At 45.2% G+C, this 71,780-nt stretch overlaps 2 protein-coding genes across 3 annotated transcripts in view; both read right to left on the bottom strand.

Moving 5' to 3' along the window:
* The window catches only part of CPLX4 (complexin 4), a 20,901-nt gene extending 2,553 nt beyond the window's left edge, over positions 1-18,348 (bottom strand). Inside the window, exons 1-2 of the mRNA XM_029922419.1 lie at positions 18,182-18,348; positions 13,433-13,520 (exon numbers count right to left, since the gene is read on the bottom strand). Coding sequence (XP_029778279.1) covers positions 13,433-13,520; positions 18,182-18,348 — 255 coding nt within the window. The remainder of the gene's footprint in view (positions 1-13,432; positions 13,521-18,181) is intronic.
* Positions 18,349-21,193: 2,845 nt separating this feature from the next.
* On the bottom strand, positions 21,194-54,701 carry LMAN1 (lectin, mannose binding 1). 2 transcript variants are annotated; one of them, XM_029922417.1, is made up of 13 exons: positions 54,419-54,696; positions 50,594-50,748; positions 50,401-50,508; positions 49,138-49,199; positions 47,667-47,766; positions 43,390-43,513; positions 41,830-41,888; positions 41,268-41,400; positions 39,479-39,672; positions 39,295-39,365; positions 29,393-29,546; positions 24,505-24,626; positions 21,194-24,220 (listed from the first exon to the last, which is right to left on the bottom strand). In XM_029922417.1, the coding sequence occupies exons 1-13, from the start codon at positions 54,654-54,656 to the stop codon at positions 24,184-24,186; spliced, it is 1,557 nt and encodes a 518-aa protein (XP_029778277.1). In that variant the 5' UTR covers positions 54,657-54,696; the 3' UTR covers positions 21,194-24,183. The 2 variants fall into 2 exon arrangements, with proteins under 2 accessions (XP_029778277.1, XP_029778278.1); XM_029922418.1 differs by lacking the exons at positions 21,194-24,220; positions 24,505-24,626 and adding an exon at positions 25,075-25,323 and having other exon boundaries at positions 54,419-54,701.
* Between the last annotated feature and the right edge of the window lie 17,079 nt (positions 54,702-71,780).

Here is a 71,780-nt window from a genome sequence, read left to right as displayed (position 1 = left end):
AGGACTTTCAGGTTTCTCAACGTGGGGTTTCTAGGCCAGCAACATCAGCAGTCCCTGGGACCTTGTTGGGAATGTTCATCCTCTGAGGTGTTTAAGCATCCGACTTTGGCTCATGATCTTGTGGTTCATGAGTTCAACCCCAGCATCGGGCTCTCTGCTGTCAGCACAAAGCCCACTTTGAATCTTCTGTCCCCCTCTCTCTGCACCTCCCAAACTTGCACCCTCTCCCCTCAAAACTAAATAAATATTAAAAAAAATTAATAAATGCACATCTTGGGCCTCACCCAGACCTGCTGTGAGGGTAGGCCCAACAATCTTCAACTTTGAAAGCCCTCCTGGTGATTCTGGTGTGTGCTCGCGTTTCAGAACTCTACTTCCCTTGAAGACAGGACTGTGACTCACTCATCTACAAGTCTCAGAACCCGGCAGTGTCTGGTATATAGACACAGACAGTAAATGTTTATTGAATGATTCAATGAGCCTGTGGTCAGAGACTATAATGTCTTAACAATCCGTAAATGCGCAAGTCTGCTTTGCTATAATGAGCTCTGTCTTCATAGCTACTGACTTGTTGGTCTTTCCACTCCCGTTGGGCCAGGATGCCGGGAGGTCCTGTGTCAGCTTGAGAATCGGCTTGCCTTATAGGCTGTGTGACCTTGAGCACCTTGCACAACCTCTCTGAGCTTTACTTTCTTAGCTGTACATTGGGATTCTGTTATTTGGCTTAGGATTGTAGAGGATTGTTTCGATGACACCTGAATTATTAAGTCATCACCCATGGGTGGCTCTTCACAAACAGGAAAACTCCCAGGGGTGGGCTGCGGATTTGCATTGGACAGTCAAGTCTCCTGCACAGGGTGATCGGGCTTATCAGAGGCCCTGCTCTCTTTGCACCGTCCCTCTGGCCGAGAAATGGCCCCCGCTCTCAATCCAGTCACATTCCTGGCAGGCTGGCCTATTCATTTCGCTTTCTGCATGACGTCCTCAGTTCTGGGAGAAAGTTTCCAGGCTTCCTTACCCTTTGTCAGACCCATGAGAATGTTAGGAGCTGGGGGATGAGCACTAAAAGAGGTTCTGGCCCCCCAGCACCCCCATGCCTGGCTCCATCCCTCCCTGGGAACCTTGTGCCTGCAGGTTCCCAGTCCGTGACCTCCTGTTCCCCTCCTCCGGCTTAGTGGTGCCCAGGCCAGCGGCTCACTGCACTCTCCCGGCACAGGCCTGCTGAAGGGGCTTGAGACCTTCCGGAATACATGTAGGCAGGGAGTTTGGGGTCCCGGGCAGCCTGAGTGTGGCCTAAAAGAGGGATGTGGGCTTTGAGCAGGCCTGTCCCTTTGGCCTTAGAGACTTTTCACTCCATGTGAAAGGATACAGCCCAAGGGACAGAGGGGAGCCCTCTAAAGCATGGCACCCAAGGCAGGTGGCTCCAATTATCCAGTCTAAAGGGAGTACTCAGTGTTGTCAGCGGCCATGGCCAGAGTCCTACAGTCACCACCCTTCCAGAAGGACAATGTTACTGACCGTCTGGACAACCAGGAGGGGCCGGTAGTGGCCAGAGGACAACACGGAGCCCTTGGGAACCAAACCTGGACCCCAACCTCGTTAGCACTGGGTCCTAACCACGTGAGCTGGCCCTCGACCTAAGACAGGCCAAGGGTGAGAGTCCCGTGTGTGAAAAGGGGTCGAGGCCTTTTACGGCCTCCTGCGGAGGACCCAGACCATTCCCCTACCATGGCAGCCTACGGCAGTAAGAGATCTGAGTTCGAGGTCCGGCTTTGTCATTTGCCCACCGCATGACCTTGGCCAAGTCACCTTACAGCTTCCGAGGCCCAGGGGAAGGGCCATCAGAGGGTCACTGAGCAGATCAAAGGAGACTTGCCATGCCTGGCTTTGGTAGCTTCTAGAGCCTGGACAAGGGTGGCTGCGGTTAACAATGTTTTTGAGAAAAAAAGTGCAGCTTGCCATCACAATCCCTGCTGAAATGGTCCCTACGATAAAGAATGGAGTGGGCGCCTGGGAGGCTCAGTCAGTTAGGCCTCCGGCTTTGGCTCAGGTCAGATCTCACGTTTGTGGGTTCGAGCCCCGTGTCGGGCTCTGTGCTAACAGCTAGCTCAGAGCCTGGAGCCTGCTTCCAGTTCTGTCTCCTTCTCTCTGCCCCTCCCCCTCTCATGCTCTGTCTCTCTCTGTATTAAAAATAAATAAAACATTAAAAAAAATTAAAAAAAAAAGAATATTAAAAAAAAAGAATGGGGGGCAGTGACACAGGGCGGGGGGCTGAGGGGGTGCGTATAGGCCCTTAAGAGAAAGATCCGTTAAGAGAAAGAGCCATTAAGAAGAATAAATGAAATTTATGTGGCTGCAGCCTTGTCTCCTGGCCTCCTAACCTCCCTGCTGACATGTCTTGCGCGAACTTTCTGCTGAGCATGGACAAAACAGCCTCGGGAGACCAGGGATATTCTGACACATCAAAGAACGGACAATAACGGCTCCAGACTCCCCCAGACGCAAGTGCAGTCACAGACGAGACGAATCGGCTCCAGGCAGGGGAGGAGGCTTAGCCTGAGAAGCACGGGGTGGACTCCTGAGTGAGTGAGCTCGTTAGGGGCCCGACAAGCTATACTTTATTCCTAGAGGTTCTGTCTCAGAGGCCTTCTCGTGTCTAGAAGTCTTATCAATTTGGGGATATCGTTTAATGCAGCTAAGAGCTAATTATGCTTATGCCGGCTGACCAGAAGCTGTTTTAATCTCTTGGTTTTTAACCAGATTTATAATCTTAATTGCCAGCGATGAATGCCCCATTATTTAAATAGCCCTCCACCCTGCACCTGTTACTCCCTGTGACTGATTTCTGACCTTTCCCTGAAGACTCGGCACCGCGCTGGATTCACACGGTCCGCGCCCTAGATTTTGACAAGCTGGTCTTCACCTCATCCCAAACTTGACATATGTTGGCAAACGATCATATCTTCAACAGTTAATCGTGAAAAAGCTGAGTGTTGGCCATTTTTCCTCCAATCTAGTCAATCAGGCGCGCTTGGGTGGCTCAGTGGGTTAAGTGTCCAACTCTTGATTTTGGCTTAAGTGATGCTCTCACAGTTTGTGAGTTTGAGCCCCACGTCCAGCTCTGTGCTGGCGGCATGGAGCCTGCTTGGAATTTTCATTCTCTCTCTCTCTCTCTCTCTCTCTCTCTCAATATAAATAAACAAACACTAAAAAATAATCTGGCCGATCAAACTTGGTATATAGTAAGTACCTATTTGTTTGATTCTAGGCAGATTTTATTTTGGTTTCGGTCTGTTTCTTTACTTGTGGCCTACATGATACCAAACAGCTAGACTAATGGGTTTCTTTGTTGAGTTGATCTAACATGAGATGTTTCCACCTCTGTGAGGACCGGTGACTGCCAGGCTTTACAAACCGCCTCTTACTGTCCTAGGTGTGAGTAGGGGGGCTGCGCTGGCTTCTAGGCAAGGTGACGGCCCCCCCTGGTTCCTGTCCTGCCTGGAGCTGAGACTCTGGGGGAGTGGGATAGAGATCAAAGAGCACAGCCAGTCCACAAATGCCTCCATGGAAAGCGAAAGGGAGCATGGCCTCCTTGCCACAGGTCATGGGGTATTCGGGCTGGACCAGGTGGGAGGGAGGCGGGAGCCCTGGGGAGCCAGGCCCCAGCCGACCCACTCAAGCTTGTTCTGAGCACTTGCTGCTGAATGTCAGAGCCAAGTGTATGTTCTATCCCTCGGGACAGTGGCCCTCAACCCTCTCTGGGCCCTGAATCCCTTGTGACACCAAGAAAAATGGCTAGCACCCGCCCCCAGAGAATTGGCTCCAATATTCTGTGGCAGGGACTTATGTGATATAATTTTTTAAATAATTTTTTTAATTTTTATTTTTGAGAGAGAGAGACAGACAGAGCATGAGTGGGGGAGGGGCAGAGAGAGAGAGAGACAGAGAGGAGACACAGAATCCAAAGCAGGCTCCAGGCTCTGAGCTGTCAGCATAGAACCCGACACGGGGCTGGAACCCACGAACCATGAGATTGTGACCTGAGCTGAAGTCAGATGCTTAACCGACTGAGCTTCTGGGTGAGAGAATGTTTAAAAGCTTCCCAGATGACTCCCGCGTCTGAGCAGCGTGGGGAATCTTGTCTGGGGTTTGCTAGCTGCTTTGTCTGCTGCACCAACGTCTTCCCTCCTCAGCCTTGGACAGAGGGCGTGGATCTGACGTCTTCGGTCAACAGAGTGCACACATATAGGACTCATAACAGATGGAAATTTCTAGGTACCAGCTGTGTGCCTCTTCTACTTCTTTCCTTTACAAGGCCATTGCTCAAGGAGCTCCTAGAGGTCACCATCCAAGCCTCTCATTTGACAGAGGAGGAGGCTGAGGTCCCGAGGGGGTTTACAGCCTGCGCTGCTATGGCCAGTGGGGTCAGATCGGCTTGGGGTCTTATCTTGCTTTGCCAGTCACAGGTGGTGTGACCTTGGGAAGCCCCTCTTCCCCTCCCCCTCCCAGCCAGGGCTCCTATCTGTGAAGGGGAAATAGCATGGAACTCCCTTACTAGAGAGTGTGGCATGGCGAAGTGGCAGGTCCTGTATTCCCACGGCACCCGTGTCCCTGGGCTCTTTTTGTCCTTCCCCAGGTCCCTGCAGGACGTTCAGTCCGTGGGGCGTACTGATCTGGGACAGGATGGGGAGGAGAAGGCAGGGAGGGCCCCTGACTGAGCTTCTGATGGCCTCAGTCCACCCTCCCACCTCTCCACCCCCGAAACAGCTGCTGGAGCAGGAGGTTTCCGTGTCCCGGACCCTGCTGGGCAGCCCAAGGGCTCCTGACCTAGAGGAAGCAGACAAAGAAAGGTCCACAGAATCCTCTCCTTTTTTAAGAGGCAAATTTTAAATTCCCTTTTAAGGGAGCTTTCAGAGTGCCACGTCTAAAGACAACTCCACTGATAGATTTTCTTCTGCCTTCACCTTTATTCAAAATGAATGATGCCCTGAATACAGCAGACAAACACCAGGTGTAACTAAATCATATAGCTCTGCAGGGGACGCAACATTATTTTTCAATGACTAACCTAGATTGACAATTCCGTTAATAGGATTAGGGTTCATTGTGGAACTGTTTTCTCTTATTAATTTGGCTTGACTTACATATACATCTTGAATCGGCTAAGGAGAGGGGCACATTTGTTTTTAGAAAGCATCTTGTGGCTTTATTTCAAGCGTGTGACTTCCTCTATTTGAAGAAACATGTCATTTTAATTATAACATAAACTTTGTACTTTATACAAGTTATAATGTCTCATCGAGACTCATTCTTTTCAGGAGAACTTATTTTAATATAACTCTTACGGCAGACACCTTCTTTCTGCTGTTTTTTTTAATGTTTTATTTATTTTTGAGAGAGACAGAGAGAGAGAGAGACAGTGTGAGCAGGGGAGGGTCGGAGAGAGAGGGAGACAGAGAATCTGAAGACAGGCTCCAGGCTCTGAGCTGTCAGCGCAAAGCCCAACGCGGGGCTCAAACTTATGAACCGTGAGATCATGACCTGAGCCGAAGTTGGATGCTTAACCAACTGAGCCACCCAGGTGCCCCCTTTCTGCTGCTTTTGATACTTTGTTCTTTGAGTATATATATATATATATATTAAAAATTTTTTTTAATGTTTTATTTATTTTTGAGACAGAGAGGGACAGAGCATGAGTGGGGAGGGGCAGAGAGAAAGGGAGACACAGAATCCGAAGCGGGCTCCAGGCTCTGAGCTGTCAGCACAGAGCCCGACGCGGGGCTGGAACCTATGAACCGTGAGATCATGACCTGAGTCAAAGTCGGAGGCTTAGCCTACTGAGCCACTCAGGCACTCCTATTTTTTTTTTCCTTTCCCCCAATAACATCTGACATTCGGCAAACATTTCATGTATGTAGGTGTGTATATGCACACGTGTGCACAATTTCCACATGGCAGGCACCGTGCAAGGCACTGAGGACAAAGATGAGTAACTCGGGCCCCTTTTTAAAGAGCACACAGTCTAGCGGGAGAGAATACTCTGGGGCGTAGGGTCACGTAAGAGACGTGGACTGGGGATGATGGGAGCACGACATGAGGGCAGTGGGGAGAAGAGGGTTCCAGAAGTTTCTATAAGAGGTGGCACTAGAGCAAAGTCTTATGGGAAGGAAAGGGGTCACAGAGAGCACAGTGGAGGGAAAGAAGCGGGAGGAAAGTCCAGTCCAACCAGAGAATTGCAAGAGCTCAGACTGGAAAAAATCCCTCATGGCCTGCAGGGCAAGGGATCAGGACTTGATTCTCACAAGTTATGATAAACCTTTTTTTTTTTTTTTAAACAGGGGAGAAACAGAATCAGATCTGCATTTTGGAAACCTCACTCTGCAATTTTGAGGGAAGAGCCATGGACGAGCTGTTGTAGTAAAAGAGGTGAGAAATGATGGGGTGCCTGTGTGGTTCAGTTGGTGAAGCGTCCTACTCTTGGTTTTGGCTCAGATCATGGTCTCACGGTTGGGGAGATTGAGCCTCCCATCGAGCTCAGTGCTGACAGAGTGGAGCCTGCCTGGAATTCTCTGTCTCCCTCTCTCTCTGCCCTTCTCCCACTTACGCTTGCTCTCTCTCTCTGTCTCTCTCAAAATAAATAAACTTAACAGAAAAGAAATGGGGGGCCTAAGTGACTCAGTCGGTTAAGCATCTGACTTGGGCTCAGGTCATGATCTCATGGTTTGTGGGTTCAAGCCCTGCATGGGGCTCTGTGCTGACAGCTCAGAGCATGGAACCTACTTCAGATTCTGTGTCTCCCCCTCTCTCTGCTCCTTCCATGCTCATGCTCTGGTTCTCAATAATAAATAAAAATGTTTAAAATTTTTAAAAAAGGAAGAAAGAAAGAAAGAAGTGACGAGGTCTACATTTGGGGATGAGCTGAGAATTCTGCAGGAGGGGAAGTTGGGTGACCTGGTGATTTACTGGAGGTGAGACAGGAGGAGGGGGGAGAGTCAAGGGTGACTTCCTGCCACCGACCCCCCTCCCCCGGAATTGGCTGGGGGTGGGAGTGGGGGGGCGGTGGGATCGGTGGAGATGGGGCCTACAGGAGGGGCAGGCTTGGCGGGAGAGCTGGCTAATCTGTCCTGGATATGAACGCACCAGTCAAATGCAGGGAGAAGAGACGGGCTGCAGGAATCAGTTCAAGAATCATCCCTGCACAGACAGGTGGTGGCTGAAGGTCACAGCAAGATGCCACCACCCCCCAGCCCCCACCCGGGGCAGAGTGTGCAGATTCAGTGGGGAAAAAAGCAGACCTGGAATATTCCAGAACTGGGGGAGGGGGCAGCAGACGGAAGAAGGGTAAGCCATGAGGAGGACACAGAAGGAGGGGGAGCACAAGGCCTGGGAGCTGAGCAGAGAGAGGACTTTTGGGGGAAGTGCGGGCCGGCACGGCAGGAAAGGAAGAGACACAGGTGTCCGAGAACATGGCAGAACTGCTTACTGTGTCCAGACAGGCCACCCAGCAGTGAAGGAGGAAAGTTTCAGCGGAGTGGTGGGAACCGGTCACTCAGGGAAGGTACCCAGAAAGGAATGTTTGACCTTCTTTCTAAAGAAGAGACAACAGAGATGGAAAACCCAGGTGAAGATACAGGAGGTAATGGGCTGATCGAAATCCAGACCTAACGCACACTTATTTGCTTATGTGATTCCTGCAATTAAAAGGGTCATCCAGGGTGGATGGGTCAGTGGGTTACGCGTCCGACTTCGGCTCTGGTCACCATCTCCCGGCTGGTGGGTTCGGGCCCTGCATTGGGCTCTGTGCTGACAGCTCAGAGCTGGAACTGCTCTGGATTCTGTGTCTCCCTCTCTCTCCGCTCCTCTCCCGCTCACACTCTGTGTCTCTTTCTCAAAAATAAATAAACATTCAAAAAATAATTAAAGGGGTCATCCAAAGACAATACCAATAAATAGTATTGTCATTAGCAGTGAATGCCAAACTGGGAGGCGAGGCCTTTTCCTGTCCCCTGGGGGGCTGGGTCCAAATTCCTCCTTTTCCCAGTCCAAATTTCCTTCCCCCGGTCAGCATTCAGCGAGACTCTCGGGAAATACCAGCCAAATAGTTTCTTTAGAAAATACAGTTTTAATTCCAAGATGTGACATAGTTATCCTCATTAGATGTGACAGCTCCCGGGAAGACATTTTCCTCAAATCTGCTCTCTGTTGGGCCTTGGTGAGGGGAAGGGCCCAGAGCCACCTTCCTGCTGGCTGTGTGACTCCAGTGCCAGTGACCCTGGGGAATTGTGAATGAGGCACCCAGGGGGGCATCCCTCGTTAGCTGGAGGACGGGCGAATGCATCCAGCTCCCCGAGGGCGGCTGACACTATTAGCACGGCTGCTTCCCCCGTATGGACTGTCTAAGACAACACAGGGCTTAGAAGTCTACACCTGGAGGGGAGGGAACGGTTGTCATTAGGGGTCCGGTATGGCCCTGGTGACTCTTGCTTTCTGCCCAGCACTGTTTTCTTGTTGGACAGTTGTGTTCGTTCCCAAGTCTACCCTCCTGGGTGGAGATACGGTTTAGAGAGGGTGAAGGGAGCCCCGGGCACGGGAAGTACTGGGTGAGGGGAGCCGGGGGCACAGGGAGGAGTGGGTGAAGGGAGCCGGGGGCACAGGGAGGACTGGGTGAAGAATAAGGAGGCTGGCACTGTCAGCTGTGTGACCTTGGGCATGTCCCTTGATTTAAATGAATTTTATGATGATGCAGTGACATGTGGTTTTTTATATACATAAAAAATAAGTTTAATAAAAATAGAAATACCCTTCAGACACAGGGTCAAGGAGCCCACTCCAGCTCCAGGAGGAGAGTCCGGATAGGTGGTAGGAGGGGTGGCGGGTGAGTGCCTCAAGTGACCCTGCTTCTCCTGAGGCTATGGCTAATTGTTAACAACAATTAGTAAAATTGTATAATTGGTAGGATTGTATTGTCCTACCAAGGTCTCTGATGACCCCTTTTATAGTCCTCATGCCTTGCCTTCCATCCCCAGGACTTATTTATCTCCTAGCTGGGAAGTCTGTGCCCTTTGACCCCTCTCACCTGTTCACTGGCCCCACCCCCACCTGCACCCACCAATCTCTTCTCTGAATCTGAGTTCTTTTTTATTAACTTTATTAAAATTTCTTTAATGTGTATTCATTTTTGAGAGAGAGAGAGAGACAGACAGAGCATGAGTGGGGGAGGGGCAGAGAAAGAAGGAGACAGAATCTGAAGCAGGCTCCAGGCTCTGAGCTGTCAGCACAGAGCAGGATGTGGGGCTCGAGCCCACGAACTGCAAGATCATGACCTTGCAGTTTAACTGACTGAGCCACCCAGGTACCCTTGAGTTCTTTTTTAAAGATTCCACATAAAAATGAGATCATACAGTATTGTCTTTCTCTGTCTGACTTATTTCACTTAGCATCCTCAAGGTCTGTCTATATTGTTGGAGCTGAATAATACATACGTGTATACACACATACACACACAGCAAGCTGGCTATTTTTAACTGCAGTAATAGGATAGGTAATTAATTAATTGAAGCAATCAAGATGCCAAGCCCCACGAAGATGGACATAACATTAGGGACTTGGTGGCCCCGTCCACCCTTGCAGCGCCTACCTGGCCTGGGCCTCCGTTAGCCCTCCCCCGCCGCTCCAAGGGTGTGGCACTGGCCGCCTGCCCCTCGAGCCTTTCCCTGGAGGTCTGGACAAACTGTGGTGACCTTGAGCTTTCCCAGTCACAGCGATGCCCATGGGCACTGCCTGATATTCCAGGGCCTCCCTGCTCCTCCTGGGAACATCTAGGAGATGAAGAGCTCCAATTCAGTCCCCATCACGGGTTTGAATGGCATTCTAGGGGTTCCACTGAGAGGAGTCTTTCTGCACAATCCACGGAACATCTGAGGGTTACAGACAGTTCTGTGTGACCGGCAGCCTGGGCCGTCCAGATATGCTGGCCTGGTCCGGTATGAGCATCAAAGCGTGGCTTTCAAGGCCCAGGGAAGGACTGTCCCCCATAGCGGCCACTTCCCCAAAGTCATCCCCTGTCAGGGCTGAGTAAGCTCCCAATTCCTTCTCCTCACCCTGGTTACGGGCCTCTCAAAATCCCTCTCCATCCTGCTTCCTGCGGAACCCACTGACACGGGTTTGTCTTCTAGCTCTATGTCCTGGCACACCATGGGAAGACCCGGCTGCTCGGACACGCCCCTCCCAGCCTGTCCCCGCCCCGGGCCCCTCAGGGGCGCTGCCACCTCCTGTTTTGTGACAGCTGCTCCTAGGAGAGCCCTCCAGGCCCTTCCAGGAGAGCCAGCACGGAGACCGGAGACCGCTGCACAATACAATGCAGGATGTGGTCCTTAGTAGCAACGGAATAGACTTCCGGGGAAAAACGAAAGGTCCCGTCCAGTCCATATATTTATTTCTGTTCCCCACCGCGCCAGCGCCCCTGCTACAGCCAACAGTCCCCACGGAAGAAATGATAAGAGCGGCGGAACCGGTTCTGTGCGGAGCGCACGGCTGCCCGCGCGCTGCGCTGGGGACACCAGGGGGCGCGAGGGGCCGACTCCGGTCGTGGAAGCCAGGACAGGAGTGGCCACTAGGCTCCGACAGGAAGCTGCGGACCAGAGACTGATCTTCGCCTGGGAAATGCGTCTGTCCCCCTACCCCTGGGGGTGGGATCCTGAAGGCCCGCGGCGCCCAGAGCCCAGATGGGACGGGTGGGAGGGGACCGAGTGACCTGTAACAGCCACAGGAGGGGCGAGGGTCCAAGGGTGGGGCTAGAATTCACAGGTAAGGTGCTGCCTTGACGTCGGAGCGTGTGCCACATCATCTGGGGATAACAGGACAAAGTGAAACCGGAAGAGTGTTGGTGTTGTATGACCTACTTTCCATTGATTACCATTTTATGGATACTGTAATTGGGTTGGAATTTCCACGTAGTGCATGAAAAGCAGGCGACTGGATTGCTATTTTTGTTTTGTTTTGTTTTGTTAGCATTTTTCACACCACAGGCCTGTCCTTGAAACGCTGCGCACAATCAATCCATTTTCACAAAATGCAGCCATAAAATCAAAGAACCCCAGGGAGGCCCCCATTGGAAAGCAAACTGCAGGGAAAGATTAAGCGTAGACCGCTTTCAAGGGATATTCTCATCTATTTCTTTGGACCGTATTTGGAATTTAGTAGTGACTCCCAGGTCTCCAGTGAAGCCATCAGATGACCCGGGAGGGGAAAGGCCAGGTGTCTGCTGGGCCTTGGGTGGGGTTCCCCAAAATCTTGGGCACTACGGGTTGCCCCAAAGGTCTTCGTGCAGGTTTAAGCCACAAAGAGCTCGAAACTGCACTAAAACTTTTGGGACACCTCAAACACTGAGTAGAGACTTCAGAGACCTTGGGGCCTGAGGGAGCTGTGTTCAGACCTTTCTGTAAGTCACGCTTTTCTGTGGTTGAGAGGCCGACATTTCCAATCTGAGTCTCAATTTCCTCATCTGTAAAATGGAAACAATGACACCTGCTTCACAAAGCAGCTCCACTGGGAGCAGTCGATGGACCGTTTCACACTCCTGCACCCAACCCCCAACCCCAGCTGGTGTCAGGGAGCAGAAGCCTGTGCAGAGATAGTCACTGTCGCTCCCCGGGGCCTGACCCTCTCCAGAGAGGATATGAATGTGCATGTTTCGTGGCTATGATTCTTTCCTCTTCTTATGGCTTTTGTTGGAAAGACTCTTGTCCTCCAAAAGATAGCTTGATTCAGAGATTTGGGGATGATTTTTTTCTCTGAAGCCCATCAAGGCCTGCTCCCAAGCAGGTGTTCATTCCTGAGGTTCTGGAAATGAGCAAGACCATTGAGACCTAGGGGCACCTGAGTGACTCAGTCGGTTAAGTGTCTGACTTCAGCTCAGGTCATGATCTTGCAGTTTGTGGGTTCAAGCCCCGCATTGGGCTCTGTGCTGTCAGCTCAGAACCTGGAGCCTGCTTCGGATTCTGTGTCTCTCTCTCTCTTCCCCCACCCGTGCTCTGTTTCTGTCTCAATAATAAATATTTTAAAAATTGGAAAAATAAAAAACCCATCTCTCTCATTAGAGAGAAAGCAATCAAGAGCTCAGATTCTTGACCTCGAGTTGTTGCACTGTTTACACATATCGGTGTGCTTACACAAGGTCTTCGAGACCCCTGGCTCTCATTATGAAGAAATAAGACTTCTGAGCATCGAGATCATTAGACAAAAATAAGAGCTGTCCGCTGTGGAGCTCCTGCCTTTAGTCGGGCGCTGCACTGGGTTCTTAAATGATGTTATCTCAGACTTTGTGAAGCAGGTGTCATTGTTTCCATTGTACAGATGAAGAAGTTGAGGCTCCTATATTTTAAAAAGCAATCTGAGTTTGCACCAGAATTGAAACCAAAATGCAAGCATAATGCAAAAAAACATGAAGCCGGAATTAGGGAGGCAAAAAGCAGAGGCATTCTTTTCAAAATTTGTTGGCTGCAGAGAACATGTTTAAATTTCAGTGTGAGTTTTCCTTCCTTCGGTGAGAACAGACCTGGTTCCCATGGGTCCGTCTCTCTCACAAGGTGGGTGGGGCTAAATTTAACTCTTTGGTGACTTCAGCACTGACCTTGCAGGCCACCCAAGCTCTCTCTCTCTCCCTTTGATTAGTGCTTCCGAAGTCAGCTTCCGGGGGTCCGGCCGGGGACCCACAGGAGCAGTGCCTCGGAGCCCACAGTAACACGTCCACACAATTCTCTTCCCCTCCGGAAATCAGGACTTGGCCAGAGCCGGCAGGTTTTTGCTCTTACCAGCAGCCCTGAGACGGATAGACGCATCGTGCTGGGTGACGACCATCAACTCCATTAAGAAGGAACGGACTGTTCCTTTGAAATACAGACGGAATATGGTAGAAGATACCGGGCTCTGCCTTTCCTGGTTGTGGCACCTGTATCAGGACGGACTTCCTTCCTCGTGCTCCTGCCTCCTCTACCCCAACACGGAGGTGGTGATGGAACCATTCTAGGGGGCTGTTTGGGGAGGAAATGAATTGATATGTACGCGGCCGCAGAACATTATTACGTGACACATTATTATGTATTAGTAAATGCCAGCCGTGATTATTTCCTGACATACAGAAGTTCTACCATCTTTACACAAATTTACATGAAACCCACATTCATAGGCTTTAGCTCTATTTTGTCAAGACAAAAAGGATGTTTATAGAGTTTAAATGATTGGAATCTACTTTTGATGAACTCCAAGGTCAGGGGTCTTTTCACGATATCAGACACCTCAATGAAGACACATAAATGAGTGTGTGTATGTGTGTGTGTGTGTGTGTGTGTGTGTGTATTCATGAATGTGACCCTCTGCTGATAATCAAACATTCTCAAATTATTGGATGTTTACTGGGTAAAGAGCGTCTCACCTTTGGGAGTCTGTACTTTTCTCTGAGGTGAACTCTGAGGCATGCCCTCTCTGCCTTTTTTTGTGCGAATGCAGCATCTCTTTCCATCCTAAAAGTAAAAGAATAGAATAAGCGATCAAAGGATATAGGGAGCTAAGGGCATCCCAGCCAGACGCTGGGATAAATCTTCCTACGTCCGCAAACGTCTGCCTCTCTACCATTCTACTATCATTAACTCACTGCGGACACCTACATCCCAAAGGAGACTTGGTTCTGGGAACCTCTTTAGGTTGCAGCCCAGAGAGTGGCAGGGTGGCGATTCCGAGTGTATGGTTGACGTCGAGGTGTTGCTCTAGATGTGACTTTGGGCCCACAAACATCAGGGCTTGTTAAAAATGCAGCTTCCTGCGTCTGATCTCACAAGGACTCCGTCAGAATCCCTGAGGCCACATGAGGGGAAGCTCCGTTTTTAACAAGCTCCCTGAATGATCCTTATTCAGGTGAAAACAGCTTCCCACACACGGTGGGGATCCTTAGAGGCACATTGCTAGAGAGAGAGTCGTTTCTCTTCATTGTCACCCCTTCTGGACCCCAGTTTTGGTACAGTGCTCCCTCTCCCATTTGGAAGGAGGCACCCCAAACAAGGTAGGATAGATTTCCATAATGCTCTGGGGACCACCTAATTGGACGCAGGATTATGCTGGTTTGAAATAGACTCCCTTGGGGTGTTTGGGTGGCTCAGTTGGTGAAGCGTCCCCTCAATATTTTGCTGTGAAAATTTTCAAACATACAGAAAAGTTCAAAGAATTGTACAGCAAAACATACATAGTCACCGTCTCTAGCCCACAATTAGCATCTTACCACACATGTGTTGTTACATACTCCTCCCTCTCCCCACCCATTCATTTATCTGTCTTATTTTTTGACACATTTCAAACCTGTAGACATCAGTACTCTTTCCCCCAAATACTTCAACATGCATCCATTGACCACCGCTGTCTATTTATTTGTAGTTCTTTTTTTTTTTTTTCCTTTGAAGTAAAACTTGTGTACAATTAGTGCATGGACCTCGACTGCTGGTTAATTGTACGAGGCAACTCGGCTGGGACACAGGGCACTCAGATTAAACACGATGTCTGGGTGTGTCCGGGAGGGTGTTTCCAAATGAGATCCGCACTTGAACCGACGGACTGAAGAAAGCAGACTTCCCTCCTTGGCGTGGGTGGATGGCACCAAGCCACTGAGGGCTCGACTAAGACGAAAAGGCAGAGGAAGGGAGAATTTTCTGTCTGTCTGTCTGTCTGCTTGACCTGAGATCTCAGTCTTCTACCCTTGACTCGGACTTATACTTCCAGTTGGGAACTACACCAGCAACTGTCCTGGCCCCCAGCTTGCAGACGGCAGGTGGTGGGGCTTCCCAGCCTCCATTAGAGCGTGAGCCCGCCCTGACCACCACCCTCGTGTATGCACATACACCTGCGCATGTGTGCCTGTGTATATTTCACCTGTGGGTTCCATTTCTGTGTGTAACCCAAGCCCCTACTAAGATATGAAAAACATTACTACCCCTGAGAAATTTCTCTTATCTCCATCCCCATTAACACCTGCTCCCCGGTCACTGTCCTTTACCCCCATAGATTGATTTTGCCTGTTCTAAACCTTTATATAAATGGAACCATACACTATGCATTCTTTTGTGTGAGGCTTCTTTTACTCAGCATAAAGAACTTTTGAGATTTATCCAGGTGGTGTCATTTGTCAGTTTTTATTTGTGAGTCCGTTGTTTATTCATTCTCCCGTGAATGGGCTTACAGTGTGGCCAACGTTTGATATTGTCTTTTTAATTTTGGCCATTCTGGTGTGTGTTGTGATTACCTTACTGTGATTTTAATTTTCATTTCCGTGATGACTAATGAGATCAGATGGGGCTTTTTTCATGTACGATTTGGCCATTTGTGAAGTGTTGTTCAATTCTTTTGCCCTTTTATTTCGCTTTTATTCTTGAGTTGTAGAAATTCTCTATATACTCTAGATCCCAGTCCTCTGTCAGGTATATTTTGCAAATATTTTCTCTCCATCTGCGACTTGCCTATTAATGTTTTCTTAATGGTGTCTTCTGATGTAAAAGAATTTTCAATTTTGATAAAGTCTATATCACTTAAAAATTTTATGGTGATTGCTTTCAGAGTTCTGTTTAAGAAATCTTTGCCTATGTTCAAGTTGCAAAGATCCTGTTTTTTTCTAAATGCTTTATAATTTTAGCTTTTATATTTAGTTCTGTGATGCCTCTCAAAGTTCAAGTAACAAATGGTCACACAGAAATGATTGAACCATAATTAAGGTAAAGAGACATTTTACTACTATTGAGAGAGATTGGGAGGAAGTGATAAATGGACTATTGTTGCATTCCAGGGGATGAGCTATGGAAGACTCCAGCAACACACAGGAAACCATACCTCTTGCCAGAGGGAAGCACATTGGCCCCATTGGCCCGCTACTATTTCTTAAGTTGAGTGACTACATAAATTGATACTATTCTCACACACACACACACACACACACACACACACACACACACACACACAAAGCCAAGTAGTTGGCAAATAAACCAACCCTTGGGTTGACCACACCATTGGGGCATTCTGGCCTTTTCTCTATCTAGATAATGTGGGGGAAAATCAGGACATTCGTGAACACACAGATGTTTGTGACCAGGCTTATTGCTTGGACCTCTTAAATGATAATTTCCATCATCAGATGTCTAGTCTAAATTTCTGACAGGTTTCTTTTATTATCTCACTTGAGCCAAGAACATTGGGTACAATGGTTCTACTTCCATTTCATCATTAGCCTGTGCTCAGTTTGCTCGTTCACCCACCACGGGCAAAGCCTACACGCAAGGGATTCTGTTCTTTGGCCTCAGCTTGATCTCAGCACCAACCCTCTGGTGGCAGTAGCGTTTATTATTATTTTTAATGACTAATTTACTGCAGAGCCCAGCACAATACATTCTAGATAGTTTATAAGCCACAATTTCTTTCAGAAAAAATTCAATAGACAAGGTTTCCATTAAATGTAGCCCTTTAGGGGCGCCTGGGTGGCTCAGTCCATTAAGCATATGAGTTTGGCTAAGGCCATGATCTCGAAGTTCATGAGTTTGAGCCCTGTGTAGGATTCTGTGCTGACTGCTCAGAGCCTGGAGCCTGCTTTGGATTCTGTGTCTCCCTTTCTCTCTGCCCCTCCGCTGCTCATGCTCTGTCTCTTTCTTTCTCTCAAAAATAAATAAATATTAAAAAATAATAAGTAAATGTGGGCCTTTGTCCTTTCTTAGGTTCCTTCAAGTCTATTAACCTTTCACCTATTATCATCTTAGCAAAAGGACTTAGGCAACTATTAGGTAAGTGATGGTTAGTGAAAGAGCTGTGATGGCAACAAGAAATACCCTTATTAAATCAGAATTTTTTTCTAAAGTAGGCTCGATGCCCGAGGTGGGGCCTGAACTCACAACCCCGAGATCAAGAGTCCCATGCTCTACTGACTGAGCCAGCCAGGTGCCTGAGAAATATCTTTACTAAATATATTTTTTTAAAAACCGTGAACATGTAACATCAAGTTTGAGGCTTCAATTTTTCATTGTTAAGAGTCTTAAGTGAATTCTACCTTAAAATCTAAACAATTACATACAGATTATACTCAAAGATCGGTCTACAGCAGTGAAAAATTGTTGGCAGTATTCACATTCTACAATGCCCAGCTAAAATGTTACTGATGTTTTATTTTTATTTTTTTTTTAATTTTATATAGTCCAGAGAATGCACTTATGTTCTGGAGGTACATTGCTCAAGTATTTAGGGGTAAAGCTTCTGATATTGGCAATTTACTTTAAAAATGGTTCTGTCTAGAGGCGCCTGCGTATCTCAGTCGGTTAAGCGTCTGACTTTGGCTTGGGTCATGATCTCTCAGTTTATGAGTTCCAGCCCCGCATCAGGCTCTGTGCTGGCAGCTCGGAGCCTGGAGCCTGCTTTGGATTCTGTGATTCCCTCTCTCTCTGCCCCTCCCCCACCTGTGCTCTGCCTCTGTCTCTCAAAAATAAACAAACATGAAAAAAATGTAAACAACATTAAAAAAATAAAGATGGTTCTATCTATCCAACTAACCATCTATAAGTAAATACAACAAAATGCTAACTTTTGACCTTTTTCATAGGTTTTTATGGGTATTCATTATACTGTTCTGCTTTACTGTTGCTTTAAATTATAATAAACAGTCCTCAAATTTACAGTCTTTGAGGAGCCAAGTCTTAGGACATAATCCCCATGTTGTGCTTTCTAGGGTTTCAAAAAGATAAAGAAAAAGAGTGCACTGCGTGTGCCTCTTCCAGAGGCAAAGCTTTCTTACAACCTGGAAGCCGTCTGTGTGCCAGGAGGGCAAGTTTGGGCAAACGGTAGAGACAGGCTCACGGGCTGTCATCGGAGCCCGTCAGCTGAGGCTCATTCAAATGAACCTTGACCAGAACGCGGGTTAAGCCGCTTGAAGAACAACACACAGATTCATTTATTATTTTTCACTGTCATCCCTGCAGGTAGGCAACTGCGGAGGCTAGGAAATCATTCTCTGAGCAGAACATTCTTTCCTAAGGTTAGAGGCAAGTGCACAGCACGAGGAAAGGTGTCTAAACAGCAAAGAGAAAGAAACGGGGGAGCTGAAGGAGGTCTGGCCAGAATTCAGTGCTTTGGGATCTTTAAGGGAAACGAAGGCACGTGTACTCACTTCTCCTCAATCATTTGCTTTTGATACTCCTCATACTCCTCTCTAGTCATGCCATGAGCTGCTGCCGGATCAGATGTCCCTCCTTCTTCTTTGCTTTCTTCAGACCCGCCACCAAGTCCTAAATTCTTTACCTGGCTGCTTATCATACTTTTCACAAAGAAGGCCATTGGGTCTGCTCCAGCAAAATAAAACCAAAACTCAGAACTTGAAGGAAAACAACAACAAAAGACAGATCTCCAGATATCCTCAATGATGGCGACGCGCGTTCAAGAGCGGTCTTTGAACGGCCTCATCCGCTCAAGGACAGGGTGGTCTGTGGCCGTAAAGCTGGATTAAAGAGATGAACATAATACAGGGAGGCAGATGGTTCAGATTATAAAGCACACAATCAGATGCAACCGACTACTTTCTGAATTAATGCACTAAGCTAATTTCAGAAGCGAAAAGTCCCTCACGTTATCTACTCTTCGCCCTACCCATTTCTAAATTTGAAATTATTAAGCACGGTAGGGCTCCAGCGAGAGTCCTGTTTCAATTAATCAGAGCTGACTGATTACGTGGCTGTAATGGAATTTCCAAATTCCAGCCCGGGAGCACAACATCCTGTTGAAAATGAAGTCCAGTGAGGCTCAAACCCCAAAGGCTTCATTAGGCAAAAATAATCCTTTGATCCGTCATTTTATCTCATTGGACTCTGAGTACGATGCAAGGATTTGCCTTTTGGTTTGCTTGAGTTCTGTACTGCCTCCGTGGCTCCTGTGTCCCCTATGGAAATACTCAAGTCTAAATAAGGTCCTTCACAGGAAGAAAGACCTGGAAGATCACCTGAGCCTTCTCCTGCCCTGAGATGTTACCCTTCTGCTTGGAAATGATGCACCACGTTCAGTGCTTGAGCCCAGGAGGTAAGCACAGTGCCAGGTAAATCATCCCTGTGTGACAGGGTCACCTCTCCCCCTTACATACTGCCCACTCTCTGGGTGCTCTGTTTTCACTTCCTGGTGGACTGTTGACGAGGCTTTTCTAACACGCAGCAGATTCTCAATGGTCATGGTTCTGTTTAGGTCCAGGGAGGACCTGAATATGGCTAAGACTTTAATCTGTTAGCATCTTTCTAGTCAAAGTGCTCCAGGATGAGGTGGGGCAGAGAAAGAGATGGAGGCTATTGTAACCTGGGCTTACTCTTTCGTCTGTAGGCATGGCCCCCTCAGGAAATGGGTCCCTCACATTGTACACAACTGTAGAATCTGGATTTTTGCCCAAAATGCTTGCTTTTATGTATTCTAAGATATTTTGCCTGTTGAGCTATTTAAAGCTGTTGCGAGAGGCACCTGGGTGGCTCAGTCAGTTAAGCGTCTGGCTTTGGCTCAGGTCATGATCTCATGGTTCGTGGGTTCGAGCCTCTCGTCAGGCTCTGTGCTGACAGCTAGCTCAGAGCCTGGAGCCTGCTTGGGATTCTGTGTCTCCCTCTCTCTGATCCTCTCCTGCTTGTGCTGTCTCTCTTTGTCTCTCAAAAATAAATAAGAGACAGAAAAAAATTTTTTTTTAAATAAAGCTGTTGCTAAAATGGTCTCAACTTGAAAGACTGACAAAGATTCAGGATGAAACCAGAACCGTAATAAGTGCTCAGCTGGGAACATGCATTCATATCAGCTCTGCTCTCACTGAAAAAAAATTTTTTTAATGTTTGTGTTTGAAAGAGAGGGAGACAGCGTGAGCAGAGGAGAGGCAGAGAGAGAGGGAGACAAAGAATCTGAAGCAGGCTCCAGCTCCAGGCTCTGAACTGTCAGCACAGAGCCCAACACGGGGCTCGAACCCACAAACCTCAGGATCAAGACCTGAGCTGAAGTCGATGCTTAACCAACTGAGCCACTCAGGCGCCCCTCTGTTTCCATTTCTAACCCCGTTTCCATTGAGGGGGGTGTTTGGACACTTCAGCTGAAGGAGTAAGAGTCCAAATTCTTTTGTGTGCGGGGGAGAGGAGTAATGGAGCAGCGCAGAGACCCTTGGGTAGCAGCTCCAACCATGCCAACTGTTCAGTACCTACCCCCTGGTACGGCTGTTTTACGAAATCAAGTCTCTCACTGTCTCCCCAGTGGCTAATTCCAGTGAAAATGGGATCGTGTCTTTAAAATCTTTTTATTCCTCAGTTTATTACATCAGCCCTTCAGCTTGGAGATCCAATAAACTCTTTGCTGCTGTGTCAAATCTGATTTCTCCAGAAATATCCCAAGACTTGCCAGGAGCAGGACCTCCAAAGGTTTCTCCCTGATTTTCACTATGGCAAGGCGGGCCCGGCGTGTCCCCAACGTCCCAAGCGGCCTCCGCAACCCTGACTGGTGTGCTGGGTTTATCTGTGCACCGTCCCCACCACCGTCCCCCAGCAGGTGCACTGATCAGGCATGAACGCCGTGTCCTCTCATTTCTTTCAAACCCGTCAAATTTATTTAAACCACTTATTTTATTCTATCCAGTATGTCTGTGTGTTATAGCAGAAGAGGGTCTCCCATTTCCTGAGACCACCGCAAGAGACTCTTTTACAACGCTTTCCACCGCAGAAGACAAGGATAAAGACACTGAACATCATGTTTGGAAGTGGCAGAGCCAACATTTAAACCCAGTTTTGTCTGACACCAAAGCCCTACTCTTTGCTTTTACTATGTGGGCTCTCAGGATTGGAATTACTTGGTTAAATAAATGGTGCTTGCCAAGGAGATTAAAGTACTTTTAAAACCGCCATTAGTAATGATTAAGAGTTCCAGCTTGTATTTGCTCATTAAAGATGAAAAACATCAAATGCACTGATTTAGTGAGTTTGTGTTCTTCATTACCAGCAAGGGTAAGCTGTGCCCACTGCCACCTCCACTTCTCTTTTTAAGCTTCTGTGCACTGATCCTGCATGAGGCAGGCCGCCGAGGCTACTGCGTGCAGAGCAAAAGGTAAACATGATCCCAATCGGGGCCTTCTTGGAAAATAAAGATCTACTTATCACCCGAGATCAAGGAAGGAGAAAAGTAAATTTACTAAAATATTTCTTTATTTGAGTAAGGTCAATGTCATTTCTTGAATTTCAGCTAGCGTCAAATAACAATCAGAAATAAAACACTTGACAAAATGTTACCCAATTGAAATTAACAGTGGATAGAAAACCCTTTTAAACTTTAAAAGAAATATATTAAACAGGCAAACATACAGGTCTAAAAAGTTGCAAGTGGTGATTTTACATTAGATCTTATAAATAAAAAAATCCACATAGTTGTGTGTTCACTATCTCCCTGCAGTTAAGTACACGAACAGGAAAAGATAATCACATCTTAATATTCACAACTGTTATTTAAATTCTTTACAAAGATTGTATATCTGCAATGCATTGGGTCAGGCAATCCCTTATTCAAGTAATTTCCGTTTTCCCCAAGTTATCAAAAAGTACAATTGTCTGAGATAAAATGCCACAAAATTTGCAATCGGGAAAGCAAAGAGCGGTAGCAGGCAGACTCTGAGGTGGGAGTTTTCACGGCCTAACACCGATCGGATGATTTCATGCGTTTAAAAGCCGTCAACCAAAGTACCAAGAGCTACGGGCAACGATCTGGTTTGGTGTATCGTTATTAATAAACCAAGAGTTTTAGTAAAAAGAACATTGTTACATATAAAAGAATCAGCGCTCATTGGCTAATGTCACTGATGCTGAAAATGTTCCATTACGCTCTCAGCTCAGCTGTAAACCAACTAAAGGCTTACACTTTTGCACTCCTCATCTTAGTGGTTCTCAGACGTCAGTGTGCTCAGAATCACCCGAGGTGCTTGCTGAAAACGACCTTCGGAAGCCCCGCCCCTGAGTTCTGATTGGGCGGCTTAGCACGGAGCCCCGGCCTCCGTGTTCTTCACAGACCACCAGGACCCAGACGGTCCACAGACCACACTTTGAGAAACGCTGATGCCCCTTTAATACCTAACAAAACACCTTTTGTTGTCTGTGACTTCACAGGGAAGTTTCGAGCTGAATAAAACATTCCAACAATCAGAGAACACACAGACACACTAAGTAAAAGCAGTAACCATTGTGTAACTGGATTTTTTTTTAAAGTGGCATCAGAAGCACAATGAGTTACACTAAAAATTTAAAATCAATTTTGTTTTCATCCAAGGCACCTGGAAAATACTTGCTGGTGTGAGAGAAGTCAACAAATTCAGTTACACAAAACAGTACAGAAATGAGAGGATCCTGGCAGTGACGGATTTCTCCACAGAGCGAATATCTTTCTTCAGAAATGAAACTACATAACGTCTGTGATTCTGAGGAAAAGAAACCGAATTTCAAATAATATGACGAAGAGCCTGTGCAAACTGCTTTCCGACAGGATTTTCAAGATGACTAAGGAAAAGAGAGAGAGATTCACGCGCTCCCCGGGCCGGGCCCCTCCGCACGCGGCGGACGCGCCTCTGGTTTTCCTGCCGGACGCTCGGGCGCGTGTGACACGGGACAGGCTACAGCCTTTCACCTCAAGAGGCCTTCCCGCCTTTCACGGCCCACAACTTACATGTTCTTCGGGTGGTTTTTTGTTCGTGTTTTTTCACAGATTAAGAGCAAATTGTGTGACGATGTCTCTGACACACCAATTTCAGAATGTTACTACCACCCAGCAGACCCACCACAGAAGCATGTTCTCTGGCCAAGTGGCCGGAGCGGAGAGGGTGGTCACGAGAACATTCTCGTTGGGCATTCCAGGACGAGCGCGAATCTGGAGAGCAAGGCTAGGCCGGCGCGCGCACAGCACGGAGCGGGCGCGCGGAGACGCCAGGCAGTCCGCTCAGGCTGTGAATGACTTTGAGAGCAAATTCACGAAGGTCTGCAGGAATCCAACAGTGCTGTTTGATAACACAGCATTATGTTGGCTTCTGTGACAAAGGACAGATAACTACTTAGAGAGCATTTTGAAGCAGTAAGAAATAGGTCTACATCAGCAGTGAAAACACGAGGTCTGCATTTGAAAGTGTCCTTGACCGTTTCGAGACTACTTAGAACTATGTCCAAAGACGACTTAAGAATCTACTACAGCCTCCTTGATTTACATGATACCAGACTATATGGCGTAATGTTAACCAAAACATAGAGGGTTTTGTGAGCTTTATCCTCAGGTTAGGCAGTCGAAGCTGGACTTACACACCGTACAACACAGGAGAAATAAGTTCCGTAAGTTACAAATAAACACAAAAATCATTTTCATAATCTTGAACTGACACTGTTGCAACAGAGGCATTCGGGAACGCGAGCGACGGTCACGGAACGAACACATCCCCGGGCGGAAGGGGGCCTCGGAAAACCAGCATCAGAGGAACGATGCCACCTCAGTGGGTTTCCAGGCAAAGAGCAGCTCTTCATTTTCTTCCGAAATTCCCTTTAAAAGTGAAATGTATCCTGGATAATCGGAGGGCAAAATACTTCAACATTCTGAAGCCTATTTTCTAGATCCTAAAGCTCTCAGACAAAATATTCTTTGATTTCAAAGGGAATGGCATTAAAGGCCTGCAGGACTGGGTCACAGAGTAGGGGGCTCTGACCTCTAAGAAAAGTCTCTGGTTACACAATGGACATGATGTGGGACTCTCAGACCGCAGAGTCTGGGGGGCAGGAGGGCAAGTGTATTTTAGGCTAAATAAAGAAACCTCCAACACGGGAGACGTAGGGGGGACTTTCACATTTGGAGGGGTGCCCCCGGTTTCTATTATTTACCATCTTTTTTTTTTTTAATCAATATTCTGTTCAGTGGCTGTATTCTACTGGCCAGAAATTCACTGCAATTTAAATAGATTTATGTACTATGCACAAATTTACATGTGGTTGTCTTTGTTTTTAAGGTTTATTCTTACTGCAAATCAATGTTTAAAGTTATTTTATACAAAATTTAATAATTTAGACTATGAAGCAATTTAAATATTTAAATTCCCTCAAAAAGACAACATTGTGTACACACATACGTGATGTGCACATATGAAAATGGTGGTCAAAAGAATTTTTTGGCAGCTGCTTCTTGCTGAGTCCTAAGGAAAAAAGAGAAAGAAAGAAAAGTGAAAGTTCTGTATATTTTACTTCAGAAAGAACAGGACTGCTTAAAATTGCAATGCAGTCTTTTGAAGTAGAAGACGCATCGAGATAAGCGTACATTCTATACACGCCTCCCTCGTGACTGACCCGGACCAGAAATAGTCTCTGCTTCGTGTACACCGAATTCTGTAAGTACTGAAGGCTCTGTTAAGCGCATTGATAACTCTGACTATTTAAAATTAAATACAGAAAAACGCTGAGTTACACTTTACAGACTTACCTATACATGATATAACCGACGAATAACACCGTTTGCACCACTACAAATATTACAAAGTGTATCGTGGATAAACACGATGGAAATGGTGGCAGTTCTGGGCATTTTGGTCTTTCATTTGATGGCTGCAAGGCAAGGAACTTTCTGTTACCGTTAGTCAGCCTAGTATTTTAGAAAAAGTAAATGTGCAATCTTTATACAATTCATGGTTAGCTGCATAAACTCAAGTATTTCATACTATAAATATCTTCTACCCCTCTAACGTTTACTACCTTTTTAAGTTCATTTATTTATTTATTTTTAGTAATCTCTACACCCAATGTGGGGCTCAAACTCATGACCCCAAGATCAAGAGTCGCCTGCTCTTCTGACCGAGCCAGCCAGAAGCCGCGGTCCCTGAACTTTCTGACAGAGCAGCTGATACCGGACGGCCTCCACTTCATGCTCCGGTCACTAACGCACTGCCATCTGGCTCGCATCTTCCTTAGTGACGATGAGTTCTCAGGGGTTTACATCTGTACATATGTACCCGCAGCATCAACCTAGCCATTGCAACACAGGCTGAAGCTGGGGGAAAATAACTTCACACAGAACTAAGGGAACAGACGATAATGCTTCGGATGAAAGGTCATAATCAGTAAGAAAACTATTAAGTCATACTTAAAAAAATATATCCAACACATACATAAAAATACAGTTAAGACAGATAGTATCTAAAAACATAAAGGAGACAAGATTACCTGCTAAAGACCTAAGTTCTTCCCTTCTGCCACATACTAGCTAACGACCTCGGGAAGTTATTTAACACATTAATTTTCTTTCCTAAAGAACAATAGGAAATAGAGTTTTTAGAAATCTGGTATTAGGCCTTCTGGGAAGGTGCACTACACATTATGGACCAACTGCCTCGCAGAAGGCAATCAGCAGACCTAGAAACAAGTCCACTCTAAGAGGAACACCCGCCTGTGGGCGCCTCAGCTGAGCACCCGACTCTTGATTTCAGCCTAGGTCATGAGCCTGAATCATGGGATCGAGCCCCGAGTCAGGCTCCGTGTGGGACATGGAGCTTGACTGAGAGTCTCTTTCTTTCCCTCTGCCCCTCTCCCTGCTCACACATGCTCTCTCCCTTAACTACAAAAAACAAAAACAAAAATCAAACTAACAAAAAAACCACCTATCTGCAGGCAAAGGCAGCAAACAAGATAGTAAGAAATTACGGGATCAGCATTTTAGGGGCAAGAAAAGGCCAAAGAAAGACAACTTTAAACCTATGGATCAGGGGTGTCTGGGTGGCTCAGTCAGTTAAGCATTGGACTTTGGCTCAGGTCATGATCTCCTGGTTTGTGAGTTCGAGTCCCACACTGGGCTCTGTGCTGACAGCTCAGAGCCTGGAGCTGCTTAGGATTCTGTGTCTCCCCCTCCCTCCCCCCCTGCTTATGCTCTCTCTTAAACATACAAAAATATTTTTAATTAAAAAAATAAACCCATGGATCAGAGAAGACATTAAAATGGAAACTAAAACAGTTCCTGAAAGGTTATTATAAATGCTCCATATAACACATCACAGGAGGGAGGAGCATGCTCTGCTTCCACCTCTGAAGGGCCGACTAGGAACAGCTCTCGCGCCCTGAACAACTAGAAAACGAGACAAAGTATATGAAACCGCTGTTTACTAACACTGGCCGCAGGCAGGGGCCCGGAGGTAGATCCTGCCGCACGGCGAGGGCCCCCGGGGAGAGGTGAGGGGTCCTACCGAGTTGAGAAGCCCGGGACTGCAGTTTCGGGAGGCGAAGGTGGCTGCATGTGACAGAATAGGGAAAGAGGCGACAGCAGAGATGGAAATCTCTGAGGTTTGCAGAGGAGCCCCTCACATCTTCAGCTGAATCTAATCTGCACGTGCGTGCTGTAAAACTCCACAGGGCTAGGAAAGAACTCCTCACAGCAAGAGGCCAAACAATTCCCAGAGCTCACGGAAAGGGCTGGAACGGTGTGTTCTCCCAGCAGCCAGCCAGGGAAGCCACTGTAGTGGCTTAGACTAGCGGTTCTCAACCCGCAGCAGCTTTATTTGGCCAGAGAACGTCCGGCCATGTCTGAAGACATCTGGAGCGTCGTGGCTGGGATGTCCTGCTGGCACCCAGGGCACAGAGGCCGGTAGCACACAGAACCGTTTCCCACGCAAAAAAGCATGTGGTGCAAAACAGCACTGGTGCTGGGACTGAGAAATCCTAGCCAGGCCCACCCTCACGAAGCTTACAAGGCACGCCTTGTAGAGATCAGACTAATCCCCACAGCTTAACTACAGACCGCAACGAAGTCGGATACTATTTAAAGGAAGACAACAAAATCCGACAGCCAGTAACATAAAAGTAGAAATGCTCAGCGTCCAATGAAAAATTACGAGGTGTGCAAAGAAGAAAATTTGACCCAGTCTTATGAGAAAAATTAATCAGAAAAAATAAGACCCAGAAATGACAATGATGGAATTACACAAGAAAGACATTAAAACATACTGCAAACCTGATCTCTGGGCTTATGAATGTAGAGAAAAATAGAAACATGATGAAGAAAGATATAAAAAAGGGACCTAAATGGAATTTCCAGAGACTAACAAACAAAAAGATACTCTGGCGGAGATTAACAGTACATTAGACGCTGCAGAAGAAAACATCAATAAACCTGAAGACGTAGCAACAGAAGTGATTCACAACTAGAAAAAGTCTAAGAGAGGCGCACTTGAGCACCTCAGTTGGTTAAATGTCTGGCTCTTAAAACTTTCTTTTTTGATGTTTTTTATTTATTTTTGAGAGATAGAGAGAGCGAGCGTGAGCAGGGGAGGGTCAGAGAGGGAGGGAGACACAGAATCTGAAGCAGGCTCCACGCTCTGAGCTGTCAGCACAGAGCCCGATGCAGGGCTCGAACCCATGAACTGTGAGATCATGATCAGAGCCGGAGCTGGACGCTTAACCAACTGAGCCACCCAGGCGCCCCCATGACTCTTGATTTTGATTCCTGTGTTGGGCTCTAAGATGACAGTGTGGAGCCTGCTTAGAATTCCCCCTCCCCTCAAAGTAAACAAATAAACATTAAAAGAAAAAAAAGAAAAGAAAAAGTCTAACGGAAAAAAAAACCCTGAAAGAAACATGGCTAAAAACTTTCCCTATTAAAGACAGTTATAAATGCATAGAGCCAAGATATTAAGCCCCAAGCAGAAGAAAAACAAAAGTAAAGCATATCATAATCAAACTGCTGAAAATCAGTATTAGATTAAAAATCTTAAAAGCAGAGAAAGACACATTCGGCACAGAAAAAAAAAGATTGACAGACTTCTCATGAGAAACTGTCCTGTAAACGATGACACAGTCACATGACAGGGCGTGTGGGGCTGTAAAAGCAGCCAGGACGGTCTGCATGCTACACTGGCCATGCGGAGAAGGGAGACACGTCCACCGTGTTACTGTGTTACCGCCTGGAGAAGAAGAGGAACATTTCCTAACGGTTTCTGCTTATAGCAAGAAACAAAGGATGGATAAACTACAGCCCCCACAATTCATTTCTCTCATTATACAAGCAGCTTGGGCATCTTTTCCTATATGGCACGAGCTTTTCCTTTTTTTTTTTTTAATAATTAAAAAATATATATTTATTTTAAGAGGGAGGGCGAGAGCACGAGCAGGGGAGGGGCAGAGAGAGGGAGAGAGACACAGTCCCAAGCAGGCTCGGCACTGCTAGAGCAGAGTCACGTGGGGCTCAAACTCCCAACCTGTACGGCCATGACCCGAGCTGGGATCAGAGTCACCAGTTTAAGGGCCTGAGGCACCCAGGCGCCCCGGACAAGCTCTCCCCACGGACGCCATCCGTTTCTCCAGCACGTGTTTAATAGGGTTGTTTCACATTGAGCTTTTAGTCGCGGTCATTTTGGGGAAGTTGGGTCACAAGAGGAGGAGGCGAGCGCTACAAGCACGTGTGAGCCGGGAAGGGGTCTGAGTGCCGGCGGGCGAGGAGAGAGCAGCAGCACGGCCCGTCTGCCCGTCGTCTGGTGTCGTCTGTTGTGCGCATCAAGCTTGGAAAACGTGCTACCTATTTTTACAGGTATGGCCAATCTCTAAACACATACCTGGGGTTTATACTTAAAACACAGGCCTAACAAAGTAAAATAACCCCCTCCCCACCTCCTCCCCCAAAAGACAAAAGAACGACAGGAGAAGTCGTTGGACAAAAGAAGGGTCTCGCCTGAGAAGGGCCTGCAGCCAGCCCGTCGCTGCCCCACGGCCCAGGCAGAGATGCACGGGCGACCCGGCACCTGGGCGTCTCGGGGAAGGATCAAGAGAGAGTCACCATTTTTTAAGCTGTTTATCTGATATCATTGCTGAAAATAAGAACTTTTTCTAAAAGAAAATTTGCAGAAAGAATCTAGGAAAAAAGCCAGAAATTATGATGGCTACAATGACAGGAACAGCAAGTATTTTTTCAAAAAATTCTGTTCAGTAGGGCATGGGAGCATGGAACAAAAGACATTTGGATCATATGGAATAATTTCACCTTGAATATTAAAAATGAACACTAGTACCAATTAATTAGTACTAAGATATTTTCAGTAGAATATGTGTTCCTCCTGGGGCGCCGGGGTGGCTCAGTCAGTTAAGCGTCCAGTTTCAGCTCAGGTCATGCTCCCATAGTCTGTGGGTTTGAGCCCCGCATCGGGCTCTGTGCGGACAGCTCAGCTCTGTGTCTCCCTCTCTCTCTGCCCCTCCCCCACTTGCACTCTGTCTCTGTCTCTCAAAAGTAAATGTTTAAAAAAAAACTTAATAAAAATAAAATAAAATAAATATGTGTTCTTCCTTTTCTAACTAAGGAAGGCTGACAATGATAAAGTAGACGGAAAAGAGCTTACCATATTTCGCTGCACTAAGTTATCGATGTCCCGCTTTACTATGTGAAGGTGCTCTTTGATATCGTTGAAGTGCTGCGTGGACTCATAAACCCCCCCTGCAGACCCGGGATGCTGCAGGCCGCTGACCAGTCTGACGGTGTCACTCAGCGAGTTCCTGAAACAGAAGATCCCCTGAGACAAGACTGCGAGGAAAATGGTTTTTTCAGTCACACATTTCAAGTGGCTAAATATATTCCTAAGCCCAATATGGTAGATTATTTTTAAAAAATTAGTATTTTGAAATAGAGCTTTCCTAGTTGGTTCGATGGTGATAGGTTATCGTTAAGCTGAAACAGAGCTGTCTTCAAGGTTGGAAAATAATTTACAAAACTACAACTTAACATTATGCCTTTCTTTCACTACACAGATCGTGTAAAAATAGCCACATGGGGAATACCGCTAAATAATGTGTGTTAAAACCAGTATCATAAATGTATACTGAATAACATAATAGGTGATACTCTTTTTTCTTAAAATGTTTATTTATTTTGAGAGAGAGAGAGTGCGTGAATAGGGGGAGGGGCAGAGAGACAGGGAGGGAGAGAATCCCAAGCAGGCTCTGTGATGTCAGCACAGAGGCCGATGTGGGGCTCGATTCCATGAACCATGAGATCATGACCTGAGCCGAAACCAAAGAGTCAGATGTTTACTGACTGAGCCCCAGTGATGGGTGATCCTCTGAATGGACTTAAATCTAAGGGTTTAATGTTGTGCAATAAAGGATTAACTCATCAGGCCTGGGCTGCACAAACCCTGCATATTCCAAAGGTTTTTAGGACTGGCCTTTGAAATCTTACCTAACAGGGGTATCCTTGTCTACCTGGAGCCTTGGACCACGCCAGATGGTTTATGTTAATAGTGTGATTTATGTTTTTGTTTGCACGGGGCTGAGGCGGCGGTAACGGTCTGACCTCTAGAGGGAGTCGAGACTGAGGGGTTAAGGTCAGTTATAGGAGTGTGCCAGGCCTATGTGACTGACCCCTAAATCCTGGACACTCAGGCCTGGGGGCCCTCCCTGGGCTGGCAACGCTGTGTGCCTGTCACCCGTCGCCACTGGAAGGAATGAGCACGGTTCATGCAACCGTACATGAGAGACCCTGGTTTCTTCTGGACCCCACGCCAGGCGTACGCCTCTCATCCTTGATTTTATTTCCTAGCCTTTCACTATAAAAAATCACAACCATGAGCACTTCTAGGAAATCACAGAACCAGGGGGTAGCCTTAGGGACCCCAAGACAAATGTATTCTACCTATTTCTCCATGCAGTTCCATCATACCGCACTTTATACAAACCTAGGACTCCGGCTAGAACCCAACGAGAGAAGCACCAGTGTCAAATAAGGAGGAGAAGCTGGCTGTCTGACACACCGGTGTGGCAGTCTCTGATGTGGTGTCTTTTGGGAGAGTAATTCTGACCTCACAGAATGTTTTACTTGACACCATGACATCAAATACAATCTCCCTGTAAGATGTGCTTCCACTGTTAGACGTAAGATAAAGAGTTTGAACACCAAGTGTGACCTTCGGTTATGAGTTTGAACATGCTAGTGAGAGACTACAAAGTTGTTGTTGTTGTTTTAAATGATGGCAGAAATATAACAAAACTATTTACTAAGGAAGAAAGGAAAATTTATGAATTTCAAGTTACCCGAAAATGTCAGGTTATTTTACTTAAAAAGCTCTGTAGGTGGCAAGAGGTTTATGTTATTAACATTTGTATTATATCCCCCCAGGTCTAGGGGGTTTGGGACGTGGTAAGTAAAATAAGAATGGACGGGCAAGCTGATGGATATGCAGGGGTTCACTACGCTAATCTCTCTACTTCTGTGTATGTTTGAAAACGGCCAGAGTCTTTAAAAATCCTTATGGGACTCCATAACCTCTTTGTAGCTCATCTTTCTAACTCCATCTCCTAATGCTCTGTTTTATGTCTAGGCTCCTGTTGTTTCCTGAAGATGTCTTTCACTTTAAGCCTCTGGTCCATGATGCTTTTGTCAGTTCTGACCCCTCCCTCCAAGAGCAACATCTAAAATGGAAAGCCTAGTTCAAATGGCTACCTTCCTCTGTATTCTCCTTCCCGTGAGCCTTCAATGTCAAATGCAGCCACACCCTAAACACACACACACACACACACACACACACACACACACACACACATTTCTTCTTTGTATCTATAAGGAGATTATCTTCCTTGTTGGGCACATGCTCCCCAGGAATAGGGTGCATGGCTCTGATTTCCTGACAATGACTTTGACAGTTATAGTTTAATTTGGATAAATGAATAAATAACTTATCTAACTTTCCTTGGAGTAAAATGTAGTTTAAAAACTAAAAGCTTTTCCAGTTAAAAAATGAGGAGAAGACATGAACTGGCATTCTTCCAAAGAAGACATTGAGATGGCTATCAGACACATGAAAAGATGTTCAACATCATTCATCATCAGGGAAATACAAATCAAAACTACAATGGGATATCACCTCACACCTGTCAGAAGGGCTAACATTAACAACACAGGAAACAACAGATGTTGGTGAGGATGTGGAGAAAGGAGAACCTTCTTACACTGCTGGTGGGAATGCAAACTGGTGCAGCCACTCTGGAAAACAGTATGGAGCTTCCTCAAAAACTTAAAAATAAAACTACCCTATGACCCAGCAATTGCACTACTAGGGATCTGCCCAAAGGATAAAAACGCACTGATTTGAAGGGATACATATACCCCGATGTTTATAGCAGCATTATTGAAAATGGCCATGTTACAGAAAGAGCCTAATATCCATGGACTGACTGATGAACGAATAAAGAAGATGTGGGTATACGTATATGTGTGTGTATACACACACAGACACAGACACACACACACAATGGCGCATTACTCAGCCATAAAAAGAAAAAGAATGAAATCTTGCCATTTGCAATGATGTGGATGGAGCGAGAATATTGTGCTAAATGCAGTAAGTCAGAGAAAGACAAATACCAAATAATTTCACTCATATGTGGAATTAAGAAATAAAACAGGAAAGGGAAGAAAAATAAGGCAGCAAATCATAAGAAACAGAACCATAGAGAACAAACTCAGGGTTACTGGAAGGGAGGAGAGGAGGGGGATGGGCCAGATACGTGATGGGCATTGAGGAGGGCACTTGTTGTGATGAGTACTGGGTATAGTAGTAAGTGATGAATCACTAAATTCTACTCCTGGAACCAACATTACACTGTATGTTAACTAACTAGAATTTAAATAAAACTTTGGAGGAAAAAAATTTTTTTAATTAAAAAAAAGAGAAACACACAAGTAAAGAAAAGAAAAAATTAAAAAAAATAAAAAATAATAAAAAGGAAAAGCTCTGCTGGAAGAAAACAAAAAAGGTGAACTCAAATCTCAGAATTACTTAGAAATAACAGTAGGTCAGGCTGAATATTAAGTATAATTGATCTCCAAAAATTATGTTAGACTTATATGAACAAGGAAGACTTTAAATCTCGTTACAAAATATCTCAAGTGCTTCCTGAATGTCATGTGTTGATTAAAATTTCTTAATGACACACATGCTTGAGAAAACTCATGTGAGTCTAAGCTCTTCCATCAAAACTCAAATTAAGGGGAAAAAAATCTTAAAAAATTAAAATTAAAATTAAAAACTCAAATTAAGGACTTATTTTAATATAGCTAAATACTTAGCGAGCAGCAAGTATCCTAGAAGACAGAACTTCCTCGCGTATCCGCAGTGACGAATACCGCTTCTCAGGACCTGCACTTGCTCACGTGTAAGCATCTTTGTAAGAACAAAGACCGAATCACTTAACATGTTCCCGTCAGCCACTCCTTTGTTCCCCTGTCGATCGTGCTAACGTAGACTTGGTAGGTGGTGTGAGCCAGGCAATTTTTGGGGACAGGAATTGAGAGAAACGTGAGCTCCTGCCCTGCGGACCTGTGGTCTGGCCGGAGAGCCACCTCAGGGAGGCGTCTGGCGCTCAGAGCACCACGAAGAGGGGGCTCCTCCCCGCAGGGTCCTGAGAGCAGGGTATGGAGGGTGACCAGGGTCCCACGGTGGTGGGACTGGTGGAGGGAGGGGACAGGTCACGTCCCTGACGTGAGAGAGAGGGCTGGAGAGCCCCAGAGAAGCACACCCTTTCAGGGGTGACTTAAGGAGGAGCCAAGAGTGGAGAAGGCTGAACCAGCAGAGGGGCCGGACTGGAACCACGTCCGGTGACAGGGGCGCGGGAGTGCGGCCACCACAGGAAGCCCTTCTCAGGGAAGACGAGACAGAAGGCAGAGCACCGCAGTTTGGCAGTGATGACAGGCGGTTTGGTGTACTCTTAGAAACTCGGATAAAAAAGAAGGAAAAAGAGAAGCAACAGTTAAAAAGCGTCAATTAAAGATTTGCTTTATTTTCATTAGTTTTAACTACTGGAAAAGCAAACCCACTTAGAAATGGAAGCGGCACCGAGGGAAGGTTAAAGGCAGAAGACACAGAATCACTGGTGGAACAAGGGTCAGCAGTGGCAGAAAGCGCGGGATCCAGAGCGGACTAGAGGCAAAGCGGAGCCAGTGGTGGGGGCCTGGGTCACAGGCCTGAGCAGAGGGGCATATGCTGGGTGAGCCGATGTGATGATCAGGAATGAATAAAGGTAGCGAAGCACTCGAAGTATTGCATTACGGGGTCGGGCTGAAGGCACAGAAAAGGGGAGTTAAGAGCAAGGTCCCAGGGGCACCTGAGTGGCTCAGTCGGTTAAGCCTCCTACTTCGGCTCAGGTCAGATCTCATGTTTTGGGTTTGAGTCCCGAGTCAGGCTCTGTGCTGACAGCTAGCTCAGAGCCTGGAGCCTGCTTCCAGTTCTGTCTCCTTTTCTCTCTGCCCCTCCCCCTCTCATGCTCTGTCTCGCTCTGTATCAAAAATAAATAAAACTTAAAAAAATTTTTTTTTAAAAAGAGCAAGGTCCCAGAGAATATGTGAGAATATTTACACAAGGGGTGCCTGGGTGGCTCAGTCAGTTAAACATCTGATTCTTGATCTCAGCTCAGGTCACCATCTCACAGTTGGCAAGTTCAAGCCCCGTGGAGGGCTCCTCAATGGCAGGACAGAGCTTGCTTGGGATCCTTTCTCTCCATCTCTTTCTGCCCCTTCCCTGCTAATGCTCTCTCTCTCTCAAAAAAAAAAAAAAAAAAAAGTCTAGCACAGTCCTTAGAATGCAGCAGGTACTCAGTAAATTAGGTAAAAGTACACATGAAATGTTCAACACTGCCTACTCATGGAAAAGAGCATTTATACTTTGAATTCAACATTTAAAAAATGTAACTAATTAACAAATGACACAAACCAACACACACAGACGGTAGAGATTGAAAAACATTTCTAATTCTGTTCATTGAAAAGGTCTAGAAGTGGAGCACCTGGCTGGCTCAGTCAGTGAAGCATGTGACTCTTGATATCTGGGCTGTGAGTCTGAGCCCCTCATTGAGGGTAGAGTTTTCCACTAAAAAAAAAAAAAAAGGCCTAGAAGCAATGACAATCCAGTAGCAATAAGCACTAGACTTTTTATATAACACACACCATGTCCCATTAAAAGACAAGGGTCCAAGGGTTCCCCAGTGGATCAGTCAGTTAAGCATCCGACTCTTGATTTTAGCTCAGGTCATGATCTCCCAGTTCGTGAGTTTAAGCCCTGACAAGGTGGAGCCTGCTTGGGATTCTTTCTCTCTGCCCCTCCCTTGCTCATGCGAGCACTCTCATTCTCTAAATGAATAAACTTTAAAAAAGACAAGGGATCCAAAGATAAATGCCTTTTGTCACATGTGGGATGGAAATGTACAAGAGAAACCTGGAACGTCTTTTTTTTTTTTTTTTTAAAGTAGGCTCCATGTCCAATGTGGGGCTTGAACCTATGACCCTGAGATCAAGAGTCGCAAGTTCTACTGACAGAGCCAGCCAGGTTGCCCTGAGACGTGGAAAGTCTTACACCTTAAAGAAAAGAAGCTATCAAAGACGACAGAGTTCTGGGGTTATGTCAAAAGGACACAGGAGCTAACCCGGGCTGCTAGTGACCGAAGATGAGACCCTTTGAATATCACTTGTAAAGATTAATGGATCATAATGGCAAAAGTGTTAAAATCCAGGAGTTGAAAAGAAAAAAACCCCACCCCTCACGACCTCATCATTTAACCCTGCGGGGTGCCAGGGCGCCAACTCGGGATTTTGAGAAATGGTAAGGAAAAAAGAGTCAAGTATTTATTCTGCCTTTCCTGGAGTATTTCAGGATAACAAACAAGTGATGGGAGAAATTCTTTTCAACCGGACAGGGTACCTGAGGAGAGAGTGCCGCCTTTCAGCGACCTCGACCTTGAGGTCCTCGAAGGAAATGAGGGACTCGGGCTCCAGCCATTACTGCCGCTAAAACGTGGCGAAGCTGCTCCAGGCAATGCATGGTGAAGAGCTCAGGCTGACAGCAGCCAGTCATTAACAACTGTTGAGCCTGGGGCATGGGGACGTGAGGGAAGGCTTTTACGCTCAACTTCTCCGTAAGTCTGAACATTTCTAAAGGGAAAATAACTATTGGCAAGGCTGTCTGGCACGCTGGAAACAGCACTTCAAAGTAAGGAGACCAGGAAACTAGTTCCGACTGTTTCCTGTTGTGACCTTCTATCACTCAGGGCCTTTTTTTCTTTTTCTGTAAATTTTAGGGGGCTGTACCACATCCTTCTGCTCAAAAAATTCTATAATCCTAAGGATATGAAAGTTCCTACAGACACAACTCACCTTTTCCATAAAAGACAAGTATTTCCTGTCTCTTTACATTGTTTTTCCTGAAGCTTAATCCAGAAGGAAAAACACTGTAGAGGACAAATTTAGAAACTCGAGTTCAGATTTTACACTAACTTAAGGTATGCATGACATTCGTTCTCAATTGGTAAGTGGGAGTTTACAAGGATTGCTAACTACCCTAAATACGCCCTTCATGAACACGGACCACTAGGATTTACGGACCACTAACTGAATCTTAAGATGTTCGAGTACTCCTGTTAAGTGAAACAAGCAAAGCACAAAAGGGTACCTAGAGTATGCTACCATTCACATAAGAAAGAAGGGGACCTAAGGAAACACACATGTGCAGAAGAGATACAGGACGAACGAACTAGAAATTAATGGGACAGGTCACCAACAGTGGGTGGGTGGGAAAAGGCTGGAAAGAAGGGGACAAGTGGGGATGGGGTGGCAGTGGTGAAGAGGGGGTGATACTTCAGCAAACACATACATTTCGATTCTTAGAACCACGCAGAACATAGTATTTACATACCTTCATACACCAAAAGTACACACAATGAAAATCAGCCAGGCTGTAGGAAGAATACAAACGCTAACAAAGACATTTAACTCTCTTCTAGATGCGTACTGTAACCACACTGGAGAGAGTGGGGCAGAAGAGAACTGAAGTAAGTAACTGTCTGGAAAACAGGGTCTGCATTACAAATTGGAAAGCCAGAGGCAAAAGGAACTTCACACAAATTCATCCGTAAATAGGTTTCTCACAGTGACAGAAGGTAACAATCTGAAACCACTTCATACTACGGAACACTAACTAAAACAAGTACATACATCATAGATAAGAAGAAGCAGGTTTCTTCCTCTTGGAGAAAAATTTTCAAATAAGGAAAGGACGAGGTAAAAATCAACTCTGTACTACTGTTCAGTCCAGTCTGGTCCAACCCGAATCCAAGGTGTGCGGATAATCTCAGGGTTTTTTAAAAATACAAATGTAGAGTGATGGGCACAAAAACAGAGATACACGTGTGCATGTGGGTTATTACACATTCATATATTCCACAGCTCTGTCTACTGAGCTGGCCCAGAAGCAGCGGCACCACAGTGGTAATGAGCTCACCTAGTGCCCAGATCTAGGGTTCCTAAATACCTTTCTCCAGTAAAAGGAACCAGGGCTCACTGAAGAAGGGGTTGATTCTGGAGCTGGGTCAGAAAATACAAGATGAGCCTGAAACACAGTGTAGCACCAGAAAGTAAAGAAATGCTTTAAAAAAAGATGGGGCTTGTTGAAAGAACACAGAAGTCAACCTGGAGGAGTTCTGAATTATCAAAGTTGAACAATCTGAGCAACAAATGACAGTCCTGGACCGTAATTCACAGAATGTCTGTAAGTCCATATGGTATCACTATTGAGTAAATAAATGGAGGAGAACAGAGAGCTGGTCCTTTCAGAATTCCCAAAAATATATGGGAAGGAATAAGGAAAACAGGAAAAAATTAGCATTTGGGAAACATCTCGTTCTTGTTTCAGGCAAGACATCAATGGATGCTACAATTAGCAAGCAAAAGTTTAAACTAAAAGAGGATATTTCATATTTACATTGCCTCAAGGTATCTTTTCCAAATTATAATTAATCACCAAGGGAAACATAGTAACTTTAAAGTAGAGAAAGCAAGAAATAACCACCAGAACCAAGTGATCACAGCAACAGCAACAAGCCACACCGACTTCATGAACATGATACAATGTTGTATTCTTCTCAAAAATGCAGAACCTCCATCCAATCATGAGCAAACACCAGACAAACCCAAACTGAGACAGTGGACCAAATAACTGCTCAGTGCAAACTGTCACGGTCATGAAGGATCAGGGAAGATGGACTATTTCAGACTGCAAAAGTCTGAAGAGAACTAACTACTGCAATGTATGTTGCTGGACAGGACCCTGGAACAGAAACAAGGCATTCATGGGAAATAGGTGAGATTTGAATAAGATCATTAGTTTAGTTAACAGGACTGTACTGATGTGAATTTCTTAGTTCAGACAACTGTGCTGTGGTTACATAAGGTGTAAACGTTAGGGGAAGGTGGGTGAAGGATATACGGAAATTGTACTATTTTTACAATGTTCAAAGTCTAAAATTATATCAAAATAAAGACTTTTAAAATAATGTTACATGATCCAGTCTATTTCTAAAAGAATTTAACTATACCTTTAGAGTAATAAATATATATTCTAATCATGAGTTCGTTCGCATCCTAAAGATTTTTTAAAATGCCAAAGAGTACAAGGGAAAGAAGTACAAATGTGCAGTCATACGTTGGGTTGCCTTTAATTTCTACGTGTAGATATTATCACCCTCTGGTGAACCTGACACTGTTTAATTTTCCAGTGCTAAAGAACTCGCCGCGACACTTTGTTTGTCCAGGGCCGTATTGGCTGGGGCAGTGCTCTCAAGTGTTAGCTGATGAAACGGAACATTTTGGCTGTTTCTAGGCACCAAAAGCTCTTAATTATCTGCATAAGTGAACTTTTTAGAAACTTATCAAAGTTCCACAGACACAGCACCCCCTCTCGCTCCAACACTATGTGCAGTCTCTCTTAGCGGACAAGACGGAAAGAAAGAGAGGCCGTCCCATACGGCATGCTTCCTTCCAAATGGTTTTATTCCATCAAAAAGGTCCTGCATCAGGCATGCCCGTGCTGTAGCCCTACGGTCCTATGCATGTTTACTCTTCTAGCACTTTTTCGTAGAATTTTTATATATTACATACATTCTTGTTATGTTAGAAATGTATGAATAGTCCTGGCTGTCAAGGAGCTGTGACAAACATATTTTCTTGTACAATACTAAAGCATTTTTCCTTTTCTGGCTTAGAACAATTTGCAAACTTAGTGGTATTGGTACTTTTTAAATATCCATGTTCCTGTACTTTACATTCCCCTATTTATAAAATGAATCAAAAAAAAATCTACAACACGATTCTTATCCTCACGCAGAATTCTTACAATAATAATGTGCTTGCATATATACAGAGCGAAGTCGTGCATTTCGGATAAATTTATCACTTAACACTCAGGCATTACTTTTGTAGACTTACTTCACTTCATTGACTTGTCTCAGAATCTCATGCTGAGAGTTCACCACAGTATCCAGCTCTTGCTGAGTGATCTGGAGGGAAAACAAAAGAATCCGATTCTGTACAAACAGACTGCACAACAGCCTCTCCTTGCCGCTTCTCCATGAGGCTGCCTAAGGCTCACACGCGTGTCTGGAAAGCGCACCTGTCCGTGCTGCCCTGGGATTGCGGCTCCTCTTTTAGAGATCTCCTCCGTCAAGGAAGAGACGTATCTCCTCTGTTCATCCAGAATCATATCTAACTGTCGGTTCAGCTGCTTGATTTCAAGGTGGATACGATTCTGTCCTTCAAAGATTTGTCTCAGCTCGCGGTCTCCTACACTCTCAAATATTTCATCCGCTGAAATGGAAATTGCAAATTAAAATTATTAAAAAAGGTTTTGAAATACCATAAGTAACTAAAGTATCAATATACAGGAAAATTAGAGGCACCTGGGTGGTTCAGTTGGTTGAGCGTCTGACTCATGATTTTGGCTCAGGTGTTGCATGATCCCAGGGTCGTGGGATCAAGCCCCACCTTGGGCTCTATGCTGAGTGTGGAGGCTGTCTGAGAGTCTCTCTCTCTCTCCACCCCCTCCCCTACTCCCATTTCTCTAAATAATAGTAATAAATAAAATATACTAAAGTTAGGACATCACCACTATGTTCTACTCCAGTGGTATGACCCCGCCGCCATAGTAAACACGCAGATCATCGATTCAATCATGACAAGATCACTATTTGTTTTTTGCCATCTCTGCTGGCTGAATACTTATAAATTAGTTCTGAATTTTTTTTCACCTAAAAATAATTTCTTCAAATATACTGTGTAATTCTACCTCTATGAAAGGGTAGAACGAATCTTTGTTACTAGGGGTCAGAACAGCGGCTGCCTCTGTGGAGCAGGGCTGGCTTAAAAGAGGCATGAGGGCACTTCACAGGGCGATAAAAAAATATTCTATGTGCTGATCTGAGTGTGAGTTATGCATGTATATGCATTTGTCAAAATTCATCAAACTACACTTAAAATCTGTATATTAAAATTATTTTTAAATTATTACTTACGTGATAAATTTAAAAATGCAGTTGAGAAGAGCAGGCTTTCCTTTTATACCTGACTATGCTGAAAATAAGACTATTTCATTTGAGCACTTTTTACAAAATGCTTCAGGACATACTTACAAACCATAGGTTGATATTTAAAACAAATCCAAGAAAATAATTAAATTTATCTTTTGTTTTTAGTTGCATGGAGCCTGATTCATACTGGCTGTGAGCTTTATTATACAGCTTTGATCATCTGTGCTGGTGGGGACAATCCAAATAAAAGTTAGCAGAGAATATGAAGCCACGCCATTTGGACGGGTCACGTTTTAGTTTTGGACAGCTAGCACACCTAAGTTCTCACTTACACTGGCTTAGACTAATTGTTTTAATATTTGCAAATTTCAAGGTCCAGAGTTCTGTCTAGCAGTAAAAGGGAAGGAGGGCAAGAGAATCATTTCACGTTACTTCCACAAACCTTCCGATATTTTTCCAGTAGTATCTCTATGTTAATAAGGAAATGTGTGCCACTCAAAAAGGAAAGACATACACCTTAGATGATTTCATTCCATAGATATTTACTGAGTCTCAACTACTAGGTCAGCAATGGGGCCCTTTTTTTTTTTTTTTAGGTTTAGGGGGCAGAACAGTAAACACGCAAACAGAATCCCTGTGCTCACAGTCTGCCCTCCGGTGGATGGCGGTTCAGCCACACCACCTGGATGACATCTCCCCCTGCGCGCTTTCCTAAGCCACACCCTCCTACTGGGGGGACATCAACCTCCGTGCCCCCGGACGGCACACCTGCTACGCTGCTCCCGGAAACTACCTGTATGTGCAAGACAGGAGCGCGACCAGATGCACGCATGTGCCACAGCCCCCGCGGTCCGAGCACAGCCGCCTCCGACTCACCAGGATGCCCCTGAAGGTCCGGGTGGCCCTTCTGGAATTCCTCCTTTTTTTTATCCAATTCTTGTTGAAAGTGCTCAAATTCCTCCTGATACTTTTCTTTTTCTTTTTCTGAAATTTCTTTATCTGGTGTGGGCTTTTTTGGAATTTAGAATCATTAAAAACAAATTAAAAGGGTAAGAAAATAATAAACCTCAATATACTTTTCTCCCCTTCATCTTAACTACTCTACTAGTTGAAAGGTTAACATAAAAATGTCATTTTCTTATTTATATCATAGGCAATTGACTTGCTACTAATAATTACAGCAGAACAATAACGCTGGGCACTGCCATTTCCTGCGTGCCCGCTAGCAGTGCACTGTCTGATTTCATGCTCACGGCAGCACAAGGGCCTCCGCTTTACCGGAAGAAACGGAGTGGAAGCGGAAGCTGAGTAACGTTTACAAGGTCATATAGCGGGAACAGGCAGGAGCAAGACCCACACCGAACCTGGGCTTCCCAAGGTTTCAGCTACAGAGAGCTACCAGCAAAGCAAACAAACTTTTTGAAAAAATTATACTTACTGGTTCTTTCCCAGGCTCAGTCAATTGGAAAGTCAGAAAAGAAAGGACATCATGGTCATCTACAAATTAAAACAAAATAAAACAAAAACAATACTGAAAAAGTTCTGTAACAGATTATTTTTATGATTGTGAAATTACTGCAGAGAGATCCATTGCTTTAAAAATGATCTGTATGAAAAGTAACAAATATTCACTCTAATCTGGTAAAGGCAGTGATGCTCTGTGAGCTTAGAGATAAAAATTCACCACAAAGATTTACACCAGAAATAAAAGTCACGTTCTTTTATTCTAAACCAGAATATCTGACATTGCTTAATAAATAACACATGTTTAATAAACAAGGAGATAGGGGCGCCTGGGTGGCTCAGTCAGTTAAGGGTCCGACTTCAGCTCAGATCATGAACTCATGGTCGTGAGTTCAGGCTACGCATCAGGCTCTGTGCTGACAGCTCAGAGCCTGGAGCCTGCTTCAGATTCTGTATTTCCTTTTCTCTTGGCCCCTCCCCTACTCACACTCTCTCTCTCAAAAATAAAAATAAACATTAAAATATAAAATAAAGGGGAGCCTGGATGGCTGAGCCGGCTAAGCATCAGGCTTCGGCTCTGGTCATAATCTCGTGATTTGTGGGTTCGAGCCCCGCATAGGGCTCTGCGCTGACAGCTCAGAGCCTGGAACCTGTTTCAGATTCTGTGTCTCCCTCTCTCTCTCTGACCCTCCCCTGCTTGTGCTGTCTCTCTCTATCTCTCAAAAATAAATAAAAAACAGAAAATAAAATAAAATAAGGGGATAAAGGCTAATAATAAAGAAGGGATAAGGGAACAAACAAACAAAGGTCAAAACAAGCCCAAACTCCTAAAACTGGCACCAGGATCCTCCCATATTTCCCCACAAATCTCCTTCACAGACTGTGCCCAAGTCAAATGATACAAAATTCTGTCCTTCATGTAATTCCACACCTGTCTCTGAACCTTTCTTATAGTACTTACCACTTCTCGCCTTCCTTTCTTGTTACGAACTTGACCCTGCTTTGTCCTGGCCTACTGGGGGAGCCCTGACTTATCCATGTTGTCCTGGCGTTACTGTAATAGTGTCTTCTTTTACTCTCAGAGCTTTCCAATTTAGAGAATATGATCATGTTATCTAAACATCATTCATACCTGCTTCCCTCACGTAGCAGATATTAGTAATTTTACTTTATCTAAAATCATAGTTTAAAAATCAAATCGATTTCAGGCTGTTGAAGCTGAAAATAGGGACTTAGCAGATCATACTTCGTAATGCTGACCTAAATTACCAATCCTGGCTAGGATACCAGTCACGTCCACAAAGAGCAATTAATTTCAACTGGTAACCTCTATGCTTTTCTGCCAGGATTATGGAGATGGAGATATGCAGCCAGACCCAAGAAGCCAAGATACCGGAGGACGGCTGCGCGGCCCATGGGGAGGTCACAGCCAGTCTTAAAAGGTTGACAGTAAACAAGTCTATACGTCTCAACAACATACTGTTCCCAAGGAAACTCAATGGCAAACCTGTAACATTAAGACGGCAAGACTTACCTGCGAGCCCTCCGGTTGCAGCAGATACTCCAAAATGTCCTTGAGGAGGGATAACCATGTTTTCCACTTTGGCGCAAAATTCATAATCATTTTTATCTGGTGTGAAGCCATTATTGATCATTACCTAAACGGAGAGACTAGAGCTATAGCTTTTATAACAGGCCTTGTAAAGTGAATTTCAAAGAGTCAATTTACGACTAACTGATCTTTGTATTTGGTCTAGTAACCAACTTTCAAAAAGCTATCAGTTTTCGCTCTCTATTAAAAAAGGTAATCCCCCCAGTCCATTAACTAACTTTACTTATTTGGTATCATCATACAAGTTACTTCACTTTAAATATTTTAACCCTACTAGGTGCCAAAGGCTTAAAGAGAACTTTTTGATGACATTCCACGAAAATCTTTCGAAAACAGAAGACGTCGGAAACCACGACTACTTTCTTCAAATGGTTCGTACAGAAGAGGGATACGACTTATTCTGAGCCCCCAACGACAGCCAAAATGAACACGATGAATTTACACTTTTTACTACAGCTGGTTGAGGATTAAGTAGATTAACTTGGCAGGTCATGAGCTTCTCTTCATTAAACTGAGGTAGGGGGTGTGGCTGGACAGTGGTAAGTCAGCAGAGAGACAAGAGAAGTGTCAGAGCCCTATTAACAAAAAGGCAAGGCAGAAAATGAAAACACTAAAAGGATACCTAAGTTTCTATTTGGTAGGATGTATTTAAAAATTTTTTTTAGTGTTTTATTTATTTTTGAGAGAGAGAGGCAGCACGAGCAGGGGAGGGTCAGAGAGAGAGGGAGACACAGAATTTGAAGACAGCACAGAGCCCAATGGGGGGGCTCAAATCCACAAACTGCAGGATCATGACCCGAGCCGAAGTCAGACACTTAACCGACTGAGCCACCCAGGTGCCCCAGGACGTATTTTTTTTAAAGTTTATTTCTTTTTGAAAGAGAGAGAGAGAATGAATGCAAGTGGAGGAGGGGCAGAGAGAGAGAATCCCAAGGAGGCTCCACACTGTCAGCACAGAGCCCAACGTGGGGCTTGAACCCACAAAGAGTGAGATCATGACCTGAGCTGAAATCAAGAGTTGGATGCTTAACCAACTGAGTCACTCAGGTGTCCTTGTGCAGACCATATTTTGGAAGGAATAACCCAAAATGTCTTAAAAGAATTTTGGAACCTGAAGAAAGCAAAGCATCCAGGAGACACACAGATACTGATCTGATCCCAGTCAAGCAGACGGAGCCTTCACTCCCAACAAGCCTACGTTCCCTCTGATCAGTGTGCTCCCATTTCAGTTTCCACCATTTACACATAGGTCTCCTCTACAGTGTTTTAAACTGGAATCAAGAATCGCTAGTCTCTGAGAGATAAAAAACAAAAGGCGTTGGGGTGTCTGGGTGGCTCAGTTGGTTGAGCGTCTGACTTCAGCACTGGTCATGATCTCATGATCTCACAGTTTGCAGGTTCAAGCCCTGCGTCAGGCTCTGTGCTGACAGCTCAGAGCCTGGAGCCTGCTTCTGATTCTGTGTATCCTTTCTCTGTTCCTCCCCTGCTCATAATCTGTTTCTCTCTCTCAAAAAAATAAATAAATGTTAAAAAAAATTAAAAATAAAAAGGTGTTAAGTTCATCACATTCTTATTCTAATCCTAAAAACTTTCAACTGTTCAGTATTTTTTCCTTATACTACAATAAACTGAAAATCCATTAGGAATCTTCACTGTCTAGTACTATTTCTTTAAGAAAGAGAGAGAGAGAATAATATATTCATTGCACTATGAATCTGGAGGAACGTTAGGTCTGGGATATGCTTTATTCATGTACAGTTTCAACCCACTGGTAACTACTACACCAGCAGTATTCAGTTTTCAATTAGCAATAATCGCGCCTCATAAACCTCATTGGCTATGATGCTGCCACTGTGCAAACTGCACTGGTCGTATTTAAGAATCACCTGTGGTGACTATGTCCCTCCACTAATAGCATTTCTTGCTCCCCTTACTCTGTTTTCCCCTCTGAAATTCAAACAACTGGGACATAATAAATGTGTAAGTACCAATTCAATAAACATCTCGAGTTACTACAATGAGCACAATATTAGGGACTATAAAGAATATAGGCTATAAGGCCTGTACTCGACAAGCTTACAACCATGTTGATGAGAAAAAAAATATACGAACCACAGTAATTCAAGACCATGTATTCTAAAGGCGAAACATGCACTAGAGGAAAAAAACAGTTTTGGAGAGAAAGATCATTATCTCTCTGCTAAGGACGGAACAGGCATCTGACCTAGTGCATCCAAGAATGAGCACCAACCACTCTGCTGCATAGAGAGAAGCAGGGAGCGTATTACAGGGAGAGATAAGACTGAGCAAACATAAAGGCTAGAACCAGTCAATCGCTCACGTGTCTTGGCAAGCCTCTCTCGAAAATCTTGTTCACAGTACTGGCTCTATACATTCGCAGATGTTACGTGAAAAAGCAATTCTGAAGAACGTAGAGTTTAACGAAAGTTTATTTCAAGACTTCCTAAAGTCTTTAATGTGCTAATATGCGGTTGGGCCCAATCTCTTCTGAACGTGAACTCTCTGGGGAGGACATTTTGGAGGACGACTTGGGGCCCTGTCAGTGGGTCCGGTGCACTGTGGGGTGTGGGGTGTGGGTAGCCCCCCACCCCCACCCTAGGACAATCTGTGACCCACAGCGTGTGCCTGTCCTCCCTGTGGTAGGTGGCTGGGTTCTGTCACATGAAGGTGACCATGACTTACTGATGGCCCTAATGAAATTGAACCGGATGTGTGACAGTTATAGTGGAACTCGGGTCCAAGTCCATCATGACAGGCCAACACCTCATCTATTCTGAGATCTCTAAATTGGTTTGGAATTTAAGACCGAGCCAATACAAAGTTCTCTGAAGAACAGCCTGCGGAAGCCTAGCTCATGATTTACGAGAGGGCAAAATTTAAACAAGATTTTTGTTATTTACAAGTATTATATAACCAGGTATTGATAACACCTTTATCAAGCAGAGTTCACATGTTAGTAATCGTGGACCTGCTCCCTAGATACATCCACTTAAGTCTCACCCTGGACTCAGTGTGTCTACAGCTGAACTCTCCCATCCCCGTCTTCCACATCTCACTCAGACACAAACGCTTACTCGTACAACTGGCCGGAACCCCAGGTTCCAGCTCTGACTCCCCCCCACCCAGCACACTAGTATGCAGTCCTGCAGGCTCTCCCTCCTAATCGCGTCTCCTCTCTTCTTTCCCCTCCCCTGATTCAGACCACAGCTGGGGGCTGACAGCTAAGGGAGCACTCTGTTCAAATCACAGCTGTGTTACTGACTGGGTATGCCACTAAGTTACTTGACAGTGCCCACATTCCATCTCCCCGTGAATAAGATGGGGACCTCACCCCGTCGGGTGGAGCAAGTGAGAATAAGAACGAAACTGGAAGGAATAAGCGAGAAGCTACATGCGCAGTACCGAACGCAGGGAGCAGCGCTTTAGGAGCTGGACCCCCTTCCACAGACACCACTGTGAGAGCACAGCTGCCCCCCTTCCCCAGCTGCAGATCTGATCCTTTCGCTTTCCTGCTCGCAGCTGCCGGCAGGAGTAACGACCCGAGGCCGGCGAGGCCGGCTACCACCACCGTTTCAGCCCCGCTTCCCACGGCCTCCTCTATCCTCCAGCCGAATCCCGTGCCTCTCCCCAATCTTCCAAGAGTCCCCGTGCCTGTTTCCTCTGCCTGGCACATGCACCCCATTTAAGAAATTCCTACTTCCCTCCTCGGGTGCAGCTCAACTCTGAGAAACCGCTCCTGGCCCTCCCTGCTCCCACCTGGCAGTCTGGAAGATCCTATCCCCTTGATGACTTAAGGGTGTGCGTGTTGCGGCACGTTATCACATAGCGTCGTAATGTTACGTAAGCGTCTCCACTCCACAGGACTACACGCTCTTCGGAGAAAATGGCCTTTATCTTCCTCATATTTGCATCTTGCTGGCTGGCATATGTATACAATGTGCGGGACAGAGTAAGCAGGGTGTTCAAACATACACGGACCACCTGCAACCCGCTGGCAAGGCTGCACCACACGGCACCGCTCACGCCAAGCTTTGCTGCCACTTCCGCTCTCTCACGGTAATGCTGAGAATGTACACAATATCCAAACTTACATGCCTTTAACTTCTACCAAAGATTCGAAGTGAAACGTCATGTGAGAATATTGTCCACCTGATCATCTCTAGGCGCACGTTACTTACTGTCAGTGTTTTCTGGTAATATGTAATCTTGGCCCGGACAGGATAGGGTTTATTACGAAAGTCCCTCTGGCAACTTGCTAAAGCTTGGCTGGCTCCATCGCTACGGTGTGAAGAGAAGGAAAACAAACAAAAAACATAGCAGCTTCCCAGTATTTAAAAAAGTCACTATTCAAAATGATCACCGTCCAGAAAGATAAAGTAACATCAAGTTCTGACACAGTCCTGGGATATCTGAAGTTATTTATTCAGAGGATGCAGAGTTAAGGGGCAAGTTTTTTTCCTGGGATTCCTGTCAGAGCTACGGATGGGTAACGTCGGAAGCCAGCGTTACCAGGTGCTGACATCAAGAGGAAAGTCACCCCCTCTCACGTGAGACTAGGGCCATCATCCTTTACGGCACAAATACACGTGGAGCTTTTAAAACTGCAGATTCCTAGATTCTGCCCCCGCCCGCCAAGTGAACGGCAGCAGCCTCACAAGGAGTGGCCTTGGCATCCTCTACTTTAAATAGCTCCACAGAGGGTCATGATGAGCCAGGAGGGTTAGAAATCACCAAGGTAGATGGGCGCCTGGGTGGCTCAGTTGGTTAAACGTCCAACTTCAGTTCAGGTTATGATCTCACAGTTCATGGGTTTGAGCCCTACATAGGGCTCTGTGTTGACAGCTCAGAGTCTGGAGCCTGCTTCGGATTCTGTGTCTCCCTCTCTCTCTCTGCCCCTCCCCTGATCACACTGTCTCTGTCTCTCAAAAATCAAAAAAATTAAAAAAAAAATCTTAAAAAAAACAAAATAAACAAACTGAAATTAAAAAAAAAAAGGAGATCACTAAGGTAGGGAACAGTAAAAGAAGTGCAGATACGCAATTTTTCTTATCATTTACTGATTGACTCACAGGTCATTCCTCCCACAACAAACATGCAAAAATAAAAAATGTCCATACCTAATTCATACACAGTATAAATAACTAAACACTTACAAGTTTTGTAGCTTACTGAGAACCTTTAAATACAGCAGCACAAAGATGAACAAAGTGGCATTGGCCACCTTATGGCTTGGCCATTAGGCCGGTCAAGACTCTGAACTTTATTTTTGAAAGATAAAGAAACATGACGAATGGCATTACTGAGAACTAGGAACATTTTATAAACCTCTCAATGTATTACATAACCTAAGGTTGAATAAAACACCACATGTTTATATTTGAAATCTGAGGTGGTCCATAGAATGAACTTTAAAACAGGAGCAAATTAAAATAAGACCTATCCACCAAGTTACAAAGTATATCAAGAAAAAGAATAATCTTATTTTATCTGGAAAACGTTCAGTCTATGGCCATAGCACCTGAACACGCCCAATCTCTGAAGCTAAGCAGGGTCGGGCCTGATTAGTACTTGGATGGAAAATGTTCAGTGTATTTTCTAAGGTTTTCAAAAAGAAGCTGAAATCAAATACTATATAAAGCACACACTTACTTTTGATGGTCATAATGGATTTGTCCATTGTTGCCTATGATTACTATAGCAGGATTATTTTTCTAAAAATAAAAAGAAGGTATTTGTTTTAAAGTCCTTAGGTCAAAGAATTCTTGATCATTCTAGAAGTACTAGAAAGCCTCTTACATTTCTAAAATTCTAGGACTCAGAATATTGAAATAATGAATCGAAAAGATTTCTACTTATTTAGAAAAAACTGAGTAAACTCTTCTGATCATTCAGAAAAAGTCCTTTAACACCTCAGTGAAGACTGATGATGTGCCCTCTATGAATAAATCAACTACCACACAGACGGGAGGGGCCACTGCGAGCTTGGGACAAGTGTGGGACCCAGGGAGTTACTAACCAGAGGACTAACGCGCCTCAGTGTTCAGGAAGTTATTATTCAAGTTCTCCTTTAAAGCACTAATAATGACTGACAATCAGCCGAGAACCTAGACCGTGAATCTGAAGGAGGCTAACACACAAGTGAATGTTTCCAATTCACAAGTATAATTTTGTTCTTAACTGTTTCAGGCTCTCCTAAAGACAGCATCAGAAAAATTGATCAAAAAGTGACTAACATATGAAAAAAGTATTAATATGTGAGCTAGTCAGAGAAGGACAGATATCATGTTTTCACTCATAAGTCTAACAGGAGAAACTTAGCAGAGGACCATGGGGGAGGGGAAGGGGAAAAAAAATAGTTGGGCAGACGGAGGGAGGCAAACCATGAGAGACTCTTGAATACTGAGACCAAACTGAGGGCTGATGGGAGAGGGGGTGATGGGCATGGAGGAGGGCACTTGTGGGGATGAGCACTGGGTGTTATATAGAAACCAACTTGATAATAAACTATAAAGGAAAAACAATATGTGAGCTAGTAGTAGTAATGCACATGGACATTTTCATGGAAACAAACTGTAACAGTATCAGTTTCACTGTCTATATCTAAACATCTAAACGATACATGCTTATGCATCCACATTACTGAGCACATTCAGGGGGTCGGGGAGGAAGGTCACTGCAGAGTTCTCAGAGTCAGAGCTCCATTATGACCTCTAGTTGGTATACAACAAATCACGAACTCATAGCTTTAAATTTCTAGACTCCTGGCTCCATAAAAACTAATCATCATAATTTAAAAATATGTTTGGAGATTTCTCTACTACTAACCTGACCAAAGTGCTAAACAGACTGACTTCTCACAGCCTGACTTTGTTTGTACATTCAAGCAGCTAATAGTCCTGACAACAAGTATACCTTTCCATCGTTGTCAAAAGAATCGAAAAATATTCCAACGCCATTCCACATATCAGCTGATCCAAACACAGGACCCTCCAAGCCTTGATTTTCTGTGTACCAAACTGCCTGTAAATACAAACAACAGGGGGCATTTCGAGGCGAGTGGCATGTGCATTGATACACATTTTCTAAGTTAAGGAAATTCTCATACCAGGCCATCAGCTCCAATGCGACCCCTTCCAGTCACACGAAATGTCACCTCAACTTCCCAGTTTTCAAAGGCTGCTTTTGTCTTTGTCCACACTGATCCTCTTTGGCTTTTTAAAGATGGTGCTATTCGAATTTGATCTGAACTTGGAATAGCATCTAAAACAAAAATCGAGGAAGAAAAGCTTTAAGTTACAATTAGGTAGAACTCAATGAACCATCACCGAACTGTTCCATATAGCTATCGAGATCTCATTTTGACTCAGCAAACCTGCACAGAAGTTTTGTTAGGAAAAAAGTACACGTTGATAGTTTCAACTTTAAAATTTTAGAGGCTTCTCACAGTTCCCCTGCCATCTTCTGAACAGTGAAATACTTCTGCAAAGAAAAAAATAAAAATAAAAAACTAAAGCTGCAACCATACACTAAAAATTCAAGAGGCAGGAGGGAAGAAATTATAGTAGCAAACCTACTATTTGATTCCCATAATAGTCTTTTTCAAGTACCTCAAAAACTTGCATATTATCTTTTTTAGGGGCAAAGTATTTTACCCGTTTACAAATGTTAGGAAGCTCAAACGGTGTGAAAGGAACATACCACTAGGAATCAAGAGACTTATTCCTAGTCTCAGTTCAGCTGTGTGACTTTGAGCAAATAATTCTCTTACTGTCTTGGGTTCACCATATGTTCACCTGTAAAATGAAGGGGCTGGGCTCAATCACTTCCAGAAACACCCCAAAAGCCATATGCAAAATTCTGTGCATATATACATTCTTCTAGGGAGAGGGTCAACTGATTTTCAAGGCAGTGAACAATTTTTTAGCCTCAGCAGATTCTCACAGAGAAGTGGGATCCCCAAAAAGGTGGTCTGCATCTCCAAGCTAGGCTCGAGTCCAGCCACCACTTACTGTTTGACTGTAGGAAAGTTACTCCATTTCTCTAACAGCCTCATAGGCATAGAAGTATTTCAATAAATGTTAGCTAGTCCTGCTGTAGAACTAGACATTAATGCACCTACTGGGCCTAAGTTTGAACAATTTTAACACACTCTCTCAGATATTCACCAGTTCTGACATCCACACTTGGAAATAACTGTATTACATCTTTACAGTTTGGAGAAACGGACAAGAAGACCAGTCGAGATACTTTAGTAAGATCAGTCGCTGTCACCATGACTTTCAAATGCTTAACGGGTAGGGCAGACATCACGGAAAGAGTGCTGGGCATCAGAACACCTGATATGGGTTCTGTTCGACTGACACTAGCTGTGTAACCTTTCTGTAGGGCAGTTTTTTCATCTATGAAGGAGCTAACACCTGCCTTGCTTACAAACGGTCAACTCAGAGAAGCGCCTGGGTGGCTCAGTCAGTTAAGTGTCTGGCTTCAGCTCAGGTCATGATCTCACGGTTCATGGGTTCGAGCCCTGCATCAGGCTCTGTGCTGACAGCTCAGAGCCTGGAGCCTGCTTCAGATTCTGTATCCCCCTCTCTCTCTGACCCTCCCCTGCTTGCGCTGTCTCTCTCTCTCAAAAATAAATAAAAAACATTAAAAAAAAAAAAAACGATCAACTCAGAGAATGAAGGGAAAGAGCTCTGAGAGCTACAAAGGGTTACAAATTGTTCTGACCATTTTTGTGCCCTTATGAACCCAGGACATGTACTAACAGTACAAAAGGACATTAGAGTTAAAAAAAAAAAAAAAAAAAAAGAAACACTATTGATTTGGTCTTCATTTGGGGATGAATGTAATGGGCCATGTTTAAACTAAATCTTAAATTTCTCTATTTGAAAAAACTGCTTTAAATAATGGCTCTCCAGGTAAAATGAAAAGGGGGAAAAATGATCAATGGAGTTAAGAAGACAGTGAGACCGTGAAAATTATAGTGATCATGAAAGCAAAGAGTATTCACAGCAGGGACTCCCTGATTCAGTGTGTAGAAAAAAATCACGACTGAAACACGAATCCCTTTATTTCAAATTCAAGTCTAGTCATCAACTTAAATCACCTAGGTACTCTGACATTTTTACAGCAGACAAGTTTGGTTGGGGATAGACTCTGTAGAGAAAGTAAAGGGAACTAATTTGAGTAGTTGATTAACATTCCTTATTGGCTGAAGGATGCAGTGGTAAGCGTGAAAGACAGAACAAGCAGGCCAGGGAGAGATGAGAAGCGATGAAGTGGAAACATATTCATCACCACTACCGAAAACTTTATCATCGGTCCACAACGAAAACAAAAACTCCAAAAACCTGTGTTTGGTGCACCTGCATCAACTCTATGTATTGAAAACAATACTAGGGGCGCCTGGGTGGCTCAGTCGGTTAAGCGTCTGGCTTTGGCTCAGGTCATGATCTCACAGTTCGTGGGTTCGAGCTCCGCATCGGGCTCTGTGCTGACAGCTAGCTCAGAGCCTGGAGCCTGCTTCAGATTCTGTGTCTCCCTCTCTCTCTCTGACCCTCCCCTGAATGCACTGTCTCTCTCTCTCTCAAAAATAAATAAAAGCACTAAAAAAAATTAAAAAAAAATAAAAACAATATTACCTCGAGCACAAAAGCCCAGCAACATACCCTTGACGAGTGGCCACACAGTAAACACCTGCACTCTACTTCAAATACTTCATGACTTGGCCATCAAGTCAAATTGAAATTGTATACCTTTGAATTATACATTCATTTCAGTGAAATGGTTCTTACTAAACATGTTTCCAATTCAGTGATCACTCTCTAGAAATGGGAGGTTTTATTTCAAAGCACTGGACAATCTAAAACGGTGCATACCAACCTTATATAAATAATTGTTTAATGACACATAAAGATGGAACTCAATGCCAGACTGCTCACCCATATCAAGGCATCTGCCCCTTGGTTCAAAGGGTACATCTATCTGATGGTCAGTGGACAGAGCTCACAGCATGCCAAGTGTTAGGGCTAGTTCCTTAGTCAGCAGTGACACATCAGCACTAGTAGGTACAGATACGTTTTCTTTCACATGTAAAAGTGTAAGCAAGGCTCTCTTACCTACTGACAGTGACAAACACCCAGCGGCAATAAAACTTGGAGCACAGATTACTTTCCATTTTCAAAAAAGCTAAAAATAACTTTTAAAAGGCTGTATCTGTGTTATTCTCCAGTGTCAAGTGCATAAACAATCCATACCAAAACACACATATCCCTTTTACCAAAGGGACGAGGGTGACTCTTGCTACATAATCCGAGAGAAAAGATCAAAGACCACGCCAAGTCACTATGAGGCAAGTTCAAGGTGTTCCACTAACATAACAACGTCCTCAGGCATTAAAAAAAGACTTAAAACCTACTTTAAAACGAATACACGCCCTCTCCGGAGGCGTCAGTGGGTACTGGGTACAACCTGGAGCATTAACCCTTGCTGGCACCGAAGAAAAGACAGCGGGGAGGCCCAGGAGAAGCGGGAAAGGAGGGAGGGAAGCTGCCTGAGCGGGTCTCAGGTTGGGACGCCCGGGGGTGGGGCCGCAGGGCGCTCCCGGCGAGACGTGGCACGGTGAAACGTGATGCTCAGAAGCGAGTCTGAGTGCCCGCAAGTGTAGGAAAGTAACAAAACACCTCTACACCCAACGGAAAGAACGGACGACGTCAAAGAAAAGAGGACAGGAGGCCGAGGGGTGGCCGAATAGGGTTGGGGGGAGAGTTAGGGGGCAGGCGAAGAGAACCCCGCGGACCAGAGCCGACCTGCAGGAGGGGCTGCTGAGAAGGGTCCGCCGCGCCAGCGGAGTGCAGCGGGGACTGGGTGACGAGAAGGAGACGCAAGGCGAGGAGGGGACCCCGGCCCCCCGCCCTCTTTCCCGGCTTACTCCCCGCGTGGGCCCAGAAGGGCACTGTCCCGTCGCTCTGCACCAGGTGCGGCCCCTTGAAGCTGTATTTGTACTCGAAACGGCGGTGTGGCAGTGCGGCTGCGGTGCCCGCAGCACCAGCGGCCGCGGGGTCGCCTCCCGTGCCGTCGCCCTCAGCGAAACGACTAAGCGACAGCAGCAGGGCGCAGAAAAGAGGCCGAACTCTGGCCTGGGGACCCCAGTGCCTGGATCCCGCCATCTTGGATTCTGGGAAGCGGAGGCCGGCGGGAGGAGGAGGGGCGCGGGAGCTGCGGACAGCCAACAGGGCGCTCGCTGATTGGCGGAGCCCGAGGGACCCTGAGGGCAAGGGTGAGCCCCGCCCCCGACCTCCGCTAGCCAGGCGGCAGCCAGACTCCGGGCATCTGTGGGCGTGGCCCCGCGGGAGGGGCGGGGTCTGGGGGGCGGTGCTGTCTACGCGTCCCTAGTCTTCTCCCGGGCGGGAAAGTGTCTCCAACGTTCCCTTTCCTGGCGACGCGGAATGTTGGGGGAGCACAGCCCACGCTTCTCTGCAAGAAGCTTTCTCCTGCCTTGTAACACAGGTTAGAGATGGAACTCGCGAGCCCTAACACCTCTTGTCCTCCTTGCCTACAATAGACCGTTCCAGTATTAGAAAAAAGTCGGGTTGTTTTTTTTTTTTTGATGTGATACCAGTTGTTCAGTAGCTGGTTTTCATTAGGTGGACTTTGCAGAAACAAGTCTTTCCAGAAACAAGGCATAGGTAAAAAAGTATGATGGTCCCAGCCCGCTGAGCTCCATCAATCTGTATTAGGGCATTTACAACAGTGGACCATGAATATTACTCTAGGGAGTTTGGATATTTCCACTGAAAGTGGGAAGTGTCTGTCTGTAATGATCTTTTTTTTTTTTATGTTTTTTATTTTTTTTTTTGACAAACAGAGAGAGACAGTACGAGCAGGGGAGGGTCAGAGAGAGAGGAAGATACAGATTCTGGAGCAGTCTCCAGGCTCTGAGCTAGCACTCCACACAGAGCCCTATGTGGGACTGGAACCTACAAACAGTGAGATCATGACCTGAGCCTGAGCCGAAGCCAGACACTTAACCAACTGAGTCACCCAAGTGCCCCTGTAATGGTCTTAAAGGAGAAAAAACTGGCAGGCAGGTTCTTGTTGAAAGGGAACACCTGGATGAGAGGTTACTAGTATCTGGAATGAGACACAAGTAAGGCAATAGAAACGAAAGAGGCAAGAGAACTTGACAGTAAATAACTTCAAAACATAAGAGCACCTGTTTCTCCCCTGACCCCATCTCAACACACCCTCCACCTTGTGTTTCCTTAGGCTTGCCTTTCAGTTGAGGTAATGAGAGCCTAGGTGGATATTCCTAAATACCTGCACTCTCCATTCCTCCTGTCCTGATGAACACCGCCATTTTGTTCAGGGTGGCAATATAGCCAGCTGAAATACTCATTTCTCCAGCCTGTGAGGCATCTATTGAAAGGTAGGTAGAAATGTCTGAGGAGGGACTCACCAAATAAAAAGGTAAAACCCACTAGATGAAGGGAGTCCTTTTCCCTGTTTGTCTTTCCTGCTTGGAATGTGCACGTAATGTCTGGAGGGCAGCAGTCATCTTGTGACCACTAAAAATGATGGCAGGAGAAGCCAGGGGCCCCCTATCTTTAATGATTGTCCTGAGCTGCCTGGCAGGCCAAGTCTGCCTATCTCCAGACTTCTGTCTTCTGAGCTAAGACTCTTACTCATTTAAACTATTATTTCCAGGTTTTATTACCTGCAATCCTAACTGATATCATAGCTCACATGTACTATGTATCAGGCACTATTCAGGGTGATAAACACACATTCACTCATTTAAGAGGAAATGAACCCAATATTTTTATCTAACATCAAGTCCTTACGCTAGCTGTTTCATTAATAGAAAATAGACCTCTTTCTCAAACTGTCTTTCCTAAAATAACATGTTGAACATGTTAAAAGCCCGTCTTCAAGTTTCACCAATTATAAATCAGTCATGAAATGGGAAGGCTTATGTACAATAGGATGATGTTTTACATTAAGGTCAATACCCTATTGTAAGTTTTTTTTTTAATATATAAGTTTTGTCAAATATAACAAGAAGGCATTTTCTACTACTCTCTGAGGCAATTTCCAAAAATGAATCTTCAATTTTTAAGTCAAAAGGGGGATATAAATTATGAAGGTCCCTCACCAGCCTACTGAGCCCAGCACAATGCTGAGAAGTGAACTCACTTCAGTAACTGATTTCTTGTAACTCTTTCCAGGTAAGAGCTGTGTCTAGTTGTATGCCTCTTCTATGATGACAAAAACTATCTTGGGTGCCAGAAGATTGACAGGACTATCCCATTTATAAAACCTGTTGTGATGCTAGGACACCTGGGTTGCTCCATTGCTTAAGCGTCTAATTCTTGATTCTGGCTCAGGTCATGATCTCATGGTTTGTGAGTTCGAGCCCTACGTTGGGCTCTGTGCTGATAGTGCAGAGCCTGCCTGCAATTCTCTCTCTCCCTCTCTCTCTCTCTCTGCCTCTCCCTCACTTGCTCTCTCTCTCTGGCTCTCTTTCTCAAAAATAAAATAAACTTAAAATCTATGGTGATGCTTTGCTCTTAAATGAGTAAAAAGACTAGGAGCAGATTGAGAGTGTCTTTTCTTCTTGGTCTTTCCACACATTGAGGTAACCTCGTGGATCAATGTGGTTTTTTCTGTAATTGGTGATCAATTTCAATTTTTTAAAATCCATCTACATTCCCCTTACCAGTGACACCTACTCTTGTTGGCTGGAGTCAGGGACAAAAATCTGTGGTCCATAAAAAAAAAATCTTCTATGGTCCATGAGATACTTCAATAACCTTATAATAGACCCTCATTTTCACTTAAACTGGCTGGAGAAAAGTTCACTTGGTTGCAGCAAATATGGTGTTAAAACTAAGGTCACATGACAATTCATTATTTGCATGAATGGCTTAACTACTGTGAGGGCCTCATAATGACTTTACATCAACCTCAGTTGATAAGAGTAATGAACATGATATTATCTGCTTGATCCTTCAGTGTGTGATCATTCATTCACTCATACATGTGTTCATTTGTATTCACTCATTAAGCATAACTGAGTAATTGACTATCCTAGAGGCAAGGTAATAGGCATACAACCTCAATAGAGAATTCAGATTTAACCTAAAACAACGGGAAAATAATTATACATATGTATATGTATTTTTAAGATTTTATTTTTAAGTAGCCTCTACAACCAACATGGGGCCAAGCTTACAACCCTGATATCAGGAGTCACATGCTCTACTGACTGAGCCAGCCAGATGCCCTGGGAATATATTGTACCGCACAGGATGCTTTGGGCTACAAAAAAAACATAACTCAGTTGCAAGTGGCTGAAACAATAAGGAAAACCATTATCTCACAGAACTGTAAGTTAGAGTTAGGACTGGGTGCAGGAAGTTACATGGCTCTGCTATGCATCTTGGAAACTTCCTTGGCTCTACTTTGTACTGACTTTATCCTTGGGCTTCTCCCCACCTTCTAAGATGGCAGTTTCTTCTTCAGATTCCATGGGAGAGAGAGAGAAAAAATATATCTCTTCCAACATGGGAATGAAACTTCTTTATTCAGCTTAGATTACATGCCTATCTTTGGAACATTGACATTAGCCAAGGGAAGACCACACACTGAATCAATCACTGATAGAGTGTGGGATTACAAGATTTGATTAAGAACAGTGGCCCTCAAATCTTGCTGTGTTCCAAATCACCTGTGGAACTCCACCCCCAATATTCACAGTTTAGGTCAAGGATGGGGCCTAAATGCTGCCTGTATGGGGACCATACTTTGAGAATCACTGGCTTAGACAAATCATGATCTGCCTCAGGAACTGGGGATGGAGTCAGCTCCCCTGAACTACAGGGGCTATGCGTGGGAGGGGTGAATATCTGACCGCAGTTGGGGTTCTGTTTATAAAGAAGGTTGAAATGAAAGACCAGAAGACAATGAGCAGCATCTCCTACACATGTTTAGGTAAAAACATGATAATGTCCTAGACTTTATAGATTATTAAGGATGCAAGATGGAGGAGTGATCTAAATTAGGAGGACATGATAACTGGTTATATGAACAAAGAGTTTTCAAGATTACACCATAGTTCACATAATCAGATCCTTTTAATTAACAGGGATACAAGACGTAAGATTTCTAAGGAAGGTGAACACAGAGTTGGATCTAGTCTCTACATAGCACGGTTGCTCCCCTCTTTGGATCGCCTTGTGGAGTTGTTATTGTCTCTCCAAGGCCAGTGTGTAACCACTAGGGCAAGGCCATAAGCAATTGGCTGAAATCCTTCTCAAGATGGTTTTTAATTAGGACACCTTTTAATAGGTGAGAGTGTGATAATGGGATGTTTGAGTGGTCCATCTTTTTATCAGTTGTATTGCACCCATTTGCCAAAGCAGAGTAAGAGAAACAAAAAGGTCTTTCCCAGAGTGTGCTTCTTAAAATTCCCTGGCACCAAGAGATGCTATGAGATACTATGAGGTAAGAGCTTTATAGTTAAGTGTAGGAGACATGAATGTTCATATGCACATTAAAGTGTTAAAGGTGCATAGAAATCCTCTCGAGTGGTGAAACCCAGTTGATTTTGCTTTAGCACATTTCCCAAAGTTATTTGATTATTGGAGCCTTTTTACACAACACTTGTTAAAATACTGCAGGATTTCTGTCTTGTGGAACACACTTTTGGAAATGCTGAAAACAACTTTAAAACGCCAGCAAGAAAATCTCAGTTTGTTGCATTAATAACCACTCCAAGACTGACCAAACTTCTCTCTAAAAACAATTCACTCCAATTGCTAATCTGAGCGTGCCTACATAGACAAAATCAATATCTGAATGTTTCACACACACCATGATTAAGCTGTGATCAAATGTAATAAAATGATTTCATAGGGTTTCTCTACTAATTTCTCCTTTGCCCACTTCAGATAAACAAAATGAGGGCTTCTGATGCCTTATACACAACAGATTCCTAAATATTTTTAAAGGTTGTACACAGCTGAGAAATATAATCATGAACACACAAAGCTTTATGTATCATGAGTTGAGCATTCTGAATGACTAGGATTTTAGCAATTTGCCAACAACTCCTTCAAAAGTCTGAATGAATATGAGGTGTCCAATAACAAATGGTGTTTATTTCTAACACATTCAATTCCGTTCAGTTTCCTAAACCCTTCCTGGATAGATACCTGTGAGATTCGAGGGTCTCTACCATTTCTAGTTTGTTGCTTTTATGTGGAGAACTATTTATAATACTTAAAATTTTAAGACCGTTCTCTTTCTAGAAGTTAAACTTCTAGAACCACACTCAATGGTTTCATTGTGGTCTAGATGAATAAATGCAGAGTAATGCTAAGTGTATGCTGTCATGATCATTTTCATTCAATACCTGAATTTTCTCATATTTTGCTTCCAAAAACCATCTGAAAAGGCATCTTATTAGGTGCACGCTAAGGGTCCCTCCTTCCACTAATCTCCCACTGAGGCCTACATAATGTAAGGGAGGACATGCCAGTGTCCCATTCACCCCCCACCCCTAAGTGTTTACTCTCTGTTTTTTAAAATAGTTTCTTCCATTCCATTGCTTGTCCCAAATTGGTACATGAAGCTTGGTAATTGCACACAGATTAAATGCATAGAGTAAAACCCAGCAATTATGGTAAAAATATATGCTTATATTTAAAGCAGTCAGTTATCAAAGACAAATGGATGCAGGATCCTGCACCAGAATGAGTCTGCTCAATATTGACATAGTGAATTGTCCTGAGAAGATTAAACCACAACTAGAAAAGCAGGCGCAGGAACAGTGAGTGACAGGGGCTTTATGGGGGGGCCGTGCCTCCCAGGGGGAGAGTTCATCTTCTTACTCAAAGAGACGCCTTCAGGGATCATGTAACTTGAATTCCCTGTGAATTCAGTGTCATCTTAGCTTGACCAGCTCTGGAAGAACATATTAACCTCCGCTTGTGATTTTCAGAAAACCATTCTAATTTAGCAAGTAATTAAGGGTCACATGCAGGATAAAGAGCTAGATAATCTTGGATTACCCACAGGAAGCTTTGTCTCCAAGGCAACCCCGGGTGGAGGGGCTGTTAATGCAAAGGCCAGTCGGTTAATGAACTGGGAATGGTAACTGGCTCCCAGACCCGTTTGAGCCGGGGAAATAGAAATAACAATTATATTGCTCTTGAATGATTCAGTGATAGAAAATAAATGTTTCAAAAGCCATCGCGGGCCAAGCATTTAGAGAAAGGATATAATTGTCACTATTCTGCTAGATCAAGCCTATGGATCTAAAATTAGCTTCTCTTGAATTCAAGCTACGCCAATCTTTATTTATGAATTTTAGCCTCATCTCTGGCTGAATTCTCCGGTTTCAGTGCTTCCTATGACCTAATTACTCCACAGCCTAGTTTCTCCAGAGGGGCAGCCTCAATAACCACACCAAGGCTGGGAGATTGGCTCAAGGGACCTTTGGAAGAGGAGACAAAGGTGGCATTGTCCATCAGAGGCTTTGATATCTCACGCTGGGCTAAAAAATAAGATAAGGGTACACAGATAAGCACCATAAGAGGATTTCTGACCAGGTTGGTAGAGGTGGAAGGGGAGAGTGGCGACAACCTAATGAGGAAGTACTGCCATAAAGTGGGGACACAAAGGCAGCCCCACAAGAAAACCTAAGTGGGACAAGGTGGAGACCTGAGTACCCAACTGACTCCTCCAGGAGCCTCTTTTTCCCCAGTGGCCAAGGCTGGTCTCACACGAACTTCACAACGCTTTCTACAATTCCATGAACCCTTCTTCACAATCCTCTTTTAAAAGCTTACTGAGGGGCACCTGGGTGGCTCAGCTGGTTAAGTGTCAGACATCAGTTCAGGTCACGATCTCACGGTTTGTGGGTTGCTGACAGCTCAGAGCCTGGATCCTGCTTCAGATTCTGTGTCTCCCCCCTCTCTCTGCCCCTCCCCAGCTCACACTCTGCTCTGACTCTTTCAAAAATAAAATTTTAAAAATACATAAATAAAATAAAAGCTTACTGAAATGCATGTCATACTCAACTGTATGTCCTATGTCAGTGTTCCTGAGCAGTCTTGCCTGCCTTACTTTTGGGTCTCTTTTGCTTGCGAGTCGTGGTGTAGACAGTATTCTATAAACATTTATTGAGAATCAGTTGTGAGCTGGGCACTGTGTCGGATGCTGGAGATACCAAGATAAATAAGACACGGTGTCTGACAGCAGGGGTTCACAGACCAGTGAAGGAACCAGGTGAGGAAACCAGAAATGTGCCATAAACTCTGAGATGAATCCAGTGGGACAGATACAGGATGCTGTACATTCTAGGATATTCGGTAATAAAAAAGAAGACCAGTAACGAGAAAGATGATTTATCACTAAGGCCGATGGTGTGGTGGACTGAACCGCAGCACTTGAGGAAAGGGTTTTAGGAAATACTGGCATTGAAAATATTTAGCTCATAATCACTAAATCAAGGCACGATGAAAAGCAAGGGTGATGAACTTCCAGGGTTAAGGAAGAAAAGGGTGAAGAGCAAGGAAGGTGTTTTGGCAGACTGACTCCATCCAGCCTCCTTAACCAGGACAATCTGTCCAGGATGATATATTTTTGGCACCTGCTGAGGTATGCACGGTTTTGAGCAAATGCCTCCATCAGGAGAGATTTCAGTATATGAGAGAAGAAAGTGATCCAAAACGTATCAGGTTTAGATGCCAGGCAATGGAAGGAGACAATTCGGTTTAACATGACACTAAATTGGATAAGGACCGATATCACAGTCTTAGGGAACCAGTCTTAAAATTCCATGAAACAGAGATATAAAGGCTGATGGGATTTGTGAAGGTTGTGTCTTCATTTAGGAAACTGTTCTCATGATAAAGGAAGGAATGTCTTCTCATCAAAAGATGAGAAAGACAAAAGGAAACCTATGCTCTGGGCAGTTGAGACCCAAATAAGGTCGCTCCATGAGAGGCAGGGCCCCAAAGAAGGTCCAAAGAAACTCAGTCTTTAGGCCCAAAGGCAAAAGGAAGAAAGGATACCAGCTCCACTGAGGGCAATTGGGAACACTTTGTTGTTTCGTGGAGACACTCAAATGAGGATGACGGGCCGCTTTATCAGATGGAGCTGGGGAAATCTAATGGAGGCAGAGGACATTTTCAGGGGGGATGTTCACCCCACGAATGGGATGCGCAGAGGTAAGGGGGCATCTGAGTTTCCATTCTGTATTTGTAAATGTATACAAAAGCACTGGGGAGGAAAGTAGATTTGAGAGCAGGAACAATGAGCCCACTGGGAGGTAGAAATAAACTGAAGCCATTTGTCTGATGACTGTTTAAATGGTCTGGAAGCATGCAGATAGGTCATCTGTGTCTGTAACTATGGTCATGATTTATAACCTCTGGGTTCAAGTTCAGATATGCATGGCCACATCTAAAAACCACAACAAGGGCCTAAAATCTGCCATCAACTTATTAATTCATTTAATTAGCATCCATAATTCTCTGTGTGCTGAGCCCTGCTCCAAGCAGGGATAGAAAAATGGGGCAGGCAGAGGAGGCCCTGGTCTCAGTGTTTTACGTGCTCACAAGAGGAGATGCACAATAAAACTGTCAACAGATTTTTTTAAAGGAAATTTCAAATTGTGATATTGATAAATGCCACGAAACCCAACAACAACAATACCAAAAACCAACAGAAAGGGGCTGAGAGTGACTGGCGGGATTGGGTGAGCAGGTGAGGGCTGTGGGAAAGCCTCGCCTTCGGGAGACATTTGATCGGTGGCCGAAGGGAGGCAGCTAAGTGAGGATCAGGGGACAGAGTGTCCCAAGCAGAAGGGACAGAATGTGCAATGTCCATGGGGCAGGAAAGCTGTGGCTTGTTCAAGGAGCGGAAGGGAAACCAAGAATGACCGTGGTATGGTCAGAAGTTGGAAAAGGGTAGGAGAAGATACTGGAAGATTGCGGGGGTTTTCTGAACATGGTGAGGAATTTGAATCGTATTCAAATCGCTGCTGGAAGCTACTGAAGTGTTTCCAGCAAGGGGCTACCATAATTTTCCTCTGCGGTCTGCGCCAATAAATGAATCTCCATGGACCAGTGGTGCTAGTATCATCTGAAGATTTGTTAGAAACGCAGATCTCAGATCCCACCCCAGACCAAGGGAATTGGAACCTATCTATCATCTATCTATATCTTAAAGTTCTGTTTGTTTATTTTGAAAGAGACAGTTCATGTGCGCCATGTGTGGAGGAGGGGCAGAGAGAGGGCAAGAGAGAATCCCAAGCAGGCTCCATGCTGATAGCACAGAGCTCTATCTCATGAACCATGAGGTCATGCCCTGAGCTGAAATCCAGAGTCGGACACTCAACCAACTAAGCCGCCCGAGTGCCCCCACAATCTGTATTTTAACAAGATCACCAGATGCTGCATGTGTACATAAAGCTTTGAGAAGCACTGCTATGATCATATTTGTGCTTTTAAAAGGCCCTAAGGCACACCTACTAAGACGGTTATAATTAAAAAAAAAAAAAAAAGGAAAGGAAGTGTTGGTGAGATTATAGAGAAGTGGGAACGCTAGGACATGGCTGGTGGGGATGTGAAATGATGTGGTCGTTATGGAAACCAGTTTGGCTACTGCTCATAACTCACCCATAAGTTAGCATATGACCTGGCAACTCCACTCCTGAGTATACATACCCACAAGAATTACAAGCAGGCATTCAAAGGAAAACTCATCGATGAATGTTTGTTTGTAATGGCACTTACTTACAGAAGCCCAAAGGTGGATACAACTCAACTGTCCATTGATTGATGAAGGTCAAACAAAAGGTGGTTTATCCGAACAATGGGATATAATCCAGCCATAAAAGGGGTGAAGAGCTGATATGGGCTACACTACAACCGACTCTAGAAAATGATATGCATGCTAAATGAAAAAAGCCAGGCACGAGAGGTCATAGACTATGATTCCATTTACATCAAGTACTCAACATAGGCAACAGGGACAGAAAGCAGACATGTGGTTACCAGGGGCGGGAAGGGGAAGGTGTGTGGGGATGAAGAGCAAATGCTTAATGGGTATGGGATTCTTGCTAGAGGTGGTGACAGTGTTCAGGAACTAGGTAGTGGTGATGGTCATACAACACTGTAAATGACTGTCACTAATAGTAGATTGTATGTTATGTGTATTGTACCATATTTTCTAAAAAAAAAGGACTGTAAAGACTGAAAGTGGAAGACACATCAGGTTGTATTTCCTCAAGGGCCTCTTGTGGGTGTAGAGCATGGTTGCTAAACCATGTTTTGATTTTATAACATTTCATTAATGATCAGGATAGTAAAACTTTATTTTTTTTAAGTTTATTTATTTTGAGAGAGAGGGAGAGAGTGAGTGGGGGCAGGGCAGAGAGCAAGGGAGAGAGAGAGAGAGAGAGAGAGAGAGAGAGAATCCCAAGCAGGCTCCATACTGTCCGTGCAGAGCCGGATGTGGGGATTGAACTCACAAACTGTGAGATCATGCCCTGAACCAAAATCAAGAGTCCGATGTTTATCTGACCGAGCCACCTACGTGCCCCAGGATAGTAGAACTTTAAAAGACACGTTCATTGCTTTGAGAAAACATCAAGCTACTAGACCTAGTAGTAACTTGCTGGAAGCTAAAATTAGAATGATTTTGCCTAAATTAGATCTGAATCAGGTAGACTGCAGTTCAACAAGGTTAAGCAAAGGAACTGAAGAAAAGGTACGCGAGGTAAAAAAAAAAAAAACAACTCAGGGAGTTAGAAGCCAAGGCCAGGGGGGCTCCGAGGGCAGGAAGCTCATTTTGATGACGGGATTCCTGAATGGGTGGGTGAATCATAGATCACATAGAAACCATCTGGTCCGACTGACACATGCTCAAATTGCATTTCCAACTCCGGGCTGGTAGCTTGGGAAGCACAGGAGAACCAGGCATTGGTGAGGTTTAGAAGACGAACACCTATGAAGAGAAGTTTTGCAGATCCACTCACTTATTTGTCCTCCAGACCAGTCCAGTCTCCTGGTCACCTACCACCTACCATGGCTCCATGTCGTGAGAGGCAGTAGAGCATGAGAGCTATGGGTCTAGAGTGGTCTTGAATCATACCACCACCATTTATTGTGTGTACTATAGGGCAAGTCACTTCACCTTCTATGCCTCTGTTTTCTCAACTGTAAAACGGAGACACTGATTTAGAGTTGTGACAATGAACTGAGTCAATACATGGAAATGGCTCAGAGCAATGCTTGGAACCCCAGAGTCACTAGATCCCATTAGCGGCCAATTACCTCTACTCGGCAGGGCACTGGGATCGTGGAGAGAGCTCGATGTTCTCTCTGCCATGAGCTCACATCTGGTAGGAAATCAAGCACAGTGCTGCCTGCCAAACACAAAGGAAGAGGGGGGCACAAAGTGCTCTGGAGTCCCAGAAGGACTTTAGTTTTTGCCCAGGAGGAAAATGGGAGGGTTCTAAAGACCGCGGTAGATTGGGAGAGGGGTGACCGTTGTTGCAGCCAGAAGGGACAATATGTGCAGAGGTCAGATGTGTGCAAGACCTAGCTTCTGTGAGGAGTTGTGATTGGTTTGGTGCAGCTGGCGCAGGGTGTGAGGGGGTCATCCCTGCAGATGAGTGGGAAAGCCAGCACTCCTGGCTTCTGGTGGTTGCCAGTGATTTTTAGGCTTTCTTGGCATGTGCTTATATCACTCCAGTTTTAGTCTCTGTTCACATGGCCAACTTCTCTATGTGTTTCTATGTCTAAATTTGATTCTTTTTATAAGGCACTAGTCATTGATTAAAGTTCACCCTGGGGCACCTGGGGGGCTCAGCCGGTTGAGCATCCCACTCCTGATTTCCACTCAGGTCATGATCTCATGGTTTCGCAAGTTTGAGCCCTGCATGGGCTCTGTGCTGACAGAGTGGAGCCTGCTTGAGATTCTCCCTCTTTCTCTGCCTCTTCTCCACTCACACTCTCTCTGTCACTCTCCAAATAAATAAATAAACTTAGGGGCGCCTGGGTGGCTCAGTTGGTTAAATGTCCAACTTTGGCTCAGGTCATGATCTCATGGTTCATGAGTTTGAGCCCTGCGTTGGGCTCTGTGCTGAGAGCTCAGAGCCTGGAGCCTGCTTCAGATTCTGTGTCTCCCTCTCTCTCTGTCCCTCCTCCATGCATGCTCTGTGTCTCTCTCAAAAATAAAATAAGCATTAAAAAAAAATAAATAAACTTAAAAAAAGTTCACCCTAACTGAGGATGACCTCATTTTAACTTGATTACATCTGAAAAGACCCTATTTCCAAATGAGGTCACTTTCAGAGGTCCTAGGAGGTAGGACCAGAGGACATCTTTCATTGTAGGTGGGGGAGATCATTCACCCTGTGGCAGGGACTGGCCTGTTAGACCAGGGAGAGACGCACCTAAATATACACTTTACACGCATTGCTCTGGGGGTTTGAGAGGAGGAGACTGGAGGACCAGGAGATGCTGGAGGACCACTTAGGGGTTTATTGTGAATCAGGAAGAACTGCTGAGGCCCTCACAAAGGTCACCTTTAAGAACGCCGAGCCAGAAGCACAGCCAGTCTCGTCGGAATTTGGGGCGAGAATAGTTCCTAGGCAGTGAGGAACGTGTCCTTTTATCAGGAGATGAATGGTGTCTAGTTCTGAGCTGCCACCGACGATTATTTCCCCCATCCCCAACCATTTCTTCCTCGGGTTTGATAAGATGATGATATTTTTGTTGGCACATACAATATATTTAATAAATATTTTGATCAAAATTAAGAAAAAAACTAAACCACGAATAAATGGTAAGTAATGCTACCAAAACAGCCTAGAAGAAAGATGAAATATGACAAAGCAAGACCATTAAAACCATGCCCAGGCAAGATGGCTGCGTCGGGGACTTCCCTCTGTCCATCCAAACCTACCAGTTAACCTTGTGAACGTGCACAGGTTCTGTGGTCTCCAGGAAGCTTGCTGGTCACTCCCCGTGTGCATTGGGTTCCCCTGAGCTCCTAAGCTTCTCTTCTCCAGAACAGAGTTAGTTTCTTCTACTATTGCCCACAGGTCCTCCTGTAAACCCTTTGGCCAATTGATTCACCTCTTTCAGCTTAATTCCAGTTTGGCACTAGAATCATTTGACAGACAGCCCTCCCCCAGCCATTCCAGATCTGAGGCCTCAGGCTCCCGACTCCTTTCCATCCCTGCTGGTGCATTTACCTCCAGGCTGTCATGGCCTCTCCAGTACCTGTCACCTGCCAGACTTTGCTCTCCAAACCTGCACTCCCCTTGCCCCCTTTCTTAACATGAGCAGGTCAGATCCTGTCTTTTGCCTCCTCTGATACCTGCAGAGCACAGCCGACACTCCAAGGAGGATTGAAATTCCAGGGCGATACCTGACTCACAACTGACCTCAGCTCTCAAGTCCTTGTCTTCTTCCCCACTGCTGCCCTTCGTTTAGGACTGGCTCAGCAAAGCTTTCCTCTGATCAAGAGGTTTCCTCTGGTGGTGCTCCTCTTGTGTGCTCCGTGATTCCACTGATCGTTGGGCCTTCCTCGTTAGAGCACCACCCCCTGCAGACCAGGACTGCAGGACTGGGCCTCTCACGTGCCCCCAGCACCCACCACAGTGTGGAAAACAGTCTGCTCTCAGGAGGTACTCGGAGCAGGAGTGAGCAAGGAGGGGGGACCAGCGGTGTCCTTGTCTTTGGCAGCGATATCTTACATTTGGTACATCCTGAGAGATGGCAATATTCTAGTTCCATCATTTCTGTCATTTATTAGTTGGGTAGTTCAATGACAGCAAACTTCTTAAGCAATTCATTTGATCTACTGTTCTTACAAGGGCCGGAAAAACTCTTATTTCTTTCCTTCCTTTTTTTTTTTTTAAAAAAGGCTATTTATTTATTTTGAGAGAGAGAGAGAGAGAGAGAGAGAGAGAGAGAGAGAGAGAATCCCAAGGAGGCTTCATGCTGTCAGCGCAGAGCCCATCATGGGGCTGGATCCCATAAACCGTGAAATCATGACCTGAGCTGAAACCCAGAGTCGGACACTTAACCAACTAAGCCACCCAGGCAGCTCTCCTCCTCCTGCTCCTCCTCCTCCCCCTCTATCCTCTCCTCCCCCTTCTTTCTCTTCTCCTCTTCCTCCCCTTCCTCCTCCTCCTCTTCCTCCTTCTTCTCCTTCTTCAATAGTTCCAAGCTGAAGAGTTAGTTCCCCGGCATCATCCAGAAGTGACCTACATGTTTTGGTTGTTGGCATTGTGTGACGATATCATTTTGAACTCATGGCTTTTAATGTATTTGACGCACTTTAATCCACTTCAGTTATTATCCAGGAGCCCTGTTCTCTAATCTTGCTGTTGGCATGACCTGTGAGGAAGTCACTTACCTTTCTTCCTTATTAAATTGGGAGATGTGTCTCTACTTTCTGGCTTTCCCGTGTCTCAGACCTCATACAAAGGTATTTCTTTTTTCCAGCAAAATCAATGAAATAATTGTATAACTAAGTTCAATCTCATTTTTGTCTGTGCAACTTATTTTATTAAATTAATTTGTAAAACATAAACATCGTTAGGTATACGTTCTGGTTTTTTTTTAATATTAAAAAATATGGTCACTGAACTGACCGAGGCCACACTGATTGACCCTTCTGTTTGCTCTTTCAGAAGCTGCAGTCAACTGGCAAATAGCTTCCCCAGCCTCCTGGTGAAGCATCTGCTAGGGCTTTGCAGACTGCGGTGTGTCCTCCCTCCCGCGCCCCCCACCCCCTGCCTACTCGTCTCTGTCCTCAGCTGCTCATTAACTCATTAGAAGCAGCTTTAAGAGCAGCTGAGGGGAAGTTTTGCCTCTACTGACTGTAGCTCCAAGCACCTGCCTCAGGGTCACCTGGAACCCTTGGTAAACGTGTCCTACACGATCCACACTCTGGCATCACACGCTACTTTCCCTCTATAGCATTTGTGACAGCATCAGGAATCGGAACATTCCTTCCATCAATCTTGGTGCAATGCCAGCCCCGGGTCCTGGACCAGATGCTCCATGAGGGCGGGCTGCGTTGGGTTTTGCTTACCTTCATCGCCCCCGTCCTCAGCTCAAGGGATGGGGCTTGGTGGGCAGTCCCGGTACTCTGATGCTGAATCCCAGGTGCATGAGTGACCGAATCCGCTGGTCTGCTGGAGAGCCACTTGGACACACAGAGACCTTCCTCTTGATGTTCAAATCGTCCTTGTACCATTAAGGATTTCCCCCCAGCGGGGGCTGACACGTAGGTCTAGATGTCAGAACAAGGGTGCAGATCCACGAGTGTGGATACAACGGACAGCAGGGCTCTCCGGTTCTAATCTAACATACTCGGGGGCTTGAGAGGAGGAGACTGGCCAGTTTCTGGTCTGGTGGGACTTCATGTTATTAGGAAAAACAAACAAATGCTGACCTGCTAGACTGATGATCTAGAATCTGGTGCAGGCTCAGCCGCTCTCGGTGACCTGGGTGACTGTAAGCTCATCCCTTGGCCTGCAGAACACAGACACCTGTAGGGATCTTCCTAGCGTTACGATCCCAAGGTTCTGCATGCGCAGAGTGTGGTCTCACTGACTGTAGCGCCAGGCTGCCTTCTCAGCCTATAATGGACGTAGATGGTGTTCATTCCAAATATCTCCCCCTAAGCCAAACTCTTCCTTAGATTCACAGTTTTCAGACCAGATGCTGCACAATCATTGTTGCCTTTTACCACCCTGTCTGCTTCCTGGGTTTCCGTCTCTCACTTGGTCTCCTTGTGTTGGCTTTAAATTATTGGCAGCTGACTTAGGTGCCAGGCACTGTTCCAAGCACTTGGCATGTGTCAACTCATTTCTCAAGGATAAAGTGCCATCGCCCTAGGGTTTGCTCACGTCAGGTGCTCATATTACCAGCTGCGTTGTGGCTTGTCGACTTCATATTTCTCTGGCTGATGGCTATGGCGTGGCCAGATTTTACGTTAAGGCAGCATGGAAAGGTCACTTAAACACTTGAACACTTAGGTTGGGAACAGATGACCCAGGGCAGGGTCAGCGCCCTAAAGTGAGTTACAAAGTGTCGGGAAATAACACTGCAGGAAGTGTTTGATGACAGTGAGAGAGAACATATCAAGCGCTAGATCCCTTGGCAGACTTCCTAAATCCTCCGAGAGGGCAGGAAACAGAGAGTGGAACCGCAGCCTGTGTAGCCCACGTGCTCGATGCGAGTCTCCGGGTCCACCTGGCGTCCTTTCTACGGGGTTCTGTTACACGAGGGAGAGCAGGCAAGCGAGGCGCCCTGCCTGCCAGAAGGTGTTTCTGGAAGTCCACCCCCACCCCCCGCCCCGCTCCACAGTGCGCCTCTCTCCCTGCAACGCCCTCTGCTCTCTTTTCTTTGCTACTTAAAAACTTAAACAGGGGCGCCTGAGTAGCTAAGTCGGTTAAGTGTCCAACTTTGGCTCAGGTCATGATCTCGAGGTTCGTGAGTTCAAGCCCCACGTCAGACTCTGTGCTGACAGCTCAGAGCCTGGAGCCTGCTTCGGATTCTGTCTCTCTCTCTCTCTCTCTCTCTCTCTCTCTCTCTCTCTCTCTGCCCCTATCCTGCTCACTCTCTGGCTCCCCAAAATAAATAAACATTAAAAAAATTTTTTTTTAATTTAAACGGTCACTTGACTGAAGATATTAAGATGCTAGTTTTCTGATGATAAAAGTTATACGGGCTCATGCTGAAGACTTGGGAGGTAGAGAAAAGTATAAAGAAGAAGCAAACAAAAAACCAACCCATTCAATTCTCAGAGTCACTGTTGGTAAGTAGTTCTACCTTGTTTTCACCAATTCATAGCCCCTGAAGACAACTTTTCATGACCATGTATCACTCCACGCCTGGGCAGGTCTGAGATGTAGCCTCTTCTCTGGAGCAAGAAGAAATGGCAAGTCACATCCAACTGGCCCGGGAAAAACTCTTTTCTCTCTGAGAAGAGAGACAAAGGTCGGGATGACGCACGCCTGTCTCCATACAGTCTCTGCCTGCGGTTTTGAAAGGGAGCCAGGGAGTTGGAAGGTAAAGATTTTAGCCCGAATTCAGCCCAATGTGGGAGTTAAGGGGGTGGTGGGGGGGGGGGGAGACACAGCCCCACTAACCTGATGATTCCTGCTCTGGCTAACCTGGGAAGACCCTCTGGAAGGATCTGAAAATCAAATCTCTCCCTTGCGTCCCTTTCTCCCGCACTGAACCTTTCCCTTT

The sequence above is a fragment of the Suricata suricatta genome, chromosome 14 (genome assembly GCF_006229205.1).
Source record: "Suricata suricatta isolate VVHF042 chromosome 14, meerkat_22Aug2017_6uvM2_HiC, whole genome shotgun sequence".
In the NCBI taxonomy this organism is placed as follows: domain Eukaryota; kingdom Metazoa; phylum Chordata; class Mammalia; order Carnivora; family Herpestidae; genus Suricata; species Suricata suricatta.
The sequence above is the reverse complement of the archived record's forward strand: the minus strand, read 5'-3'. Positions and strand labels throughout refer to the sequence as shown.

Coding starts and splice junctions, on each gene's coding strand:
- LMAN1 (XM_029922417.1), bottom strand. CDS start 54,656: ATGGCGGGATCCAGGCACTGGGGTCCCCAGGCCAGAGTTCGGCCTCTT. Junction 50,749..54,418: donor CTTCTGGGCCCACGCGGGGA/GTAAGCCGGGAA, acceptor TTTTTGTTTTAG/ATGCTATTCCAAGTTCAGAT. Junction 47,767..49,137: donor ATCCATTATGACCATCAAAA/GTAAGTGTGTGC, acceptor TTCACACCGTAG/CGATGGAGCCAGCCAAGCTT.